Here is a 72,089-nt window from a genome sequence, read left to right on the forward strand (position 1 = left end):
CAGCATTTAAGTTTTGTCTAGAGATTTTTACTCCTTGTGTCGAAAAATAAGAGGTTGGTACGTTGGAATTTGCTGTTGCTTGGAGGGACATTCCCAATTGTGTCTACAAAAAAATTCCTACAGTTTTCTCTAGAGTTAGAGGGTATATCTTGCTTTAACGAACTGTATAATTCAAACTCTTCTATTATAATTTCACTTTAACTTGGTAATTTTTTTTTATGGATTCAATTAAGTTATCGGTCATTTGCCTTGTATCTTCATCAGGTAGATTTCTTAGTTGATGAGCATTTTCTTGCTGCATTAGTATTTCTTTTTTCAAATGCCGATCCCTTCACTATTAGGTAGACAAGATGATTACTATAAATTCATCTTGACAGAAATGGTTCAAAGCTTCAGACTGCTGCACAATCTAAGAAGGAATACTGTCAACTCGAATTCGAATTACAGCAGGCCCAAGACTTGACATTATAAGGTGAAGATATAAATGAAAGGTCCCCCATGCACGTCCCATACTTAGGAACTCGTCATCTCTGCTCTCCAACGAAACCTCTCTCTCTCTCTCTCTTCTTTTTCTACTCTAACGTCAATGTAGTGTAGGTGGTGGGCGTTTGACTAATGAGCACGAGCGTGCACCAGACCATTTGATACATTGCCATAAATCTTTAACCCTCTGAAGTTAAACTCCTGCTAAAATAAGGAGCCAAGGGGCCACAGGAATTACGGCAAATATGATTTCCTTTCAACCGGTGAAAGCAGATGGAAGATTGTTGACAGGAGCAATTTATGACCCTCTTCATTCTGAGGTTGTTCTCCTTCAACGCCAAATTATTCTTCAGCCACCCGACCTCGGTTTCTCTCTTGTTCTCTCTCAGATTACTCTGATCTGCCTATTTATATTCTTCAATCTCTACGTAAATCGACACTAGAGCCATCATTCCGCATTCAAGAAATTATCCTCTTAACGATATCACAGTCCAGGAATTTCATCCCTTTTTCTTTTGGGTCCTTTTGTGTGTATTGTTGCATGATGGAGGAGCTTTCAGATTATAGTTTGTTGAGCGTCAGAGGCGCGGCAACAATATTGATTTGATGAAAGGAATTTTTGAAGGTGAAACAATCGCAATTCGCGTCTTTCTATTGCATGTCTCAATTACAAGAGAAATAGACTATATATAGACCATAGTTTGATTCGAAATAGGAAACCTCTTTCTAGGAAACCTATTCTAATTAGGAAATCTAATTGACTTAGGAAACTTTCCTAAAATATAACTAGAAACAATATCTCACAATATCTATCAAAATATGAAAATACGAACAGACTCAAAAAGGAAACAAGTACTAACAAATTTGGTTTAATTTCTAACACTCCCCCCTAAACCAAATTCTCTTCCATCGATCATTCTAAGCAGGCTCTTGAACTTTCGAAAAGCGTCGATCTTGAGAGGTTTAGTAAAAATATCTGCTACTTGATCTCCGGTCTTCACATGCAATACTTCAACTTCATTCTCTTTAACCTGTTCTCGGATGAAGTGATATCGAACATCGATATGTTTACTTCGTTCATGAAAAACTTGATTTTTCGCCAAAGCAATAGCAGAAACATTATCAACAAAAATCTCCGTTGCTTTCTTCTGCTCCATAAGAATATCTTTGAGTAGTCTTCTCAACCATATTGCATGACAAACACATGAAGATGCAGCTACATATTCAGCTTCACATGTCGACAGAGTAACACTTGATTGCTTCTTTGATGACCACGTGAAAGCAGTGTCGCACAAGAAAAATACAAATCCCGTGGTGCTTTTTCGATCATCGATATCTCCACCATAATCACTATCCGAATAAGCTCTAAGTTTGAAAGATTCAGAGCAATAATAGTGTAAACCATGAGAAATAGTACCTTTGATGTACCGAAGTATTCTCTTTGCAGCTTTAAGATGAGATGATTTCGGCTTCTCCATGTATCGACTAACAATTCCAACACTATACATAATATCCGGTCTCGTGCATGTCAAGTATCTCAAACTTCCAATCAAGCTTCTATAATATGTCGAATCAACATCGGCACCATCATCAAACTTCAAAAGCTTGGTTCCACACTCCATTGGTGTATTGACCGGCATACAGTTCTTCATGTTGAATTTTTCAAGGATATTTTCTGCATATCTTTTTTGGGAAATAAAAATCCCATCGGCACTTTGCTTCACTTCGATACCAAGGAAATAATTCATGAGACCATTATCGGTCATCTCAAATTCTTTCATCATCGATGCCTTAAAAGCATCAATCATCGCTGAATTATTTCCTGTAAAAACAAGATCATTAACATATAAACAGGCGAGTAGAATATCACATTTTTCTTGCTTCAAATAGAGTGCATGCTCGTATGGATATTGAGAGAATCCATTTGCCTTGAAATATGCATCAATTCTGGAATTCCATGCTCTCGGTGCCTGTTTAAGCCCATATAGAGCTTTCTTCAACCTTAGCACTTTGTCTTCATAACCTTTCACAACAAACCCCTCGGGTTGTTCGACATAAATTTCTTCTTCAAGGATGCCATTCAAGAATGCTGATTTGACATCCATTTGATAAATCCACCAATTATTTTGAGCAGCAATGGAAATAATCAATCTAATCGTTTCCATGCGGATGACAAGGGCAAAAACTTCATCATAGTCGATTCCGGCTTTTTGCTTGTACCCCTTCGCGACTAATCTAGCTTTGTATCTTGTTACTTCACCTTTCTCATTCTTCTTGGCCTTGTACACCCATTTAACACCAATTGATTTCTTGTCCTTCGGAAGATTAGCAAGCTTCCATGTTTGATTTTTCTCGATGGCTTCAATTTCTTCGTTCATGGCTTTCCTCCACTTTTCTTCTTTGGCCGCATCATCATAAGCAAGTGGTTCATAATCTGCAAGAAGACATATAAGATGAAGCTCTTCGGTAGCTTCGTAAATTTCAGACAATCTTCTTGATCTTGGCACTAGCGGTTCATCGACACTATTTGAAGAGGATGGTGTTGATGAACTTGAATAAGATGTTGGAGAAGAAGGTGAAGGTTGATCTTTCAACTCCGTTTGATCGGAATCATCACGAACATTCGCTTCTTCTTTTAGATTTTCTTCCCATATTCCATCTTCATCGAACTTGACATCTCTACTTACATACACTTTCAAAGTGTTAGGGTCAAATAATCGATAGGCTTTAGACGATGAGTCATACCCGATAAAGATGAGCTTTTTGCTCTTGTCTTCAAGTTTCGATCTTTTTTTATCCGGGACATGAGCATATGCAATGCTCCCAAAAATTCTCAAGTGCGAAACACTTGGTGTTCTCCCGGTCCATGCCTCTTGTGGAGTTACGCCTTCAAGTCCATATGTTGGACATCTATTTTGAAGATAGACAGCACACGAAACAGCTTCTGCCCAAAGTTCCTTGGACAAATTTTTGCTCTTCAACATGCTTCGAACCATATCAAGAATGGTTCTATTTTTCCGTTCAGCCACACCGTTTTGTTGAGGAGAATACGGGGCCGTCAAGAAACGTCGAATACCATGATTTTTACAGAATTTGTTGAATATGGCTGAGGTGAATTCTCCACCACGATCAGTCCTCAAAGCCTTGATAAAATAGCCGCTTTCCTTTTCAGCCAGGTTCTTGAATTGTTTGAAAATATCAAACACTTCTGTCTTTTCTTTCAAAAAATACACCCAAGTTTTCCGAGTAAAATCATTAATAAAAGTAACAAAATATCGATGATTACCATATGAGTGAGGATTGATCGGGCCACACAAATCAGAATGAATCAACTCAAGCGGCTTCTTCGCTCGATAAGTCGCCTCCTTCGGAAAGCTAGTTCTGGAATGCTTGCTGATAACACACCCTTCACATAATTGATCGGGATGATCAATATGTGATAAGCCATAAACCATCTTCTTGCGAGAAAGCAAATTGAGTCCACCAAAATTGAGATGGCCAAACCTCAAATGCCACAACCATGAAGGATCATCTACGCACGTCTTTAGACATCGAGACACCTCACTCTTTATATTAAGAATAAACATCCTATTTTTCGACATCTTCACCTTTGCAATCAATTTATTATTCCGATCTCTCAACATAAGATTAAGATCTCTCATATGAACAGTATAACCTTTCTCCAGAAGTTGTCCCAAACTCAAGATATTGCTTGACATTTTTGGAACATAATAAACATTAGTAATAAACTGACGTGCACCATTCTTTACGCGAATCAAAATTGTACCTTTCCCTTCAACAAGAATTTTAGAGTTATCACCGAATGAGACATTCCCTTTAATTGTCTCATCTAACTCGGCAAACATCTCATTTCTCCCACACATGTGATTACTTGCGCCGGTATCCAAATACCACGTATCGCTTTGACCTTCTTCATCTTCTTTGAATGCCAATAAGAGAACTTGATCATCATTATTTACCAAGTTCGCCTTTTCATCTGGTTTGCTACTTTCTTTATTCCAGCAGTTAGAAGCATAATGGCAAAGTTTATTGCAATGATAACATCGGATTTTAGATTTATCATACCATTGGCTTGTCGAGTTCTTTCCTCTTCCACGAACACCTCTTTGGTACTGGTATCCTCCATCACTTCGAGCAGGATCTCCTCTGCTTCGTCCGCGACCTCTTCCTCGAAAGTGACCTCGGCCACGACCTCGATCACGATCTTGATTTGTCCCGCGATTTTGTACGGGATCTCTTCTTTGCTCCTTTTCATCTCGTATGGTCAACTGTGTTTGGAGAACTTCCTCCACCGGTTCAATCTTTTTCTTTCTAAACCTTTCTTCATGGGCTTGTAATGAACCCATAAGTTCATCGACCGTCATGGCATCCAAGTCTTTGGATTCTTCGATTGCAACCGCAATATAATCATACTTCTTGTCTAAGGATCGAAGTATTTTCTCAACAACACGAACATCGGAAACTTCTTCTCCGTTTCTTTTCATCTGATTAACAATTACCAAAATTCTCGTGAAATAATCAGCAATCGATTCAGATTCTTTCATACGAATTACCTCGAATTCGCCTCTCAAGGTTTGAAGGCGAATCTTCTGAACTTTCTGAACTCCTTGATGTGTGTTTTGAAGAATCTCCCATGCCTCTTTAGCGGTAGTGGCGTTCGAAACTTTTTCGAACATGGAATCATCTAACGCTTGATAGATGATCGACAGGGCATATTGATCTTTCGTTCGAGCCTTCTCCAAGGCATTCCTCTGATTCTAGTTCAACGTGGCTTCATCCTCTGGCTCATCATAGCCAGTGTTAACAAATTCCCACATACCGTAGGCGCCGAGTAGAGCTTTCATTCTAACAGCCCAGTTACCATAATTTTCTTTGGTAAGACGACGGTATTGAAGAAGAAGCTGATTGTTCGTTGAGGCCATGATCACGAACCGTAAGCTCTGATACCAATTTGTTGAGCGTCAGAGGCGCAGCAACAATATTGATTTGATGAAAGGAATTTTTGAAGGTGAAACAATCGCAATTCGCGTCTTTCTATTGCATGTCTCAATTACAAGAGAAATAGACTATATATAGACCATAGTTTGATTCGAAATAGGAAACCTCTTTCTAGGAAACCTATTCTAATTAGGAAATCTAATTGACTTAGGAAACTTTCCTAAAATATAACTAGAAACAATATCTCACAATATCTATCAAAATATGAAAATACGAACAGACTCAAAAAGGAAACAAGTACTAACAAATTTGGTTTAATTTCTAACATAGTTCATGCAGCTCTGCTTTCATGGCCTCCTCCAGTATTTGCAATGAGGTTAAGAGTCGGAAAATGTCGATGTTTCTCCGAACAATGACCAGGGAATTCCCATCGAGCCACAGCCTTTGCTGAGCTGCTTGGCCACGGCTTTCATGAAAACCCTAAAGACACTAACCCTAATGCTTGTCCGTGCAGACAAGTTGGGGATGACGTCACCGTGGCGCTCCAAATTGGCCTCCCTAATTATTCAGGCGGATCGGTGGGTTCTTCCTCAGAAATCACAAGCCAAAGTGCGGGTGTGGAAAGATATTGGATCCCTACTCCGGAACAATTTCTCATTGGATTTACCCATTTTTCATGCCATGTTTGCTTCAAAACGTTCAACCGCTACAACAATCTTCAGGTGAGAAGAAATTGAGAACCGATTGGTGGATATATTTTTGGACCATTGGCTAGCTAAACATCATGTAGTAATATGCATCTATGATGAAAACTAATCGCGATGTGTGTGTTTGAGATCGAGTGTTGGCGAACTGGTCGACAGACTCAATGCGCCGCACCTTTTTCCTCGACATGATGCTAGAACTCAACCCCATTCAATGAGTTGTCGTGTGTCCTTCTCCTAGCTTATGCATGAAAACTAGTTTACTGCAAGTCATCTTCAATGAAGTGTTAGGGCTCTCTTATGACACGAATTAAATCATCTACCGCCTGGCCAAGCCTATTAATCATGATATAACTATATATTTATTTCTAGTTAAAATGATGCAGAAAATGAAACTCCCTCAAACATAACAATCATACCAACTTACCAAGGTCACATGTTACTTCTCCGCATGAATTCGTGTTGCAGATGCACATGTGGGGCCACGGTTCACGTTACCGCAGAGGGCCGGATTCTCTAAATGGCACGCAGCCGCGGGCCATGCTGGGGATACCGTGCTACTGCTGTGCCGAGGGGTGCCGGAACCACATCGATCACCCGAGGGCCAAGCCGCTCAAGGACTTCCGGACCCTCCAGACACACTACAAGCGGAAGCACGAAGGGCGTGCTGCAAGTGCGGCAAGCCCCTTGCCGTCAAGGGGGACTGGAGAACCCACGAGAAGAACTGAGGAAAGCGCTGGCTCTGCATCTGCAGCTCCGACTTCAAGCACAAGAGGTCGCTCAAGGACTACATCAAGTCGTTCGGCCCCGGCCACGGGCCTTTTCCACCCAATTTGTTCGACATTGGGGTCGAGGTGTTGGGTGGATCTGTAGCACCGTTCATGTTCGTCTGCGTCTTAGATACTTAAATAATATCGACTCCTCTTAGCAAGTTGAAATCGGATCGTCTCCCTGATGTATCCTTTTACGTAGGGTGACATCTTGGATTAGTCCTACGAATTATGGATTATTGCATTGTCATACTGAAAATATATCGAGCTCTTAAGCGAAATTAACTTCATACAGATCAATTTAGCAGAGTTTTCTCTTGTATGGATCGGACTGTAATCTAAATCTTTTGTGCTAACCCTTTTTTGGAGACAAAATTCAGGGAAAGTTGAGGTCGACTCTGATGTGTGCATTAAAGATTGTTTCTAGACGAATCCCTTTAAGCCCATAAATGCACTCGGGGAAGCTGAACATGAAGTGTCCCACATTGCAGAGATCTAAATGGTGTTTAATGTAGATGGACTCTCGCTCCACCTATAAAGCCTCTTGACTTGGATTTTCTAGCATTGAATAAAATCATATCCAGAATTTCTCTTCGACGATTATGGTGTGTGGGGGGTGAAAGTGATGTCATTCAGCTATCCTGTCGTCATTTCCAATGCATATCTGAGGAAAGATAGATGTATGAAGTTGATTAGATGAACCACGTCGTGTTAGCAATATATGACTTTACAAGTTACCTGAATGATTCGATCAGACACCGTAACTGGATAGGATTTGTTTGAGCGCTCTACACCGGTACTGAATTTTTCGATATCCGATGATCGGACCGTGGGATATCGAGTCTTTAAATCCCAGTTATCTAATTTTTTATGCTATTAGAAACTCCGTAGCTTTGCCGGCTAGATGCAACTATTTGATAATAGAGAGACTATGAGCTTTTTGAATAATCAAGAATCCCAAATTCGAAGTGTCCCAGAAGTCGCATTTGGTTTATAAGGATGAAATACGAAAAAAGAAAGAAAATGTAGGGTTCTAGTAGGACAATCTTTGGAGCTGAATGAGGACCATGGTAATCAAAATGAACTCAAATCGACCTGAGGGTGGTGATTTGCCAGCAAGTTCTAGTCAAAATCAGCTAGATAAATTTTATTCGTAATGTCAAAAGATTTAGGAATAAATTTGCCAAAAATTAAAAGATTGAAAAACTGAATTGGCTCAAATGCAATAAATTTAGGATTATTTTTAATAATTATCTCGTTATTTTTGTTACCAAGAAATGTTGCCAGAGTTTGGTCCAATGCTATCACCGGCCACATTTGCTTCGTCGTGTTAGCGCCGCTTCATGAAGAAATCAACGCGAATGTATAGAGGTGAAAGTAGGGAGAATACAATCAAAGAAAAATATCCAACCGTACTACATGCATGCCAACTGAACAGAAAGTGATGAGACTGAAGTTGGTACGGGCCTTAGATAAGTATGTAGACAGACAAGAGGACTGTCGTTCGGACACGTTCCCCGATCGCAAACAGATATCCTAACAACAAGCTTAATCTCTTCTCGGCAACAGCAACACCTTGTTGATTACCTCGTCCAAGTTCGAGAACGACGACCCGGAAGGACGCGTGGCCTCTCGCGCCATCTCCTTCCACTCCGTCGCCTTCCTATTCATCTCCTTCCCTCTCTCCCCCTCCATCAGCTCCCTCACCTGCCTCTCCACCTCGTCCCTCTTCACGTCGCCGTCGATCTCCATCCCGATGCCCCACCCCTCGCAGCTGTACCGGCAGTTCGTCTGCTGGTCCGCAAAGAATGGCCAGCACGCCATTGGCACGCCGGCCGCGATGCTCTCGATTGTCGAGTTCCAGCCGCTGTGGGTCAGGAACCCACCGACCGCGGGGTGGCTCAGCACCCGCTCCTGGGGGCACCAGCTCGCCAGCAGGCTACGCTCCCTCGTCGTGGCCGAGAACTCCTGTGGCAAGATCGCCGTGTCGCCAACAACCAAGTCGGGCCTGATGACCCACAGGAACGTCTGGCCGCTGTTCGCAAGCCCCCATGCGAACTCCACCAGCTGTGCCGGAGACATCACTGTGATGCTCCCGAAGTTCACGTACACGACCGAACCGGGCGGTTTCGAGTCGAGCCACTCGAGACAGCCCAGCTCTTCCTTCCACAGGTTGCACGTGATCGACCTGGTGTCGTTATTGGGTAGTTGTTCCGTAAGGAGATGAAGGGGACCAAGGGTGTAGATGGGGGGGAACATGGCCTTGAGAGCGTCGAGGACCTCGTGCTCTAATCGGTCGAACGTGTTCAAAACAATGGCTGAGGCTCTCTTCGCTCTCTCGTTTTCGACCAAGCAGAAGTCGACCATCAGGTCGTCCGGGTCAGTGGTTCGGATGAAGCTTGGTAAGTCTCTCAGGCGGATGTTTCTCATCCCAGGTATCCAGTCGACAATGGTGTCTAAGTACCCGTTTGTCAAGTAGCTTGCATCTACAAATTGAGAGTCGATCAATTAAACCGTGTGACCATACATGGCCACGGTTCTCATTAAGGATCCGCTTAAAAAAAAAAGAGTTCGTTCCTACTAAGTCGTTCGATGTTTATGGTGTCACGTGGCAAAGTTTGTGTTGTCAATGCATTTGTTAGACTTAGATTAGGGAAAACACGAGGAGAAAATATTTAGGAGAAGATTGTCGAAGGTTATAGGAAATGATTGAGTCGTAAACAATACGTAAGCTACAGAGCAAGGTTCTTACATCTTTAAATTCTACTTTTGGCAGTCGACTTAATTAAGTACTTAACTAAGGAGAAAACTATGACATAGTTGGCTACTCGCTAATCATATAAATCAGGAACAAACAAAACTGAAGAATATAAAAGCAAAGCAAACCGAAAAAAAAACAAGGAAAAATTTTTAGTCGTAAAAAATTTTGATCGATTGACATGCTAAGTGAGGTCACCTAAATCAGACAATTATTGATTAATGCGTACCTTTGAGTGGAGTAAGACCCTTGTCAATAAGACTGCGATACTGCGCGAAGCCCATGAACGCGCACGCGCTTATCGTCCAGAACAGGACCTCCGGCACGCCGACTGCCTTGGCGGCGTCGAGCGTGAAGCTCATCCCGCCGTCCGACACCACGCAGCTCACCGGCGGGAAACCTGACGTCGCGCTCTCCTCGTTGAGCCTCTCGAGCAGGTCCTGGAAGTAAGGCAAGCACAACTTCTGCGTGGACTGGCAGAGGGCCGGGATGTCCTGGGTGGCGTCGCCGTTGGAGGGCGGGAGGCCGTCCGGGATGGCGCGGAACTGGAAAGACGGGAGGCCGTCCAGGGAGGCCGGGCCGCGGGACCGCAGGAGGCGGTTGTGGTTGTACTCGGTGTTGACGAAGGTGACGTGGAAGCCCCGGTGGTGGAGGAGCTTGGCGAGGTTGAGCATGGGGCTGATGTGGCCCTGGGCTGGGTAGGGGATGCACACTGCGTGTGGCTTCTGGGTCAACTCTGTCGAACCCATCTTCTTCTTCTGGGTGTTTCGAGTGTTTTCTTTGTTTGGGTATGGAAAGAAGAGATGGCAGTGGTTATGGAGATGGTACGAGAGGTTCGGTATATTTATGGATGGGCCGGTCGACACATAATAAATGTTGCTTTGTTGATTTGTTTCATAAAAAAATTCACTATGAAACAATATTTGCTTTATTTTTTTGACATCATGATGATTTAAAAATGCGAGTCCATGAAAAATCATTTCAATCAATAGAACCATCTTCTTAAATTTAAAAGGGTACAAGTTTGAGATTTTTCGTGATATTAACTCAATTTAGAAAAATAATTTTATTATTAAAAATAAAAAATAACTTTTCAAAGTACGACTTTTCCTCCGTCACCGGCAAGACCGTCCCTAATGACTGGTCCCAAGTGCTTGGCAATGGGACCCGAGGTTCCCAGTGCCGGACTTGGAGGCTGTCGACCAAGCTCGAATCCTCGACACTCAGACCTTGGTCCCTCGATGGCCAGACCCAAGACCTTGCGCCTGAACTCAAGTTCTTGGGTCGTAGTAGAGACTTTTTGTCAAATGCATGTGTCATTGCTTTCCTATAACAAATATAAAAAGAGTGACTTCCATCTTATTAGCCAAAAGCAAGCAAACACATCAAATCATTTTTCTTGAAAATATGTTATCTGAAAGTATTTTCCAGTAAAATTCGTTTCCCTTAAAACAAAGAGTTAATACTATGAAAAATCTCAAACTGGTACATTTGCGATAAATTTACCCAAACTAATTTTTTGATCACGAAAAACCCTAAGCTGGTACACATATGACAAATTTACCTAAAATTAATGTTTTGACTACCAAAAACCGCAAAATGGTATCCTTGTGACAAATTTACCCTCCGTTAAATTGGATTAATATCATGAAAAATCATAAATTGATAAATCTGTGACAAATAGAGGGGTAAAATCTAAATTGGTACATCCGTCAACTGTTACGTGTCATTCAACTCAGCAATTTGACGATAAAATTTAACGGAAACTAATGGAGGGTAAATTTATCACATGTATATCAATTTGAGATTTTTGATGGTCAAAACATTAATTTGTAGTAAATTTGTCACGAATATATTGATTTTTGATTTTTTTTATATTAACCCTAAAAAAAAAGATTTGCCCCCATCCTCACAAGTGCCATGTTGCTCGACATAAAGTTATTTGAAATGATAAGTAAATTCATAATCGTCTTGTGACTTGTTATTTAATTTCTAGCTATTTATATTAAACAACAACTCTGGTTTTAGTACTATATCGTTAGACGTCATAGATCATGTCCAGATCCACAAATGTTCCCGAACATTTGATTATGTTCTAATGATGTTGCAATTAATTGCCAATCTGTCACCATGTCAGGAAAAAGGTTTCAAAAATCAGAGAATCAGTAGCCCTTTTCTTTTGTTCTTCCTTTCACCACATTAGTTGTAACTTTCTTACTTAGCAAATCAAGTACTTTTTGACTTAATCGCATCTTTTAAGTCAAAAGTAATTATGTGATTAGACTGCTCTTTTTAATAATTCAAGAATCCAGCGATACAGGTACAGATGCTCAACGAAACACCCTGCTCTTTTGACTTATATGCACATGTTAAAATGCTAAATGACATGCATGAATAGTATGGCTGTGCATAATGAGTCCTAAACTTCATGTTATGGAATTAGACATACTTTAATTCAAAATGTCATCTATAAGAGATATCAATGAAATTTAGTCCTAAATGATGTGTGATTCACTAAATGTCATGCAATGTGAAGTTTATAAAAAATTATTCTCCCAATTAACGTAATCGATATGAGATTCCCTAAATAAATTTTTTTGTTCTTTTTCTTTGTTAATTAATAAAAAGACCCCTAAAGTCTACATGTTAAATGAACATGCATTATGACCAAAAAAAAATTGAACATGCAGTAATTCCTAAATGCAAGATGACATACTCTTGATAATAAAATAATGTATATATGCAATCCTAAGTTAATTAACATGTATGAATGACACAAAGATAATCATGAATTAATTCTCTAATGCAAACTATATGAAACGCTATTTGTTATTTTTATAATTATAAAAAAATGACAAATTTAAATCTAGGATTCTATGTATGACCTAATGAACTAACCATCAAATTACTATGTGACTAATAATTAAATGATGCAGTGCTGACCATTTTTTATGCTATATGCAATGCGGTAATGCATGCAATGTTACTAATAACTAAAATTATCTACATGATTTAATTACTAAAACTTAACTCCAAGAATATATGCTTCTCTAAATGACACACATTATCTAATATGCATGTTTATGAGAGCAATAAACCTGAAATCTACGTGCAATCTAAATCATACATGAGAGATATTAAGGTCCGACACCTCAATATGTCATTAATTAATGCAATAAGACAATAAAATAACCTAAGGTTTTCTACTAAGTAACGTGCAGTTAAAAACTATATACTAAAATAAACTACTTATAAAAATTAAACAAACCTTAACTTACTTAATTAGATTAACTGGGATGACCACGAGACCGAAAGGACAAGGCAAAGAGTGCTATGGCTAGTGATATAACCTAGAGGGGGTGAATAGATTATAAAATAGAACTTGATAGATTTTCGCGGAATCAAGTTGATATATGCAGGAACAGTTTGATACATGCAAGAATAAGCTGCTTATATCAAGTGAGGTGTTTCTATCAAACAGTTAAAATAATGAGTAGAGAGATAAAGATATTTGCTCGTCGATTTGTAGTGGGATCACACCACCAATCTTAAGCACTACCGAAACACTAGTACTCTTTTCAAAAGAGATTGCTCTTGTAATTTCCGTAGCTTGTGTCTATCCGCTTTGGCTTGCGTTGATTCTTTATATAGTTGTCAATCTTCAAGTTGATCGTTGAATGATCTTTAAGACAATCAATTTAGCCATTGTAGATTGCAATAAAATCACCAGAGATTTGATTGCCCATACAATCAAATCTCCCGACAATCTTGTTCCCGACAATCTTGTTTCACTGCTATTAAGGATAATTGATTGGAGTTCGTAATTCCATACTTGTGATTAGCTATCAAATTCCTTTAGATATGTAATAACGGTCAAAGGAATATCTGAATCTTCATTTATTACGTCACTTGACTAAGGACGATTTTCTCAACTTGATGGCGAATCTGCCCAGTCATCGAGCCGGTAAAAAACTTGTTTATGGCATTCCATTAATTCTCCTGAATACATATGTGAATGGGAGGACTTCCAAGGACCTGTTCATCTATTGGTTCCTCCAAGTCCTTACAAACTTCCCGTTCACTTTAACTTGTTTACCCACATGTTTTTCCCAAGGTCCCCGAGTCCTTTCACTTAGCACTTAGGCAGTTACAATATTAAATCATCGATTAATGCCGCCTGACAAGAAATAACACATCTGCATCTATCAAACCAAACCATAAATCACAAGAGATGGTTTTGTCAATATCAAAAATATCTTTGGAGATTTTCTCAACAAAGAGGGTAGTCGAGTTTGTATGGACCGGAACGGGGCCTTGGTGGCTGAGTTGCTCCGGCGAAGGAGCGGCCGGCCGGACAATGACCGTGAGAAGGCTGGTGAGGTGGTGTGATCAAGCTGCATGGACATCGAGGCTGCGGAGGATTATTTGGGGCTAGCTGGTGTGGTGAGGGCTGCAATGGCGATCGCTAGGCGGCTGCGAGGTGGAGGCGGCATGGCGGCGAAGGCTGGATATGGGAAGGAACTAGCGGAGCGCAGACGGAATAACCGAGGCTGCGGCGGGCGATCGGGATCGTGTTGGGGCTCGCCGAACGTCTCGCCGAGGCTGTGGGGTGAGCGAGGAGCCGTGAACATCGGTGTAGGGCCTCCCGGGCGTGACGAGCAGCGCGCAGACGGTCGCCGGCCTTCTTGGGCGTTATTGTCTTCAGCGGAATACTGGATTTTGCTGAATGGGGCAGAAAACGCGCTGGTACAGGTGAGAGGTTCGCTCGAATCGCTGGATGAGCGCCGGTAATACTGCTGGGGCCTTGTCCAAGTCACTGACTGCTGCAGAAACTCATCAGCGTGCCGGAGGCGCACCGGGAGTGAAGGGACGTATCGAGAACCGAAACAGAACGATCACGCAGAAAACAGAGAAAAGGCGATGCACGAATTTACCCAGGTTCACCCTCGATTAGGGCTACGTCCTGCAAAGAGATTTCACTATGTTTTTAGGTTTTTACAGCCACTCAACATGTTATAATGATAAAAAACCGAGCAAAATATATATGTGCCCCAAACGGGCCCAAAACCTAAACCTATAAGAAATCTCTTAATCTCGCACCATACGGGCCAGCCCAAACCCGTTGAGGTTTCGGGGGCACTACCCCCGAGCCCCCGCCCGCTGAGCGGAACCCCCGTCGGGGGGGCGCTGCCCCCGAACCCCCGCCCGCTGATCGGGCAACGGGGCACCCGTGTCGGGGGTGCTGCCCCCAAACCCCCGCATTCCGCACGCATAGGTCACATGTCGTCGGACAACACTTCAGTTTCCCTAAGCTCACGTGGGCGTACCCGGTGTGAGAAACAAGGGTCCCTGAAGTATTCGCCAACTCCAACATTCTCCCACTTGGTGGATACTTCTTGCAAATGAGGGCCTTTCCAATATCATTCTTCTTCAATCCAATCGCAGTAGAGCACCATTCAAACTTCGCACCTGTGACGGCTTTAGTAAGGAAGTCAGAACTATTTTCTACCGTGTCGACCTTTACAAGCCGAACCTCTTTCTTCTTTACCTTTTCTCGGATGAAATGATATTGTATATCAATGTGCTTTGTGCGTGAGTGAAATGCTGGATTCTTAGCTAAATAAATAGCCCCTTGATTATCACATTTCACCTCTATGGCACCTTGCTCAAAACCGAGCTCCAAGCACAACCGTCGTAACCATACAGCCTCTTTTCCAGCATGAGTAAGAGCCATATACTCAGCCTCCGTAGAAGAGAGCGCTACCACGCTTTGCCTCTTACTCATCCAACTCAACGCAGCACCAAACAATGTGAAAACATATCCGCTAGTGGACCGTCTACTATCAATATCTCCACCCCAATCAGCATCTACATGGCCTATGATATCAAGCATGTTTCCATTTCCTGTACCTTCAAAACATAAAGAAAAATTCAAAGTTCCACGAAGATACCTGAAAACTCTTTTGATCGCATTCCAGTGTTCTCTATCTGGGTTAGACATGTATCGACTCAAGACTCCCATTGCTTGGGCTATATCTGGACGCGTGCACACCATAGCATACATCAAGCCACCCACTGCACTCGCGTATGGAATTCGGGCCATCTCTTCAACTTCTTCATCTGTTTTTGGACATTGTTCCGCAGATAGCTTGGTCCCTAAAGGTATAAGGGTACCAACAGGCTTGCAGTTTATCATATTGAATTTCTTCAATATTTCTTTTATGTATTTCTCCTGCCCTAGTCATAGCTTCCGTTTCTCACGGTCCCTCCTAATCTGCATGCCCAAAATAAAATTTGTAGGCCCCAAGTCTTTCATTTCGAACTTTTTGGCCAGCAAACTCTTCACGGAATTCACCATCTTCACACTATTCCCGATCAACAACATATCATCCACATATAGCGTGAGAATGACAAACTGATCGCCCGTTCTTTTCACATAAACGCAATGGTCAGAATTTGAACGCACAAAATTAAGCTGGAGCATGTACGTGTCAAACTTCTGGTACCACATCCTCGGTGACTGCTTCAGCCCATATAAAGACTTTTTCAATTTGCACACCAAATTCTCCTTTCCTCTTACTTCAAAGTCTTCTGGTTGCTTCATATATATCTCCTCCTCCAAGTCCCCATGAAGGAATGCCGTCTTTACATCCATCTGTTCTACCTCAAGATCATATGCAGCTGCTATAGACAGAACAAACCGTATCGACGTCAACTTCGCCACGGGAGAAAAAATCTCGTCATAGTCAACTCCCTCAATCTGAGAGTACCCCTTGGCTACAAGCCTAGCCTTGTACTTCTCTACAGTCCCATCCGGTTTCAGTTTTCGCTTGAACACCCATTTACACCCAATTGCCTTTCTATCCTTAGGCAATTTACACAAGCTCCATGTTTCACTTTTATCAAGCGACTGCATCTCATCTATCATTGCGAGCTCCCACTGATTCGCATCATCCATAGATCTCACCTCTTTTACAGAACTAGGATCATCTCCGATAATGCTCAAAGCATGAAACGTACTCAAAGCACTCAGTGAGTATCGAAGTGGTACCTTTCTTTCCCGCGTCGATCTCCTGAGAGCCGGCATGCTATCTATATCTGGGTCTTCATCTGAATCTGCATCCTCGACTTCATTAACCGAGTCCCCTTGCTCCGATTCAAAATCAGACTCTACTAGCGTGCCTTGTGGAATCATCTCCATAGTTTCAGTTTTAGGACTTTCTTCAAGCACTACCACTTTCTTGGGTTCATCACCTTTCTGTGTGCCAACCTGGGGTTGTGTTTCACGAAAGACGACATCTCTGCTGTATACAATGATTTTTGATTCTGGATTCCACAGCTTATAGCCCTTGACCCCTTCCTAGTATCCGACAAATATGTTTTTCTCAGACTTGCTGTCAAGCTTACCCCGCTTCTCCTTGGGTACATGAACATATGCGTCACACCCGAACACCCGAACATGCGACAGATTCGGCTTCTTCCCAAATACTGCCTCATATGGTGTACGATCCTTCACTGATGAGGTCGGTGACCGGTTCTTCAAATAACTGGCTGTGGCTACAGCTTCTGCCCAAAATTCTGGCCCCAAACCTGGCCAACTCAGCATGCATCTTGCCTTTTCTATGAGTGACCGATTTAATCTTTCGGCTACTCCATTCTGTTGAGGCGTATATGGAGTCGTTTTCTGCCTTGCAATACCATTATCCACACAAAATTGCTCGAACTTATCCGAACAGAATTTACCTCCGTTATCTGTACGAAGGACCTTGATTTTCCTGCCCAATTGGTTTTCAACCAAAACCTTAAATTCTCAAAATTTCTCGAATACATCTGATTTACTTTTAATAAAATAAATCCAACTATATCTCGAAAAATCATCTATGAACGATACATAGTACCTGGATCCTCCAATAGATGGAGTCGGAGTAGGTCCAAAAACATCGCTGTGAATCAGCTCGAGAACCTCAGTTGCTCTTGTACTAGTGTGTTGGAAGCTAACTCGGTTATGTTTTCCATGAAGACAGTGTTCACAGAACCCGAAACCCATAGAGCATTTTGGAATTCCTTCTACCATCTGACTTGAAGCTAAGGTAGACAATCCGTTTTCACCGATATGCCCTAACCTCTGATGCCACAGCATGGACGTTTCATGTCCATCTTCCTTGGCCTCTTCAGAAACGAACCCGCTACCAATGATCACTTTGTTTCCCCGAGCGGCTTGTATAATGTCCCGTAACGGACTCCTCGTGCAATCACAATAGAACCTCGAGTCATCTTGCACGAATCCTTATCACAGCTAAAAATAACCCCCGAATCAGCCATCGTACCGACTGATAACAAATTTCTGCTCATCAAGGGTATGTGCATCACGTTTGGAATAGTCTTCACCGTGCCATTACTCATCCTCAGCTTCACCCTGCCACGCCCGACAATTTGAACTGCAGTATCATCTCCGAGCATGACATCCCCACCATTATATTGCTCATATTCACAAAACCAGTGTCTATGAGGCGTCATGTGGTATGAAGCACCGGTATCGATCAACCATATATCCTTGTCTGACTGCGCCATACACGCAGTAGCCAAATATATATCTCCTACATCGACCTCCTTTTTATCCAAGGATGATTCAGTTTCTTTCTTAAAAACTGGCTTGTTTTTACAGTCCCGCTTCACATGGCCCCACTCTTGACATTTCCAGCACTGTACCCTCCTCTCCCTACTCTTCGATCGCCCACGAGATTTGGATCTGGACCCTCTTTGATTCAGAGTCTTCTCTGCTGGCCTTCCCCTTGCCGCCAATGCCTCTTTACCGGAATTTCCCGATCCCTTTCTTCGTGTCTCTTCCGATAACAAGGCAGAACACACACTTTCATATGATAATTCCTTATCCCCACCACCGATCACCACAATCAGGTTATCCCATGAATCCGGCAGTGAACAGAGCAGTGTTATTGCCTTATCATCATCCTGGAACTTAACACCGATTGATACGAGTTGACTGATCAATGTGTTAAAGTTATACAGATGTGCAGAAAACGAGTCGCCCTTATGCATTTGAAGATTATACAGCTTTTTCCTCAAAAATAGCTTATTAACCAACGACTTACTTTGATACAGCGACTCCAGTTTCTGCCATAGGTCCCTGGCTGTAGGTTCCCCCATCACGTTTGTCAGAATCGAGTCTGCGAGACAAAGCCGAATCAAACCCTTTGCTCTCCGATCAATCCGATTCCAGTCTTCAATCTCCTTCGGATCTGCCGGTTTGGAAGTTGAATCCCCATCCTTCATCGCTTCCTTGCCTATCACGACACCAGGTTGCGCAGCAACAGGCCTTTCCGTTTCGATTGCCGACCAGAGTTCTCGATCACAGAGAAGATCTTCCATCTTCATCTTCCACAGATCAAATCGCGTCCCATCGAATTTTTCTATCTCAATTCGTGATCCTCCTGACATCTCGAATAAACCCTAATTCCTCGAACAACTCCGGCTCTGATACCAATTGAAGGGACGTATCGAGAACCGAAATAGAACGATCACGCAGAAAACAGAGAAAAAGACGATGCACGAATTTACCCAGGTTCACCCTCGATTAGGGCTACGTCCTGCAAAGAGATTTCACTATGTTTTTAGGTTTTTACAGTCACTCAACACGTTACAATGATAAAAAAACCGAGCAAAATATATATGTGCCCCAAACTGGCCCAAAGGGCGCTGCCCCCGAACCCCCGCCCGCTGACCGAGCAGCGGGGCACCCGTGTCGGGGGCGCTGCCCCCGAACCCCTGCATTCCGCACGCGTGCGTCACATGTCGTCGGACAACACTTCAGTTTCCCTAAGCTCACGTGGGCGTACCCGGTGTGAGAAATAAGGGTCCCTGAAGTATTTGCCAACTCCAACAGGGAGGACTGCAGACACGCCTGAGCTGCTGCTGGACAGCCAACTTGCTGAGGAATCCTACAATACAGGACCGGCATCAGATGACGATGATCGTGATTTGCAATTTAAACACCTTAACAACCATGAGAGGGGTGAGGATGGATATGGTGTGAAGTGAGAGTGAGAGACGTATTAGTTCATTTTGTTTGACTGACGGTTAATTAACGCCCAATCTTGAACTCAAAGTTTCGGTCATTCCGGTAATCTGTGGAACATCATTCATTTTGTTCCAAATTTAGACCGACTCACGTCGTCTTGGAATCTTCGCTCGAGCTATTGTCCGGGATCCTTGGATTCCCACATTATTTAAAAAAAAAAAGCGCGTTTTCTAGCTCATCGAGCCATTTTCGAACTCTCATAATGTTGGAATCTTGATTCTGCTGTCTTACCTTTCGGGTTTGGGCATAAGCACCAAGAATGTTGTATTGAGCTGTCTGGAACCTATCTTTACCGAGCCACTCGTCGAGTTCGCCTCTGACTTCCTTTGACATATGTTAGTCCTGAAATGCCAAAAAAAAAAATGAATGTAATATGAATTCCTAGTGTAAGGCAAATGCGAATTATGATATTTTTGTTTAGAGGTCTGAGTCCGATCCACAATTAATTTTTATGTAATAAATGATCACGTGGAATAACCTTTAATTTATGAACTGAAAATCCTCAAAAGAGTTTGTGATCCATTTAAGGTTAATGGAAAATGGTCCACTTAAGGTTGGTGTTAGCTAAATGCGTATTCAGATTAAACAATTTGCTTATTTTCAATCATAAGTTTGAAATCCTAGGTTAGTCAAATAAACTTTCACAAGAAGAATTCAACCGACTGAAAACGTTGAAAATTCGAAAACCTTTTCTTTTGATAATGATTACTTTTGTTTGCGGATTACGTACGGAATGATGCATGTTTGACCTCAGCATTGCAGGTAAAATGTATATAATCTCAGCGGTCCATGGATTGCTTCACCTCGTGCCCGTTGGCTCATTTAATAAGGGTCCTCTAGGCAATGAAAATTATTTCGCTTGGCGTTTTAGGTAGAAAGATATTATCAACGAATGTCTCGAAATACAAGTTAATTATATTTTATTTGGAATTATATCAATTTTCGAGCTATTGATGGTACATAATACGAGAGCAATTAGTACATTCAAAACTATGAAATTTCCCCGGTTGATTACTTAACAAGGGCATCTACGACACTCATTAACAAAATCCTAATTTTAATTATTTCTTCAAACTATTCTCCAAGGAGTACGTGTGGGTCAACAAGCTTAAAAAGGAGAAGAAATTCAATTAGTCTTCTTCTAAGACGAAGTGGTGGCAGAATAATGTAATAAGTTATTCAACCAATCATGTACTCAGAATATGTTCCGATTGGCTAGTGCCCTCGTCGTGGCCGTGCTCATGGTCGCGTCCATATGGTAATACGACTATCATTGTTATTAGTTCATGTGCATTCCAACTGCACAAAAATAAATGAAAACAATTCCAAGTTACTAGACCGAAGTTGACACGACAGATAAGATCCAGACGAGAGGATCGTCTAAAAGAATTGTTCGGATCCATTCCACAATGTCCGAACAAACTTAATCTCTTCTTTTGACCAATAAAAGAAAACCTTAATCTCTTCTGGGCTGCAGCAACACTTTATCGATCACCTCGTCCAAGTTCGAGAACGACGACCCGGAAGGACACGTGGCCTCTCGGGCCATCTCCTTCCACTCCATCGCCTTCCTCTTCATCTCCCTCCCTCTCTCCCCCTCCATCAGCTCCCTCACCTGCCTCTCCACCTCGTCCCTCTTCACGTCGCCGTCGATCTCCATCCCGATCCCCCACTCCTCGAGGCTGTACCGGCAGTTCGTCTGCTGCTCCGCAAAGAACGGCCAGCACACCACCGGCACGCCGGCCACGATGCTCTCGATCGTCGAGTTCCACCCGCTGTGGGTCAGGAACCCGCCGACTGCGGGGTGGCTTAGCACCCGCTCCTGGGGGCACCAGCTCGCCAGCAGGCTCCGCTCCCTCGTCACGGCCGAGAACTCTGGTGGCAAGATCGCCGTGTCGCCAACAACCAAGTCGGGCCTGATGACCCACAGGAACGTCTGGCCGCTGTTCGCGAGCCCCCATGCAAACTCCACCAGCTGTGCCGGAGACATCACTGTGATGCTCCCGAAGTTCACGTACACGACCGAGCCGGGCGGTTTCGAGTCGAGCCACTCGAGACAGCCCAGCTCTTCCTTCCACAGGTTTGACCCTATCGACCTGGTGTCGTTATCGGGTAGTTGCTCCGTAAGGAGATGAAGGGGGCCAAGGGTGTAGATCGGGGGGAACATGGCCTTGAGAGCGTCGAGGACCTCGTGCTCTAATCGGTCGAACGTGTTGAAAACGATGGCAGACGCTCTCTTCGCTCTCTGGGTCTCGTGCAAGCAGAATTCGACCATCAGGTCGTCCGGGTCAGTGGTTCGGATGAAGCTCGGTAAGTCTCTCAGGCGGATGTTTCTCATCCCGGGTATCCAGTCGACGACGGTGTCTAAGTACCCGTTTGTCAAGTAGCTTGCATCTGCAAATTGAAAGGTTGATCAATTGAACCGTGTGACCATACATGGTTGGTTCTCATAAAGGATCCGCTTCTCCGAAAAATTAAGAGTTCGTTCCTACTATGTCGTTCGATGTTTATGGTGTCACGTGGCATAGATTGTGTAGTCAATGCATTTGCTAGACTTAGATTAGGGAAAACACGAGAAGATAGTTGAAGGTCATGGGAAATGATTAAGTCGTAAACAATACGTAAGCTCCGGAATAAAGGTTCTTACTTCTTAAATTCAACTTTTGACAGTTGACTTAGATCAGTACTCAACGCAGGAGAAAATTATGATGCAAATCAGGAACAAACGAAACTAGACAATATAAACAGCAAACCAAACTCATAAGAGAGAAAAGAAAAATCATTAGCCGTAAATCTGCTAAGTGAGATTACTTAAATAAACCAAATCAGACAATTATTGATTAATGCATACCTTTGAGTGGAATAAGACCCTTGTCAATAAGACTGCGATACTGCACGTAGCCCATGAAGCCGCACGCGCTCGTCGTCCAGAACAGGACCTCCGGCACGCCGATGCCCTCGGCGGCGTCGAGCGTGAAGCTCATCGCGCCGTCCGACACAACGCAGCTCACCAGCGGGGAACCCGACGTCGCGCTCTCCTCGTTGAGCCTCTCGAGCAGGTCCCGGAAGTAGGGCAAGCAGTACTTCCGCGTGGACTGGCAGAGGGCGGTGACGTCCTGGGTGACGTCGGCGTCGGAGGGCGGGAGGCCGTCCGGGATGGTGCGGAACCGGAAGGACGGGAGGCCGTCGAGGGCGGAGGGGCCGCGGGACCGCAGGAGGCGTCTGTGGTTGTACTCGGTGTTGACGAAGGTGACGTGGAAGCCGCGGTGGTGGAGGAGCTTGGCGAGGTTGAGCATGGGGCTGATGTGGCCCTGGGCTGGGCAGGGGATGCACACTGCGTGTGGCTTCCGGGTCATCTCTCTCGAACCCATCTCTCTCTCTCTCTATCTCTCTCTGTCTTCTCTGTGTTTTTGGCAAAGGAAGAAGAGATGAGAACGGTGAGGGAACGTGAGGTTTTGGTCTATATATAGGCGGGCGAGACGAGAGAGAGAGAGAGAGAGAGAGAGGGGAAGGAGGTTTGAACGTCGGCGAAGAATTCCGGCCAAGTTGGAAGAGTCGACGGAGATGAAGATGTGATGAACCGGATGGTCAAATTACGGCGTCGATTTTTTTAATAGGGTAAAAATGGCACCGCCAGATCTTTTGGAAAATCTTGGAGTGAAATGATTCAGTGGTTTGACAAATTTAGGAAATTGAGTCGATAAAAAAAACTTTTTTAATCAATCGGAAAACCTACGCTTGAATTAAAAAAAAAAGTTTCATAATTTTATTATTATTTTGGATATGCCGTGAACTTCATTACTGCAAGACCATCATCAGTAATTGGAACCAAGTGCCTGATGGTTGGAACCGGGGTCCTTGATGGCCCGACCTTGGAAGCCGGCGGCTGGATTTAGATCCCTCCTCGGTGCTTCGACCTTGGCCCCTCGGCAGCCGGACTTGAGACCTTTCGCTTGAACTCCGAGTCTTAGGGTTGTATTTCATATATTTTTTTTCATTTGTGTGTTTCATAGTTTTCCTGTAATAATCATGCAAAGAAAAAAAAAACAACCAAACAAAGTAAATCGAATCATTTTTCTTGAAAATAACTTCATCTAAAAATACTTCCCAGCAAAGTTCATTTTCCTTGAAACAACCACGCCGGTAATTTGGCGAGGAGAAAAATGAATTTATAGGAAAGATATGTGATAAACACGGAAGGATGTTCAAATAAGTGAATTATGTTCAAGAACCGATTCCATTTGTTCACGTTGTCTTATATGCTAAAATTTTACACAAATATCATCCCCACTCTCATGCCCTCCATATCGAACTCTACAAGTCATTATTGAAAGCAACATATGCATGCACGCCTAGTTCAAGCAAAGCTTTTAGACGCGTGTGCCATGAGCAATTGAAGCCGAAGGTAGATCGTGCACTTACAAGAATTCGAAACTTACGGGGAAAATATAATTACGTGATTTATGAATCCAATTCCATCTTGATCGCTAATCACGTGGACCCTAAAACGAGACGCGCATACTTGATAATTAAGAGAAATAACGGTTCGCTTAATTTACGAATCATGCAATAAATTTTTCGAAATTCACCCTCGCACACCTATCGTATGTGTCAAGTAAAGACAATGAATATTATTTTGACTGTCGTTATCCTTTTTCCTCTTATGTTCCAAAATTCCGGCCACGGGGAAGAAAGTAGTGCGAAACCTATTCAAGGTAATGAAAGAATTATTCGATAGCATAGCGGAATACCGAGTCGTGAAGGACGCTTCCGGGGGCGAAAGGCCGTGGGGAGATACCGTCTGGTGATCCATGGATCACCGAGGCGAGCTCTCGGTCGTCTGTCCAATTATTCATTCCTTCATGTGCCTCCCCATCAATAGGTCTCGAAATCGGATTCTGTGCTTGTGCTGTGATGAATTAAGTAGCGATTTTCTTTTCTTCTTATCACATAAAGTAACAACTTTCTTACTTAGCAAATTAAGTGATTTTTTTGACTTGAGTGAATATTTGAAGTCAACTCAAATTATGCTTATCAGACGTGCTCTTTTTTTTTTTTTTTTTGGTGATACAAGAATCCAAATGCACGAGTACAAAAGGCTGAGCTATCGGGAGGCTAGTTAAACGCCCTGTAAATCAATTAGATATAAGCATTTAGCCTATATGGGGTATTGTAATTCAAAAGAATTTACACGTGGTTCGTAAAATTTGTACATATGACTTTTGGCTTCTGAGCTAGATATCACTAAAACAGTTTACGATCCGTTGAAGTTTAATGGTCTATGGTCCATTTTAAGATTGGTCAGCTAAATGTGTATGCAGATTAAACAATTGACTTATTTTCGATTACAAGTTTCAAATCCTAGCTGAGTCAAATAAACTTTCCCAAGAAGAATGCAAATGACTAGAAACGTTGAAAAATTGAAGGACACTTCTTCTTATAATGAATATCTTATTCGCGGATTACGTACCGCATGACCCAAGTTTGACCTCAGCAAATGGAGAAAAATGTTTAAAATTTCAAGTGAGCCATGGATTGCGTCGCCTCTTGCCCATACGCTCATTGAAAATAACGTCCTCTAGAAAATTGTTTGGCTAGGTATTTTAATTATACTTTATTCAAAATATAGAAATTTTCAAGACATCAGTTGGGTATAACATAAAATCAATCGGTACACTGAAATTTGCGAAACTTTCTTAATTTATTGCTTTACAAGTGTGTCGAGAACACTCGTTCATAAAATCTGATTATCTCTTCATAGTGGAAGGTCAACGTCGGTCGGTCGACGAGTTTAAAGAGGAGAAGAAATCCAATGAGTCTTCTTGTCACGGCAAGTGGCAACACAGAATAAAATAATCAATTATTCAACTAACCATTGCCTCCATATAAGTTCATACACAAACTTTTAAATTTTCAGAACACATTTAACGGGACTTAATAAATAGGCCCAAGGACACTCTTCAACATCTCAGCATACATATTCATCAGACTGTGACACTTGTGTCTTTACTAGGAATTTATTACCGTTCAGCACTTCAATGTAGATGGGGCAATTAACATCACAAATGCACCTCTCAGTGCTATCCGCAGGTCGACGTATATCATAGGTCGTTGGAGCGGCAAAGCAATGGCCACCGAATCATGAAAGGGAACTCGACCCTGATCGAAGTACAATGCGCTGATTCATATTTGGAACCTACCAATCGAAAAGCTAGTTAGAGGATACGCACGATCGATTAATCAATCAAGGATGTGTACGATCAAAGGGAGATAATATGCGCATTCTTGAGAGATACGGAGAATCAAGAGAGAGATTCGAATTATCTCCGATAGAGAAAAATATCATGGGAGGAAGTTGCTTCCATCTAGAAAGGGACGGGAACATGGTGCCATACTCGATACCCAAGAGGCCGGATTCAACTTCTGGGACATGTCTCTAGCAGCCACCAAAATAACAGGACAAAAGTGAGGAAACAACATCTATTCAGCCACTTGTGCTGATTTTCCAATCCAAGTTATGGAACAGAAGCTCTCTCCCCATGTCTCGACCATATAAAAAAAAAAAAAAACCTTCCACTTGCAGTACTTGTTGAGACCACGGGAGTCGTTTTCGTGGAGGCAAGCTGCGTCTACGAGATTCGTAAAGTCGCAGCAACCCAAAACGATGCGATTCGTAAAATTCACAGAGCTTCGCAATTTGCGTATTTTCATGACTTCGAGTCGCTCATGAAATTGGTTAGACATGGAACAGTTCTCTCCCTCTCATGGGTTCGTCCTGTTGCATGTTGTTGTCCTTTTCTTCTTCTTTTGTCGCGATGATACAGTACAATGCAAGGCGCACCATGTTGTGGAGAGAAGAAAAAAACGGACGTTTTCGTTCTTCGTCTATCGGTATGAAAAGTCTTCCATTGATTTCCCATTGAAGATGAAAATTCTTTCACATCGTGGGTTTTACTCGTCTTGAAGTAGACAAGTCCGAGTTTTGTCTAGAAGAACACATAAGGATCCATTATTGTTGGGGCACGCATGCAACAGAAGCTCGATATATAGGGAAAACGGGTTCAATTAGTTCCCTAAGTCGACTCGTGCTAGGGCTCGGGCTATCCCTCTCTTGCGATTACCCTAAGATGAGGTATCAGAAGTTCGGGACGGAGTCTCATGGATCATCGCGGTTGCCCCAACTGTGATTTCCATCACAGTTTGGACCAGAGGATCATCGCGGTTGCGTTTTGTTTGTTTACCCATCTTTGTTTCCGGGGATGGATCCGACGGTTATATATTCATTGAAAATTCGAGTTTACTCATTTAAGGACAATTTTAGGCATCGAGCGTGAGTGAATTCTTGTCATGCGTGATTTCAGCCGACTTAAATGGCTCGGGAACTCGGCATTTTTCTCGCGAGGAGTACGTCGGGGGATGTTCCCGGCACGACCGAATTCGAGTTTTGACCCGGAGGTAGGCAAATGACACATTCGCAAGATGCGCGTAGGTGAGATTGTTGACCTGCAGAAACGAGGAAAGATGACGATGATGGTGCAAGGATGGCAACGACTTCAAGCTAGGAGGCAAGACCAACCCGGGAAGACTATGCTTACGAGAAAGAAGAGTCCATCCAAGTGAGGAGAAACCAGGCGCGAGGACGAACAGTTCCCTTTGACCTTGCCTTTGACACGAAACTACCGACTCGCCCCTTCAGGACAAGGCGGCCGGCCCTAGAGGCTGAAGTTGATGGGTCGATTCTGACGATTAAAAGGGCACGAGAGACTTACTTTTATTTTTAATTTTTTTTTATCATTTCATTGTATTTGTAGTTACCCTTTCAAAATGATTTTGTAATTTCTTCTTCCGGCCGAAATCTCCCTCTTTTGACCCCCGAACCACGGCCTCTAAGGGTGCGTGTGGCAATCATTCTGTGCCCAGAAACTGATTCTGCTCAGAAATGATTCTTTTTTATTTCGTGTCCGGGAATAATTTTTAAGTATTTGAAAGCGTTTGGTAACTGCCCAAAATTTCTATCCTTGGAATAGAAAAAGAACATAAATGCGTTTGATAAATGCCCAAATTTTTTTTATTAATAATATTTTCAATTTTTTAATATTTCTTTTTTAAAATTTTCCTTTTTTTTCTTCTTCTTCCCCTTCTTGGCCCATGGCCAAGGCCAACGAGGGCTGGACCCTCACCGCCGCCCTCGCCACTGCGGCCCATCTCCCTGGCCTGGGTCGCGACGGCGAGGCCTCGCGTTGCGGCCACGAGCCCCCCTCACCCAGGTGGCGAGGGCCACGACGCCCTCGCCAGCCCTAGCCTGTGGTCGGTCATCGGTGGCCGGCCAGGAAGAAGAAGAAGAACAAACCAAGAAGGAATAAGAAAACCAAGAAAAATCAGAAATGGAAAAATTGTTCTCAGAATCAAGAAGCTACCTTTTTTTTCTTCTTGATTTTGTTCCAAAACTGATTCTGGGAATAAATTTTACAAATTTATGTTTGGGAACAAAAAAAATTACCAAACGGATTTCTATTCCAAAACTGATTTTGAGAATAAAAAAATAAAAATTATCAGTGGGGGTGCCCCATCAATCCCAGCAATGCCCTTAATCATTTTCTTGTTCTAGCACGTGCTACAGCTTTTCTTGAGTCCTTGTTGCGGCTACTTTGTCTTGTTTTTTAAGCCAAGACAACTTCCATTTTAGGCCTAATTAGGAATGGACTGCTGCAAGTCCACCGATTTTGCCTCTAATTTCCTCTTAACTTTAGTTCATTTCTTGTTCGAGTTTCCTAGTTCCATTGGGACTAGTTTGGGGCTGGCTTAGGATTTAATGAAGTGAAGAAAATACAAGATTAAGTGGGCGGTTGAATGGGTGATTAAAGGACTGGAAGTGGGAGATGCGCAACTCGGGCCTGGTAAGGGCAGACTGCGCAGTTGAGCGGAAACGGCGAGTATGCACCCGTCATTCGTCCGATGGGGCTGAAATCTGATGGGAGATAGTCGACATGTCGACATACCCTGCATTAAAATTTCACGCTCAAAGGACATTCGGAAGTCCACTTTTGGAGGTCATACAGTACCGGTTTTCATCTAGGGGTCTGGTGAGGGCAGACTACGCGATTGCGTGGAAACGACAATAAATACGCCCATTGCTAGTCTGATTGAGCTGAAATTTTGTGGCAAATGATTTGACATATCATCCTAGCTTTTTCAAAATTTTTGCATAGAAAGGACATCAGAAAATTCAGTTTTGGAGGCCATACATTATAGGTTCCCGTCCAGGGGCGTCAGCCGACACTTGCTCGGAAAAAAAAAACATTCTAGGAAGCTACGCTTGAGTCTGTGCAAAAGCTATATATCATTGGAAAATACACTCGGAAATGCTCCTTTTGACACCTAGTTTGCAATTTTCTAAGCACGTTTGGACCTTTAATCAATAAGGGAAATACAAGTCAAAATTGTCAAAAGAGATGATTGAGCCTAATTGTGAATTAAGGCGGTCGAGGCTCTCTAGGGTTGCCGTTGGCCAAAATTTAGCCGTCGAGCATGAGGTTCTAATACTATAATGTCTCTAAATTAAATATCTAGAAAAAAGATTAGAAGCCAATGAAATACTAATTTTTTTGAGAAAATCGAGTCTTGCCACGATCGGGGATCTCGAATCTTGAATCTTGAACTTTCTAACTTCAAATGTTGAGAAAATTCAGGTATCAACAGTTTATTTAAATAATTTTAGGTTCTTAAATGGGTTTTGAACCCATTTTGACAGGACTAGTGACAATAATAAAATGAGAGTTCAGAACCCATGTGACTGTGTCTGGGCCCTCGACGCCCACTCAAGTTTGTCAACAGCGGGGCATGACCCGAAGTCTCAGTACCCGTACTTGATGCCCTGACACCTGAGCCCGGGTTCACAAAGGCCGTGCCCAGCTGTTGACACTTGATTTTTCCGATTAGGTGAGTCGTCAAAAAAACGAAAATAACAAAAATGAAAATTGGGTAAATTAGAAAATAGTTAAAAAGAAAAAAAAAGCGGGGCATGTGACCGTGCATCTAACTTAAAATGTTGGGAAAATTCGGGTGTCAACAGTCCATTTAAATAATTTTAGGTTCTTAAATGGGTTTTGGACCCATTTTGACAGGTCCAGTGACAATAATAAAATGACAGTTCGGAACCCCTGTGACTGTGTTTGGGCCCTCGGCGCCCACTCAGGTCTGTCGAGGCTAGGCCCAAAGTCCCGGTGCCCATACTCGATGCCCCGACACCTGAGCCCGGGTCACAAAGGCCATGCCCAGCTATTGACACTTGATTTTGCCGATCATGTAAGTTGTCAAAAAAATGAAAATAACAAAAATGAAAATTGGGTAAATTAGAAAATAGTAAAAAAAAAAGAAAAAGAAAGCAAAACCGGGCCTCCCCTTCCCGGCATCACCTTCCCTGGTAACTCCCTTGTTTCTGCCGTTTGCTTTGATTTAACCCTCTTTCCCAAGGATCCCGACGAGAGGCGACCGGACAAAGTCCAATTGATCGAGCTCGCGCTTTATTCACCGCCGCCGAGCCGGGTAGGGACCCGCGGTCGTGCGCTCCAAGCCTCCAACGCCTCTATTATGCCTTATCTACGGACCCAGGCCGGCTCCGGTTTTCGCGCATTCTGAGCTTCTCGTGCCTTCTTTTGTTTACGCTAAGCGTCATTTATTGATTATGAATGGATTTTGGCTTGAGCACGCATCCCAAATGTCTGTTGTGGCTCCCCTCAGTCGATGCCTGCCGGGTGTGTAGTGATAAGAGTCACTCGAAAACAATCATTCGTTAGCCGCGGCTGCTTATGCTTTTCTCCTTTTTTGTGCTTTGTGCGGTACTTCCGTGATGTTTTCATGGTGAATATCGACGAGGGAATGAACCAAAAACTCTTGATAAGTGCTGACTTCCTGTGATGTTTGACTAAAGTTTTGCTAGTACGTGCCATTCGACATGGTATGCTTCAGCGTGGCACCATAAGTGAGAATAGATCGGCGATCAGAGTGATTGCCGATGGTGGCCGTTAACACGGCGGGGGTGCTACGGTGGCTGGAGGTGGTTGATGTTGAAGTGTATCATTATTGGACTTGGGATAGAATGGGTTTGGATTGCCGTTGAAGTGCCGGCGTTTTATGAGTAATGTAATGTGATCATCTCGAGTATTCTGGACGTGCTCGAAGAAGACGACGTTGAGGAGCAGCTCTGGGGCTGGAAAATCGGTGAAGGAGCGGCTCAGAATAATGAGCTTCGTGGGCTTAGCTAAGTATAGTGGACTTCGGAGCTCGTTTAGGCTTAGTGAACTTTGGGCTTGAAGTGTTGTTGTTGCATATTTGGGCTTAGTTTTCTTGTGAGATTAGTGAGAGTTGGGCTTTGCTAAGCTGTTTGAGTTTGGACTTATTTTGGTTTGGATTGAATGAAGCCCGTTTTATTGGCCCAATCTTTGCTTGTGTCCATGAGTCCAGATTAGTGGGCCCAGTTGCAGCCCATTTTCGGATTGGGCCCCAAGGCCCAGCCCGAATCCTCATTTTTGGAATTAAAAAATATAAAATTTCGCAAAATTAAAAAAATTAGAAGTTAGGTTAGGAAAATGTCTTTTCTCGTCTTTTAGTGCAATTAGTACCCTTACTTGTTTGCACGATGGTTTTATGTGCCCATTGCAAGTCTTACTCGACTTAGCATGTGAATGCCTAGATGAATGTTAGGACCCCGATGCATGTTGTTCGGCGGGTAGATTAGGAGGGTAATTAGAGTTCAATTAGGGGTTGATGAAGTTAGTCTACTGCCTTGTGAACGCAAGCGGGGGCTAATAATCATCAACGTTTTTCAATAAGTCCATGGTTAAACAAGAGGGTGCTTGGGAAAAATCAAAACGTGTGTGTCACATCAAAGCTGATCCCGAGGCAATTAGTGATTGAATGAACTTTGCTGATCGTTTGCTTTGATCGTTGGTATGCTTTGATTTATGGTGAATGCAAAGGACGAGAACTGACACCCATAGCGGTCCAAGGTCACTATAGCTTAGCATAATTTAGCTTAGGATAGTTAAACTAGCTTGTCATAACTTTAGGTCCAGATTAGATGAAACTTTAAGCCATAAAATCAGATAGACTTAGAATCATTCTTTTAGGATAATGGTTAGTTTAGCTTAGCTTAGTCTAATCATATTTTAAAATGAGTAAAATTAGGCCCGCCATAGTCTAGCCCAACTTTTGGAATTTTTTTTAATGTTAAGCTCACGAGGGTTGTTATCCTGAGGCTTATAACAAAGTCATGTATATTATTTGCCCGATTTGGATTGGGTTTTCTTTTCCGCATTTACTTTGAAGTCGTTTAAATAATTGAGTGTTTATTTCTCGCACCACTTTTCAATAAATTGGATGTTTTCTTTCCTAGAATATGTTAGGATTAGTTTAAACATGGATGAAAAATAACCCTACAAAACAATGGCATGGACACTTAGCGGCTTTAATACCTCTAGGCTCATAATTGATAATCAAGATCGCATGACCACGTTTGATAACACACTCTCAAGTTAGGAATCGAAAGGGTACTAATAGAAATGTTGATGTAAACAAGTTCCCAAACTTAGAATCTCTAGATGCATAGGAATCGGTATGAAATTTCCGCATTTTGATCGGGTGTTCGAGCCTACCCTCAACAATTGCTAGTGGCGACTCTTGGAAAATATATAGGTTGGTTGAGAACTTGAAAGTGATCTTGTATCACGCGAGGTATGGGCTTAGGGAGAGTCCGCGTTTGTGATCAATGGCCTGCTTGTGGTGTTATCAAGTGATAGTCCATTCGAGACTGTTACTTGTACATACCATTCGGACCGTCTCATAAACAATTACCTCAAAACCCATTCGAGAGGGCATGACCCTCGAAGGGTAGGTCACAACACCCTAGTCTTCGACACTCGAGCTCTAGTCTTTGGCACTCGGGCCTATGTCATAAGGCTGCGGTCGGGTCCTCAGCGCTCGAGCTTGGGTCCTTAGTGCCCGAACCAAGGTCTATCGAGGCTAGGCTCGGTGCCCACACTTAGGTCCATCTATATCGGGCTTGGGACCCATGTGCCCGTGCCCTGATCCCCAACGCTTGGGTCGAGGTCCATCAAAGCCCGATCCCCCATGACTCTACTGCCCATACTCCGTTCCCCAATTGCCCATTTGTAAGTTACTAGCGTTCAAATAGTATATGTTTATTGAGAAAAATCAAATCAGATTTTTCATACCAAACAACGGAAAATATTTTCCAGTTCGATTTCAAGTTTCAACCAAACACCAAAAAATATTGTTGTTTTCTTGGAAAATGAGGAAAATGACTTCTTGGAAAATATTTTCTAGAAATGTCACATTTTTTGCTAAACAAACCTGAAAATCTTATTTGATTTTCTTTGATAAACATATACTCTTTAGGCAATTGTAACTTGCGCATGGGTAACTAGAGAACCGAATTCGAGCATTAGAGTCCCGGTTCGGCCTCGATGGACCACGACCTAGCTGCGGGGATTTGGGCACAAGCACCTAGGTCCTGGGCCTAGCCTTGTGGATCGAGCCACGAGCACCAGGGTACCGAGCCTGGCTCGGTGGACCCGAGCATGAGCATGGGGTTCCGAGCTCGGCCTCGATGGACTCGAGCACGAGCACTATGGTCCCGAGCCTCGACCTTGAAGACTGGCTCGGGCACTAAGGAATAAGCCCGAGCGCTGAGGACCTGGGCATAGCCTTTGTGGATTTGCGCCCGAGTATTAAGGATCTGAGCTTGAGTATCAGGATCCCACGCTCGACCTTGGTGGACCCAGGCTCGGGCACCGGGGCTTTGGGCCTGAACTTAATAGACCCAAGCAACACCCGGGGCCTAGGTTGACGTCGATGGACTCGGGCATGGATGCCGGAGTCTTGAGCATGGACACTGAGGTCACGAGCCCGGCCTCGATGGACTTGGGCCCGAGCACCTGAGGCCTAATCCTAGATGGCGGGGACCCGAAGACTAACGTTGGGGTTTTCGTGCTACAGCGTAGAGTTTCGAGTCCAAGCATCAATACCTAATCATATTTTAGAAAATGATTTTCGATTTTTAAAGAGGAAATTAATTTATTGAATTTAAGCATGGGTCTTCCATTGATTAGGAAAACATTTTTCATTGACTTGTCTTCCTAAGCAAACTAAATATCGAGAAAATGAGGAAAATGTTTTCCGTGAAATAAACGGAGCCAAGATTTTTAAAGTTGAAATGCTTTTCATTAAGCATACTCGATAGGTATCCCGAAGACTCGTTAATAAACCGATGAGCCTTGGGATAATTAATTTTAGAAATAGGGCATGGGATTCCTTTGACCTTGCCGGTAGTGCATCATCATAGTATGTGTTAGGAGTGAACATGGTCCGAGTGAGCGGTTCCCACCCTAGAACCGAGAACCGCCCACTAGGGACTGGTTCCGAAAAATTGAAATCGGGAACCATTCGTTGGTTCCATGGATCCACCCGAGAACCGGACTGCCTGTCCGGTTCGGTTCCCGGGTGAGTCCATAGAACTGGTCCCACTAGCCAAGGACGGAGACGGAAAGATAGAGACGGAAACGGAGACGGAGATGGAGAGTTAGAGACGATGAGGTGAGCATCAATCGAGAAGAGTGAGAGAGTGAGAGTGAGCGTGAGGTGAAAGCGAAAAAAGGTGTTTCTCGACTCAATGTGGGGCTGTGAGCGTCGAGCGTGTTAGGTTTAATTTAGGGATTGAGGAATTTTTTTAAAAAAATAAAAATATTATATTATATATTATATTTATTATTATATTACTGTTTTGGTTTGGGTGGGTGGGTGGGCGGGCGGGCGGGAGTTGCACACCTAGAATCGAGAATCGAACTGGTACCCATCGGTTCCCAAAAATTGGAACCGGGCACCGGAGTGGTTCCCTTAGGAACCACTGGTTCTAAGTAGTCCCGGGCGGTCCGGGTGGTTTTCGGTTCTTTTGCACACCCATAATATGTGTAATTCTAACGCTAATTATCCACCAAGTTACAATCATCTCTTCAATAAATAAAAAGATTTGGGATTGTCAGAGGAAACGAGAGAAATGCCCAGGAAAGAAACCAAAACGTTTGCAGCCCCAATAGCCCCAAACATGCAAATCCGCACTTCCCCTAGCTTTGGAAACCCAGCTGAATACCAGCAAAGTTTTATAAAAATTACTAGTTTCCCTAATTCATTTTAAAATCTTCAATCATTATTAGGGAATCATAATAATAGGTGTATAACTTTTTAGTACTCTTTGATTAACAAATGGGAGGCTCGTAACAATAATTTAAATTTTGAGAGTAAACATTGAAAATCTATTCCACCCAAATCGAGCTAATCATAAATATCCCTAGACACGAATCCAATCAAACTTGAATCCAAAACTACGAGCCACCACCCAAATACTAACTAATTTAGACATGAGCGCTCATCAAAAGAGTAGAAATTGAAAGAGGAATTGAATTTGGTATTGAGCATTAGGAAACTAAATCCCAAATAACTCAAACTCAATAAGCAAGACATGTCGCAACATTTAGTATTGACCCTATTGAGTTCACAGTTTCATGAAGAAATAAAAAAGAACCCAAATCATTCGAAATTCATGTAAAATTTTAACCTATCATCTAACTAATCCTTGAATGTTCCCTCAGGAAATGAAACCCGGCCGAATCTGGTCCACAAGTTTATTACCTTGATCTGATTGTGGCATTACTTATGCACACTGTCTACTTGTTAGTTTTCAAAATCTTTACTGTCCATTCTCATCTACGAAGCCAGTTGCACAATCAATTGCACGGTGGAGTTGCTTGTGTAAAACATTATTCATGCTCCGTCTTTCGGTCTAAAAGTTAAACTATGCAGGAGATTAGATCGATAGAAGGGTGTAATAATGGCAGATGCGACCCTCCTCTTATACTCTCTTTCTAAGTTCTCGTGATCCCAGGTAATACTTTCATCTGCGAAGCTGCCAAGGAAACCCCCCCACCCCCCGCGCATTTAACACCCTTCCCACACACTCAAGCAGCCCTGGTTCATGAACTTCTCCTCCCTATATATACTCTCTCCTGCTCCTCCATTCTTACTCACTCTCCAAACTCCAGTTCAAATCAAACTCATACCCTTTTTCTCTCTCTCTCTCTCTCTCTCTCTCGCTCTCCATCACATCATCCTCTGACCAATTTTCGAGAATGGGATTTCCTCTCTCGCTCCCATGACTTGTTCTCTACCTTCTTCTCCAGCTGAGCTTAGCCAATCCCTGTTGGAGATCGAGGAAGCTCGCTGCCCTGTACCAACCGCCTCCCATGGTGGCGAAGTACTACAATGGCCTCTTGCTTGACGGTGACCTTCGCGTCTCCATCCTCTGGTACGGCAAGTTCACGCCCGCCCAGAAATCGATTGTCTCCGACTTCCTCCTCTCTCTCACTCCCCAGCAGACCCAACAACAGTCCCCGTTATCAGTCCCCTCCGCCGCCAAGAGGTGGAGCACCGTCCAAATCTACATGCAAAAGGCCGGCAAGAAACAGACCCGTGTCGTGTTGGCGAGCCAGCTCGACGACGAGAGCTGCTCCATGGGCAAATTGCTGAAGCGGGATTAGATCACCGTGTTGGCTCAAAAGCTCAGCTCGAGGCCCGGCGCCGGCGAGCTGGCCCTCGTCCTCACGGCCCAGGATGTAGCCGTCGAGGGCTTCTGCGTCAGCGGCTACGGCGCCCACGGCTCGGTCGGACAGCGGCGTATATCCGGGTCGGCAACTCGGCGAGCCGGCCCGGCAAGGCGCGTGGCCTCTCCACCAACCAATCTACGGCCCGCAGTCGGCGCCACTCTGCGCGCCGAACGGCGATGTGGGGGTCGACGGGATGGTGATCAACGTCGCCAGCCTTCTAGCCGGGACGGTGACGAACCCGTTCGGGGACGGATACACGGTGGGCGCGGCCGGGGCGCCGACGGACGTGGCGTCGGCTTGCACCGGGAGCTTTGGGAAGGGGTCGTTGCCGGTAGGGGTGTAAATGGTTCGGTTCAGTTCGGTTTTTAAAGAAAACCGAACCGAACCGAACCATTAAGGGTGCCCCCTTGAACCCTTGAACCGAACTGAATTTGAACCAAACCGAATTGGAACTGAACCGAAAAATCGGTTTGGTTCGGTTTGGTTTGGATTAGTTTTCGGTTTCAAGTTCATTAAGCATAGAGAGGGAGGAGAGAAGAGAGAGAAGGGGAGAGAGAGGGCAAAATAGCCCTAAACCGAAGTGTTTATTTTAGTTCGGTTCGATCCAAACCGATCCGAACTGAACCAAAATAAATCGAACCGAAAAGAAAAATTGGTTTATTTTGATGATCCGAACCGAAACCGAAACCGAATAGAAATGCACGAAATTTTCGGTTCGGTTCGGTTCGTATCTCGATTCGGTTTTTCGGTTCGGTTCTAACACCCTTAGTTGCCGGGTTACGCCGGGGAGCTGCTGGTGGACTTGGGGACGGGCGCGAGCTACAACGCAGAGGGGTTGAACGAGAGGAAGTATCTGCTGCCCGCGCTGTTTGACCCGACGACGTCGCAGTGTTCTCCGGTTACGTGAGAGACCCATCTTGAGCTGACACGTGTCTTCCTGCTGTACATCTGCACAATGTACATAAAGATGTCATAACTTGATTTAATATCACCATATCCGATTTTCGCCAATATCATGGAATTGCCAATGCTAATTTGCTATAATTTGCCATTTTACGATGGGATCATTTGGCGGTGAATTTTGATGAATAGCTAGTTTGGCAAACTAAGGACCGATGGCGTTCTTTCAAGTGGCGGGTTCCGATATCGGAAGTAAATTGACACAAGAGGATCTTTGTTGGATAATAACCATTTTATTCAAAACATTCTACGACCGATTGCTTACATTCAAACGAAAACAAAGATTAGTTGGCAAAAATTTGAATTGCTATTCTAACTTTGGATACTACGAAAAAAATCATTTGATGAAATCTTGAAGGAAGGTAAATATGTCATATAGGTTGACGCAGAAAGAAGCGGTAACTTGGAAAACCTTCTACGATTCGACTGGAATTCAATTCAATTAGATCATAATCTGAATACAAAGCTGGACATCCTTTAATAATGATAAGACTTCTAAAGATATCCGAATTAATGAAGATAACATCAAAGCAAATCAAATCAAATCTTATCTAATAAAATCAAACGAAATATTGATAATTCGAAATTGCCTAAAGTAAAAAACTGCCTGAAACTCTATCCAGACGACTTCGAAATGCTAAAATCCATCATATGTCACAGCATAGCTGTGGGTCCGAATGATACGGCCATTTCGCTTCAACCGACCAATTTTGAGCGCGATCCGAGGTTGTTTTCCCCAAAATCAGAAAAACTACCGAGAGTTCCGATGATTACGGCGATCACATTCTTCAAGATAATCACAGGCTAACTGTTCTACATCATTCCCTCCCTCTTCGGAAAAACTCGCCCTCGAGTTATGATCAGGATAGAGGGGTGTATTGGGAGCATGATACTCAAATAAGTCTGCCACATTAAATGTAGGGAAAATGTTGAGATCACCAGGAAGGTCAACTACATAGGCATTGTCGTTGATCTTCTTCAAGATACGGCAAGGACCAATCTTCTTGTGCTTCAGTTTATCATAGGTACCTACAGGAAAAAGCTCCTTTTGCAGGAAAACCATTACCTCATCACCTACCTCAAAAATTTTCGAATGTCGCCGTTTGTCAGCATCCTCCTTATACTTCGAATTAGAAGCAGCCAATTGACTAGCAATAGCAGCTTGGACGTCATTAATTCTGGTCGCCAAATTCTCCGCCGCGACACTATAGCCAGGAATCTTGGGCAAGGGAACCAAATCCAGAGTATGCTGTGGTGTACGCCCATAAACGACCTGAAAAGGGAGATGTACTGGTAGAGCGGTTAACCGAGTTGTTGAAGGCGAACTCAGCAGGAGCAAGATACCGGTCCCACTACTTAGGCATATCACTGTAGAGGCAGCGAATGATATCTGTCATAGTACGATTCACAACTTCCGTCTGACCATCTGTTTGGGGATGAAAAGAACTACTATACTGTAAATCAGTCCCAAACAAACTTCATAAAGTACGCCAAAAATGGCTCAGAAATTTCTTGTCACGATCGGAAGTGATTGTTTTCGGCACACCATGGAGACGGACTACTTCACGAAAGAATAAACTTGCCACATGCGAAGCATCCGAAGTTTTCTTACAAGAGATGAAGTGCGCCATTTTCGAAAACCGGTCAACCACCACGAAAACAGAATCTAAATTCTGTTGAGTGCGAGGAAGTCGCAACACGAAGTCCATCGATATGTCTACCCAAGGATTTGAAGGAATAGGCAAGGGGGTATAAAGGCCAGTGTTCTGAGAATGGCCCTTAGCGGTCTGACAAATGTAGCATTTACTGACAAATCGCCCCACGTCTCGCTTCAGTTGAGGCCAATAGTACCGCTCCTCCACCAAGGCTGCAGTTTTATCTCGCCCCAAATGTCCGCCAAGAGTACCACCATGAAGCTCCCGAATGAGTTGTTCACGCAAGGAACCACGAGGAATGCATAATCTATTGCCAAAGAACAATAATTTTTCTTGGATTATCATATCGCCATGACAACCTGTTTCAGAACACTTCTCCCATATTTCACCAAAATCATCATCCGCAGGATAAAGAGACCATAGGTGATCAAAACCGACAACATCAGTGCGCATGGTCACGAGTGTCGCAACACGTTGACTCAGCGCATCTGCCACTTTATTTAAATGGCCTGCTTTGTGACGAAGCACAAAATTAAATTGCTCCAAAAAAGAAACCCATCGTGCATGCATTTGATTTAAGTGCTTCTGACTCTTGATATATTTAAGAGCCTGATGATCGGTGTTAAGAACAAATTCCTGCTGATAAAGATAGGATTGCCAATGCTTTATAGCTCGCACGATAGCATAATATTCCTGCTCATACATCGACCAACGCCGGCGAACTTCATTAAGTTTTTCACTAAAGAAAGCTATAGGCTTACCTTCTTGGGAAAGGACAGCGCCAATCTCGACACCGGAAGCATCACAGTCCAGCTCGAACACTTTCTCAAAATCAGGGAGCATCAATACCGGCGCCGTGGAGAGTTTTTCTTTTATAAGAGCAAAACTGGCCGAAGCTTCTTCTCCCCAATGGAATTTGCCCTTCTTTAAACAGTCAGTGATCGGGGCCATAATAGTACTGAAATCTCGAATGAAACGCCTATAGAATGTTGCAAGACCATGGAAACTTCGAGCCTCGCCAACATTCTTTGGAACTGACCAATTGCGAATCACGGCCACCTTATCTGCATCAACGTGAAGTCCATCCGCACCAACAACAAAACCCAAAAACAAGAGGCATTCTGTCATGAAGCTGCACTTTTTCAGATTAATGAACAATTTATTTTGCTGCAAGGTTAGTAGGACATCCCTCAAGTGCTCCATGTGTTGATGCCCATCCGGACTATATATGAGTATATCATCAAAGAAAACTACCACAAACTTGCCAAGAAAAGGTTTGAGAACCCGAGTCATCAAACTCATGAAAGTACTAGGCACGTTAGTGAGTCCAAACGGCATGACAAGCCATTCGTACAAACCCGCACTTGTCTTGAAGGCCGTTTTCCATTCGTCGCCAGGGCGGATGCGAACTTGGTGGTATCCGCTTCGAAGGTCGATCTTCGTAAAAATCCGTGATCCAGCAAGTCTGTCTAGCATATCATCAAGTCGTGGAATCGGAAACCTATACTTGACAGTATTCCGGTTAATGGCACGACTGTCTACACACATACGCATGGTGCTGTCTTTCTTTGGCGTGAGAAGCGCAGGAACTGCACATGGACTTTTGCTTTCACGCAAGAAGCCCTTTCGAAGGAGATCTCCCACCTGCTCCTGTAGAATCTGATTCTCCTTCGGATTCATCCGATAATGCGGCAAATTAGGAAGACTAGCTCCTGGAAGAAAATCAATCTCATGCTGGATATCCCTCAAAGGAGGTAATCCGTTAGGTAAATCCTTAGGCATAACATCACTGAATACCTTTAATAAGGGCTTAAGAATGTCGGGAACACGAACCACAACTTGCTGGTCGCCCTTGTCCACAATCATATACACCCCTTCACGCTTTCGGATGTCCATCATAACCCCTGTATTCTGCTTCTTCACAATCTGAGGGGAATTACTCTTTGGTCTCAAAGTAATTTTAGTCCTTTTCCACACAAAAGAATACGTATTCTCCTTAGCTCGGTGTGTAGCATCAACATCATATTGCCATGGCCGACTCAGTAAAACATGACACGCATCAATCTCCACAACATCACAGACAATAGTATCTTGATATGATTTTCCGATCGAAATAGGTAAACGGCATAATTGGTTTACCTTAAGTTCTGCTCCCTTGTGTATCCACCCGATCGTGTAGGGCGCGGGATGCGGCTCCGTCTTTAGTTGCAAGCGATCCACCAAGGCCTTTGATACTATATTCTCGCAACTTCCGCTGTCAATAATGATATCGCATACTTTGCCATTGGCAATACAGCGAGTGCGGAAAAGTTGATTCCGCTGGGTATCTTTTATCCTCGGAGTAAGCAATAGACGATGCACTATACAATTAACTTGCTCGCCCACTTCATCTTCCACTCCCACTTCTTCTTCATTTTCCCAATCTTCCTCATACACATCTTCATCATGTTCAACGATATTGGCCATTCTACGATGAGGACAATCGCTGGAACGATGGCCCAACTCGTTACACTTGTAGCACCTGATCGGTTGGGGCTTAGCATATGGATTCTAGGTATTCTGATTGGGAGTGCGATTGCTTGCTGCGACTGCTTCCTTAGGCGTCCCAGTAGTACCCCCTGGAACTCGGCTCGAATCAGGTGTTTGTTGACTAGAAGAACTTGTAACATCATGCTGTCTTCCTTTCCCGAATGACCCACGACCCAAATAATTGCTACCACGAGTACTAGGGCTAGTCCTCTCCAATTGCACCTCAATTTTTCGCGCCATATCCTGGGCGTCTTCGACAGAGAATAGTCGATGCAAAGAAACCCGATCCTGGATATTAAGTCGTAAACCATTAATGTACCTAGCAGTTTGTTATGCCTCGAACTCATCCAGGTTATTGCGAGCGGAGAGTCGAAGGAACTCTTCCGTATAAGCTTGGACCGATCTATTCAATTGTCGGCAATTCTGGAATTGTTGAAACAACAGTTGCTCATAGTCCGTTGGGAGGAACCTCTTCTTCAACTTCTGTTTCATCTGGCCCCATGATCGAATAGGAGCCTTGCCTTGTCAACGTCGCGTCAATTGAGTCTGTTCCCACCAAGCTGAAGCGCCACCCTTCAACTTGTACGCCACAAGTTTCACTTGGCGATCCTCGTCAATATCAATAGCGTCGAAGAATTTTTCGACCTCCCAAAGCCAGTCAAGGAAATCTTCAATATCCAAATTCCCATTAAAAGTAGGGAGATCTACCTTTAGTTGATACTGCTCAGGATCTCGTCGATAGCCCCCCTGCCGTCGATCCCCACGAACATGCTCCTCCTGGAATCCCCTGTATCGGCGACCACCACGAATCTGCATCTCCTGGAAATCATCGTCTTCGTCTTCCGTATCCTCGACATAGTGTTGACGCCTATGTCGGGGAATTCCTCCACGCCCCATAGCATCATAGCATCTTCGGGATCACGAACGACAGGAATTCGCTCGGCTGGAAGAACGCCAGGCGCATGGTTTGTGGACAAACACTGGATGGCATCAAGGATCTTTTGAAACCTCCGATCGGTTTGATCCACGAACTGATTGAACTCAGCCCGCGTAATAGGCTCGTTCTCACGGCCCTCAGCAGCGGGGAGATTGACATTCACGTTATTCACTATCGTCACAGGAGAAACCTGCTCTGATACCAAATGACGCAGAAAGAAGCGATAACTTGGAAAACCTTCTACGATTCGACTGGAATTCAATTCAATTAGATCATAATCTAAATATAAAGTTGGACGTCCTTTAATAATGATAGGACTCCTAAAGATATCCGAATTAATGAAGATAACATCAACGCAAATCAAATCAAATTTTATCTAATAAAATCAAACGAAATATTGATAATTCGAAATTGCCTAAAGTAAAAAAGTGACTGAAACTCTATCCAGACGACTTCGAAATGCTAAAATCCATCATATGTCACAGCATAGCTGTGTGTCCGAATGATACGGCCATTTCGCTTCAAGACCAATTTTGAGCGCGATCCGAGGTCGTTTTCCCCAAAATCAGAAAAACTGCCGAGAGTTTCGACGATTACGGCGATCACATTCTTCAACATAATCACAGGCTAACTGTTTTACATCATAGGTACAAGTTTGAAGTTTTTTATGTCACCAGAAAAAGTTTAGGGTAGATGAGTTACGGTGAGCATAATATGAAATTTTTGATGTAACAAAAAAACTCATGATAATTATGTCACAGTAGACATAATCTGGAGTTTTACGTGACTTTTTTCCTAATAAAAACTTAGAGTTGGAAAAATTCTCAGGTGGTGAATTGGACTTTTGAGAGTTGGTAAAAATTCCGCTATTACACCACCTTTTTCCTGGAGAGTTAAGGCCATTTCTCAAGTCTGGGGTTATTTTTGCCAAGTCCATACATAATGTCACGCCCCAGGTCAAGACCGTGGCACTCGGCCTTGGCTTGGTCGTGATCCATTTTTGTTTCGGGGATTTATATAGCAGCGTCCCGTTACGTTATTTTTTGGTTACGCACAAGCGGAAACTATTATACTCAACAACAATGACAAGAACAACAACAAGAGCTAAAAAGCATATTATACAAGCACACTTAATTTACATGATAGATGTTTATATTACAGGCCCTCTTTCCTACGGGCCTTCTCGATTATTTGTTTACATCCGGATCACGTCTGGTCCTTCACATACTATCCGCATAGCTAGGGTCATCCTAGCTTCACTACCACCGTCCCCTTCACAAAAAGCAAAAGTTAGCTTCTTCCCAAGCTCGATCGATTAGCTACGATCCTCCCGTATCCCCGTTGGGCGTGTTATCACTAGTAGCCCCGGGTGGCCCGTTGAAATCAGCAAGGGATCCCAAAAGGTCTCCATCAAACCATGCTTCATAATGATGGGGAACTAGCTCATCAACACTTTCTTGAACCCAAACTGTGGTATTACATTTACGGTATGTGATCTCAAACCCAACATCAACTATGTTAGCAACGGAAACATGCATTTCTATTGGAAGACTGTGACGAACAAGGGGTGGCAAGGCCATACCTACAAAGCTGAAAATAAAAAAAATGAGTCACACAACTCAATAAGTTAAATTCACTATGTTTCGGCTAACAGATAGCCTCGCATTGAACAAGAGAACGACCGTTACCGTTGGCTTGTCAATGGTAGATCAATAGCAAATGCTTCTTACCTTACTTATTTGCTAATTATGCCATGCGCACCAAGTAAGAAAACATCAAGCATGGTATTTACATGTTGCATGCGAAGATCGACACACGAGATTCCTTATTTCTCAACCGAAATCCATCAGTTCCTCCGGTGTTCACCGGGCATCCGACACTCCATCGGGCATCGCCTCGAAATCCATTGATGGCGGCATTGTCTCGAAATCCATCGATGACGGCATCGCCCCAAAATCCATCGGCGGCGGCAACGTCACGAAATCTATCAGTGACGGCTATGAGACCTACGCGCTAGCCAACTGCGCCACCACCCCGATGTTTCTTTGCTGCGAGAATAACCCAACTTATAATATTAACTTAAATTTAGCTTCGCAAAATTGTCGACTAGTCCGTTGCTACCCACATGACTAAAAGACTATATATCTTTAATTTTGCACTCTGTTGTTTTTTTTCCTTAGATTATTTTTCAATAAGCACACTTAACCTACGGCCATTTCCTAAATTTCCAATTTCTTGGTCGATGAACTTCTCCTTTGGAAGAATTGAAAAATATGGAAAAATGATTTACATGACTTTGGACGAAAAAGTACTTGTCGGTTTTTAGAAGGATCGAAGCAATTGCCATCACATAATAAGTGTCTTAATTTCAATTGATGAATAGCCCAAAATTTAGCTACAGAAGACAAGTCTGATGATGATCATAAAGCAGCAAACGTAGGAATACCTGGAAACAAAGAGCAGCATCAAAGGCCCCCTTAATTTACTCGATCGAGGGCCGACAGCTCGAGAACAGAAAGATCAGGGCCCTGATCTGCAAACTGTTTCGAGGCCCTAGATGCACGGTTTCTCCAATTTTCCCAGCTCTTCTCCTCTCTTTTCTCCTTTTTAAAGGGCAGAACAGCGACATTCATTTGATTATGGAAAATTAGACCATACAACGCCAATGTAAAAGAAAGAAATACGCAGGTGAACAGATGAGCGATTTTTTATTTTTTGCGTGAAAAAGAAGCAATAAAAAAAGATTTTCCCACCATCCTCGCAAGTTGCATGTAACTAGACATAAAATTAGACGGCATAAAGATATTGGAAATGATAAGTAAATTTATGATTGTCTTGTGCCTTGTTATTTATTTCTAGCGATTTATATTATTCAACCACTCCGGTTGTAGCACTATATCGCTAGAATGACATTGATGGTGTCCAGACCCAACATTTGATTATGTTCGAATGATGGGGTGAAAAAAATTGCCAATCTGTCACTATGTCCGGAAAAGGTTTTAAAAATCAAAGAACCAAATAATTTTATCACCATGGAAGTTTATTTATTAGAAAAAAAGGACATGATGCACATTGAATGTTCGGATACGTCTCCCGATCACACGAAGACTGGATTAAATTGAACTCGCTTAATGCGAAGTTGATATGCATAGTGCTTGTAAATAGAATATGGAAGCGGCTACTCCAAAAAGCTTAATCTTTAAACAAGAAGTATTATGAACTTACACATGGATTATGTCACATGGTGATATCTGAACGCGAAAAATGATCTCTTGATGGGTGGTAATGATAAAGGATCATCTCTTCTCTAGAGGTTTAAGCTATAAGTGCTAAATTGCTTGGATGGGACAGAGTTTTACGGGTAATTTTGTTTAGATATTTCAAAGATTTCGGTGCTTCGATATGGTCAAATAACATACGATTGAAATCCAAATTAATCCCAGATTCATTAGGGTCAAGAGTCAATTTCAGCATTTAGGTTTTGTCTAGAGATTGTTACTCCTTGTGTCGAAAAATAAGAGGTTGGTACGTTGGAATTTGCTGTTGCTTGGACGGACATTCCCAATTGTGTCTACAAAAAAATTCCTACAGTTTTCTCTAGAGTTAGAGGGTATATCTTGCTTTAACGAACTGTATAATTCAAACTCTTCTATTATAATTTCACTTTAACTTGGTAATTTTTTTTTTATGGATTCAATTAAGTTATCGGTCATTTGCCTTGTATCTTCATCAGGTAGATTTCTTAGGTGATGAGCATTTTCTTGCTGCATTAGTATTTCTTTTCAAATGCCGATCCCTTCACTATTAGGTAGACAAGATGATTACTATAAATTCATCTTGACAGAAATGGTTCAAAGCTTCAGACTGCTGCACAATCTAAGAAGGAATACTGTCAACTCGAGTTCGAATTACAGCAGGCCCAAGACTTGACAGTATAAGGTAGAGATATAAATGAAAGGTCCCCCATGCACGTCCCATACTTAGGAACTCATCATCTCTGCTCTCCAACGAAACCTCTCTCTCTCTCTCTCTCTCTTCATTTTCTACTCTAACATCAATCTAATGTAGGTGGTGGGCGTTTGACTAATGAGCTTGAGCGTGCACCAGACCATTTGATACATTGCCATAAATCTTTAACCCTCTGAAGTTAAACTCCTGCTAAAATAAGGAGCCAAGGGGCCACAGGAATTAAGGCAAATATGATTTCCTTTCAACCGGTGAAAGCAGATGGAAAATTGTTGACAGGAGCAATTTATGACCCTCTTCATTCTGAGGTTGTTCTCATTCAATGCCAAATTATTCTTCAGCCACCCGACCTCGGTTTCTCTCTTGTTCTGTCTCAGATTACTCTGATCTGCCTATTTATATTCTTCAATCTCTAAGTAAATCGACACTAGAGCCATCATTCCGCATTCAAGAAATTACCCTCTTAACGATTTCCCAGTCTAGGAATTTCATCCCTTTTACTTTTGGGTCCTTTTGTGGGTATTGTTGCATGATGGACCACACGTGCTACTGCTGTGCCGAGGGGTGCCGGAACCACATAGACCACCCGAGGGCCAAGCCGCTCAAGGACTTCCGGACCCTCCAGACACACTACAAGCGGAAGCACGGGTCGAAGCCCTTCGCATGCCGCAAGTGCGGCAAGCCCCTCGCCATCAAGGGGGACTGGAGGACCCACAAGAAGAACTGTAGAAAGCGCTGGCTCTGCGTCTGCGGCTCCGACTTCAAGCACAAGAGGTCGCTCAAGGACCACATCAAGTCGTTCGGCCCCGGCCACGGGCCTTTTCCTCTCGACTCGTTCGACATCGGGGTCGAGGTGTCAGGTGGATCTATAGCACCGTTCATGTCCGTCTGAGTCTTACATGCTTAAATAATATCGACTCCTCTTAGCAAGTTGAAATCGGATCGTCTCCCTGATGTATCCTCATCTTGGATTAGTCCTACGAATTATGGATTATTGCATTGTCATGCTGAAAAAATATCGCGCTCTTTAGCGAAATTAACTTCATGCAGATCAATTTAGCAGAGTTTTCTCTTGTATGGATCGGACTGTAATCTAAATCTTTTGTGCTTGATGTGAATAGCAAGGATCACCTAGAGGGGGGGGTGAATAGGTGATTTAAATAAATTCTTTACCAATTTAAAGCGGAAGTAAAAGATCAAGAACAAAGTCTGAACAACAAGCAGATTCTGATCAGACTTTGTGACAAATGTTCTTGTGAGCAGTATAAACAATATAATAAGATATTAGAGATAGAGAAAACTGCACACAAGTTTATAGTGGTTCGGCTTATAGTAAGCCTACGTCCACTCTCCCACGCTAACAGCCTACTGGCTGGATTCCACTAATCAAATCAATGAGAAGTTATAGCAAGTTGTGCCGCTTAAACCCAAGCACTTCTCCCCGAAGCTGGTGCTGCTTATACCAAGCCGATAGATCACACTATCTCACACCTAAGCACACACTTACAACACTGTCTACACCTCTCAAATGATTACACGTTTAAGCTCACGAAAGACAAGAGATTGAATCGGAGTATGCTCAGACTTTGGACTTGTTGATTCTTGATTTCGTTCTCTCCCTTCTGCTCCTCGTTGATCTCCTTTTATACTCCTCCACTTCCAAACTAGCCGTTGGAAAGTCTTCAGAGGATTATCTTCCAATATTCACCTTTGGACAGATTTGTATAAAATGGATCGATTAGCCGTTGGTTGATAAAATCTGAATCCCACTGATTCTGGTCGCCCATACAATCAGAATCTTGGTTTCCATAAGTAGAGCTTTATCCGTTGTAATGAATACTTGTCATAGTATTTGATTGTCAATCAATTATAGCCTTAGATTGAAACAATCAAAACTTTCCTTCTGTGAAATCCATACCAGATCACTAGCTGTTATGTTTCGTTCTGAATGAGTTTTGCTTCTGCGTCTGCGTCTGTTTCAGAACTTAGATTAGTGTGGGTCTTCGGTAAAGTCTGAACTTCTCATTCTGAGTTTGAACTTTCTTGTTTTGAGTCTGAACTTCTCGTTCTGAGTCTGAATCTCTTTTGCTTGAAGTTCTTTCACAATCTGAACACGAACTAGATCAAGATTGACATACGCTTTTCTTCCAAAAATAACTTCCTGAATCAAAATACTTCAAAGCATTTATCAGATTTACAAAACACTCATGGACAGTTTTGTCAACTTCAAAATCTATTGGGAATTTTCCTTAACAATCTCCCCCTTTTTGATGGTTACAAAACTTCCATGCAGATATATAGATTTTGAGATAATTTTGAAAAATATGATCAAGCATATAATGTAGCAGATATTCAAGATATCATATATGATCAGAGTAATTTGATATGAGATTTTTTTATACTCAGTTTTTGAATAAGACAAGGAGTATGACAAAATCTTAACCGTAAAAAAAATCTAAATCACAGTCTGTCTCCTTTTCTTTGAATCCAATAATCTGCATATCAAACCAAATCATATATACATATTTCTCCCCCTTTTTGTCAGCATCACAAAAAGTTATATGCATAAAATTCCTTAATGATTATGACAATATATGGAAGTATAATCACAACTCAATATTATGCATCAATTAAGTAGAATTAAACACTAAGCACATATGCATATTTACATTCTCTCCCCCTTTTTGTCATAATCAAAAAGTGATAGTAATGGAAAGGGTATCACGTAGAGAATATAAATTTAACTCTTCTTCACATACTATCTTCAAAATATATTTGGCATGAAACACAACCTTCAAAAATATCATCTTTCGCGAACATAACATATATTCAATATAGCTCATGTTCAGAAGAATCAAATATCATATATATCAACGAACACGTATGCACATAATAAATTTCACAATCTTTTTGTCATGAAAAAATGATAATATAAATAAGAGATTCGTTAATGACAAAAAGTAAGAAATACTAACCCGGATTGTGTAGAACTTAGCAAGTTCTAACATACATTACCTTTTCTTTCATAGTAATCAAGAGTGGGCAGAAATTAAATTGACTTTCATACTTGATTTACGCTCCCCCTCAATTTGATACCATTTTGAGATGATTCTCCCCCTTTCTTTTGCATTTTTCCACTTTTTGTTTTTCTCCCCCTGTCATCAAGACAACTTTTGCAAATAACTTTCATTGCAGCTTGTGCACTTTGAACAAATTGTTCTTCTCTATTTTCTTTGTAGCAGCAACATCTGCCACATTTGTTTGCATTTTGAAATTCGAGAAAGAAATTTGTTTTCTTCCATCAAGCTCGTCTCGGATTCAAATTGCATAAACTCAACAAACCTTTTGCACAAATTTGCAGTTAAAGATATAATATCTCACATAATATGTAATGCCTTTTCTTTAGCAATTAAAATAATATCAACTATTTAAACCTGAAGCAACTTATCCTTTTGTACGACGCATTAAGCGTTTGCTCATCGTGTTTTGACATGCCTCCAATAATTTGTCAGAATATTGCATAAAGGAGAAATTTTCGATCCTTCGGAAATGTTGCAGAATCTCCCCGATTGTGGGATCAAGCTTTCCAAACTTCACAAGGAAAGATTCTTTTACATCCTGCAAATACTTGTAAGAGAGATAATAATCTTTGCAAAATATAGAGAATGTCACGTACATACCTTGCTCTGATTTGCGGATCAAACTTGCTAATTAAAAAAATCTTCTAAGAATATAGCAAGTGATTCAAGATTGTAGGAATTTTCCTTAAGCGTGAATCTCATAAGCATAAAGATTATATGACATTAACGAATTTCGCAAAAGAAATGTAGCTATTTCAAGCATTAAATATATGCAATATCTTACACACATGGCAACAAATATTACCAATTTGTATCTCAACATGCATGTTCAGAATATACCTTTCCTCTTTAGAAAGAATTCATCACTTGAGATCCTTCGTTGATTGCATCATGACTTGCGTAGGTTTGCATTCATGCTCCCTTTGTATAATTGTCTGCAATAAACTCATTTCCTTTCTAGTATCCTTGTATTTGGATCCTTTCTTTTTGTTAGACGCAAAATAGGAAACTTTCATAGAAGCCCAAGGATAATTTCCCAACTCATCTCAGTAGAGTATTTAAGGGAAATATGCATAATAAAACAATATCTCGCAAAAAAAAATTCTTTCTTTGTAAGGCATGACAATATCGAAGAACACATAATGAGTCCATAAAAAAAATATTTCATTTCCAATAAGATATCAAACAATCTCTTTTATAAAATTTCATCTAAAAAAATCCATCAAAATAAACTTGACTTTTATTACGACATTTCTAACACAACCAACGATGTAAAACATGCCATTTCAATTCAAAATAAAGCAGAGCATGGAGATAAAATGTTAAGTCCAAAGAGAATTCATAGATATTTAAAGTACGTATCCAAAGCAAATTTAGAATTTGAAAAATATACCTTTACTTACCAAATTCTCTTTCCTTATTCCCTGCAAGAAAAGTAATCTCATCTTTTCTTTGGTACCCAAATCTGCTTGGGTCCTTTTTGGTTAGAAGAAGCATCAAATCTCCAATTGATTGTCTTGGATTTCTTCCAATCAGTTGGACATTGTTGCTTATAGTGATCACTTGAGTTCGAGCAATTATAATATTGAAATCCAATAGGCTTGACAAATTGCTTACCAAAATGATTTCTATAATACTGGATTGAAGGCCTGCGCTTTAATCTCTCCTTGACCTTCGGAAAGTCATTCTTGATCTTACTTTCATTTTCGAAACTGAGGCCAGATTTGTTGTAATAGGGGACCTGAATGGATAGAACATGCTCTAATGTCTTTGAGCCAAGAGCAAATTTTTTGCAAATCTTCGGAATTTCTTCCTTATAGGAATCAACTTCTTTTTGCAAAATATCCTTCTCTTCCTTGACAGAGGAATTCTTCTTTTCAAGCTCAATGATCCTTTTCTCATTCGTAATATTTTGTTGCTTCAATTTAGAGACTTCCTTTTTCAACTCGGAGATCTTCTTCAACGCATTCTCATGTTCCGTGCATAACTCTTCAAAAAGATCATCATCATCGAGAATAGGATCTGAACAAATCACCTCATCTTCTTCGGATTCGATGTCCGCCATTAAGCATAGATTTCCCTGCTCAAGGATTTCATCATCGCTGGATTCAGACTCTGTGTCACTCCACGTTTCAGCCTTTAGAGCTTTCTTCTTCTTTTCGAATTTCCCTTTCCTTTTCTTGAATAAAGGACAATTGGGTTTTATGTGACCCATTTTCCTGCACTCAAAACATATCATATCCTTACTTTCATTGTCGTCTCTGTTCTTAAAATATTTTCTTTCTCCGAATTTCTTTGTTGGCTTCTTCTCTTTGGAGTTTCCTCTCTTTCTCACAAGGTGTTGAAATCTTTTGATCAGCAACTTCATCTCCTCATCATCGTCTTCTTCATCTTCTTCAGAATCTGTCTCATCAGAATCAATGTTAGATTTTAACGCAATTGACTTTTTACCTCTGGATTCATTTTCCTCATTTAGTTGTTTAGTCTCATATGATTGAAGAGTTCCAATTAGCTCATTCACTGATAGAGGCATGATCCTTTGAGTTTCTCGAAGTGATGTTTTGATATTATCCCACTGCTTTGACAGTCCTCTCAAAAGTTTGTTGACTTTCATCGCATCTAAGACTGGTTGTCCTTGATATGCAAGACCGTTTATTATGTCAACAAATCTGTCATACATATCAGCAACTGATTCTCCAGACTTCATTCTGAAGGATTCATATTGACCAAGTAATAGATTGATCTGAGTTTCCTTGGCTCGATCTGTTCCTTCATATGTGATGTAGAGGGTGTCCCAGATGTCCTTTGCTGATTCACAAGAAGCAATTTTCTTATACTCAACAGGTGATAAAGCACAATAAAATGAATAAATTGCTTTTGAATCTAAAACTTCTCTCTTTGTTATCTCAGTTTGAGATAATGGAGGATCTGCTGATTTGTTTTCATCTTGCTTCTCTTTTGAAGAAGACGTAGAAGGTGTAGGTTTAATTCCTCTGATGACAACATCCCATTGCATGTGATCAATTGACTTGATGAATGCTTTCATCTTATTCTTCCGGACACTATATTCCTTGCCATCGAAATATGGTGGTCTAAAAGTTGCTTTGTCCTTCAATGAGACCTGGAGCACTCAAGCTAGCCATATAGATCGTTAGCTCAGAAGTAAAACACTTCAATAACCGAACAACCTGCTCTGATACCAATTGATGTGGTTAGCAAGGATCACCTAGAAGGGGGGTGAATAGGTGATTTAAATAAATTCTTTACCAATTTAAAGCGGAAGTAAAAGATCAAGAACAAAGTCTGAACAACAAGCAGATTCTGATCAGACTTTGTGACAAATGTTCTTGTGAGCAGTATAAACAATATAATAAGATATTAGAGATAGAGAAAACTGCACACAAGTTTATAGTGGTTCGGCTTATAGTAAGCCTACGTCCACTCTCCCACGCTAATGTAGCCTACCTGGCTGGATTCCACTAATCAAATCAATGAGAAGTTACAGCAAGTTGTGCCGCTTAAACCCAAGCACTTCTCCCCGAAGCTGGTGCTGCTTATACCAAGCCGATAGATTACACTATCTCACACCTAAGCACACACTTACAACACTGTCTACACCTCTCAAATGATTACACGTTTAAGCTCACGAAAGACAAGAGATTGAATCGGAGTATGCTCAGACTTTGGACTTGTTGATTCTTGATTTCGTTCTCTCCCTTCTGCTCCTCGTTGATCTCCTTTTATACTCCTCCACTTCCAAACTAGCCGTTGGAAAGTCTTCAGAGGATTATCTTCCAATATTCACCTTTGGACAGATTTGTATAAAATGGATCGATTAGCCGTTGGTTGATAAAATCTGAATCCCGCTGATTCTGATCGCCCATACAATCGAATCTTGGTTTTCATAAGTAGAGCTTTATCGTTGTAATGAATACTTGTCATAGTATTTGATTGTCAATCAATTATAGCCTTAGATTGAAACAATCAAAACTTTCCTTATGTGAAATCCATACGATCACTAGTTATGTTTCGTTCGAATGAGTTTTGCTTCTGCGTCTGCGTCTGTTTCAGAACTTAGATTAGTGTGGGTCTTCGGTAAAGTCTGAACTTCTCATTCTGAGTTTGAACTTTCTCGTTCTGAGTCTGAACTTCTCGTTCTGAGTCTAAATCTCTTTTGCTTGAAGTTCTTTCACAATCTGAACACGAACTAGATCAAGATTGACATATGTTTTTCTTTCAAAAATAACTTCCTGAATCAAAATACTTCAAAGCATTTATCAGACTTACAAAACACTCATGGACAGTTTTGTCAACTTCAAAATCTATTGGGAATTTTCCTTAACAGTGCTAACCCTTTTTTGGAGACAAAATTCAGGGAAAGTTGAGGTCGACTCTGATGTGTGCATTAAAGATTGTTTCTAGACGAATCCCTTTAAGCCCATAAATGCACTCGGGGAAGCTGATCATGAAGTGTCCCACATTGCAGAGATCTAAATGGTGTTAAATGTAGATGGACTCTCGCTCCACCTATAAAGCCTCTTGACTTGGATTTTCTAGCATTGAATAAAATCATATCCAGAATTTCTCTTCGACGATTATGGTCTTGGGAGGGTGAAAGTGATGTCATTCAGCTATCCTGTCGTCATTTCCAATGCATATCTGAAGAAAGATAGATGTATGAAGTTGATTAGATGAACCACGTCGCGTTAGCAATATATGACTTTGGTATAAAATAGGTTACCTTAATGATTCGATCAGACACCGTAACTGGATGGGATTTGTTCGAGCGCTCTACACCGGTACTGAATTTTTCGATATCCGATGATCGGATCGTGGGATATCGAGTCTTTAAATCCCAGTTACCTAATTTTTTATGCTATTAGAAACTCCGTAGTTTTACCGGCTAGATGCAACTATTTGATAATAGAGAGACTATGAGCTTTTTGAATAATCAAGAATCCAAGATTCGAAGTGTCCAAGAAGTCGCATTTGGTTTATAAGGATGAAATACGAAAAAAGAAAGACAATGTAGGGTTCTAGTAGGACAATCTTTGGAGCTAAATGAGGACCATGGTAATCAAAATGAACTCAAATCGACCTGAGGGTGGTGATTTGTCAGCAAGTTCTAGTCAAAATCAACTAGATAAACTTCATTCGTAATGTCAAAAGATTTAGGAATAAATTGACCAAAAATTAAAAGGTTGAAAAACTGAATTGGCACAAGTGTAATAGATTTATGATTATTTTTAGTAATTGTCTCGTTATTTTTGTTACCAAGAAATGTTGCCAGAGTTTGGTCCAATGCTATCACCGGCCACATTTGCTTCGTCGTGTTAGCGCCGCTTCACGAAGAAATCAACGCGAATGTATAGTGGTGAAAGTAGGGAGAATACAATCAAAGAAAAATATCCAACCGTATTACATGCATGCCAACTGAACAGAAAGTGATGAGACTGAAGTTGGTACGGGCCTTAGATAAGGATCTAGACAGACAAGAGGACTGTCGTTCGGACACGTTCCCCGATCGCAAACAGATATCCTAACAACAAGCTTAATCTCTTCTCGGCAACAGCAACACCTTGTTGATCACCTCGTCCAAGTTCGAGAACGACGACCCGGAAGGACGCGTGGCCTCTCGCGCCATCTCCTTCCACTCCATCGCCTTCCTCTTCATCTCCTTCCCTCTCTCCCCCTCCATCAGCTCCCTCACCTGCCTCTCCACCTCGTCCCTCTTCACGTCGCCGTCGATCTCCATCCCGACACCCCATCCCTCGCAGCTGTACCGGCAGTTCGTCTGCTGGTCCGCAAAGAATGGCCAGCACGCCATTGGCACGCCGGCCGCGATGCTCTCGATTGTCGAGTTCCACCCGCTGTGGGTCAGGAACCCGCCGACCGCGGGGTGGCTCAGCACCCGCTCCTGGGGGCACCAGCTCGCCAGCAGGCTCCGCTCCCTTGTCGTGGCCGAGAACTCCGGTGGCAAGATCGCCGTGTCGCCAACAACCAAGTCGGGCCTGATGACCCACAGGAACGTCTGGCCGCTGTTCGCGAGCCCCCACGCGAACTCCACCAGCTGTGCCGGAGACATCACTGTGATGCTCCCGAAGTTCACGTACACGACCGAACCGAGCAGTTTCTAGTCAAGCCACTCGAGACAGCCCAGCTCTTCCTTCCACAGGTTGCACGCGATCGACCTGGTGTCGTTATCGGGTAGTTGCTCCGTAAGGAGATGAAGGGGGCCAAGGGTGTAGATGGGGGGGAACATGGCCTTGAGAACGTCGAGGACCTAGTGCTCTAATCGGTCGAACGTGTTGAAAACAATGGCTGAGGCTCTCTTCGCTCTCTCGTTTTCGACCAAGCAGAAGTCGACCATCAGGTCGTCCGGGTCAGTGGTTCGGATGAAGCTTGGTAAGTCTCTCAGGCGGATGTTTCTCATCCCGTGTATCCAGTCGACAATGGTGTCTAAGTACCCGTTTGTCAAGTAGCTTGCATCTACAAATTGAGAGTCGATCAATTAAACCGTGTGACCATACATGGCCATGGTTCTCATTAAGGATCCGCTTCCCTAAAAAAAGAGTTCGTTCCTATTATGTCGTTCGATGTTTATGGTGTCACGTGGCAAAGTTTGTGTTGTCAATGCATTTGTTAGACTTCGATTAGGGAAAACACGAGAAGATTGTTCGAAGGTTATAGGAAATGATTAAGTCGTAAACAATACGTAAGCTACGGAGCAAGGTTCTTCCATCTTTAAATTCTACTTTTGGCAGTCGACTTAATTAAGTACTTAACTAAGGAGAAAACTATGACATAGTTGGCTACTCGCTAATCATATAAATCAGGAACAAACAAAACTGAAGAAAATAAAAGCAAAGCAAACCGAAAAAAAGAACAAAGAAAAATTTTTAGTCGTAAAAAATTTTGATCAGTTGACATTCTAAATGAGATCACCTAAATCAGACAATTATTGATTAATGCGTACCTTTGAGTGGAGTAAGACCCTTGTCAATAAGACTGCGATACTGCGCGATGCCCATGAACGCGCACGCGCTTATCGTCCAGAACAGGACCTCCGGCACGCCGACTGCCTTGGCGGCGTCGAGCGTGAAGCTCATCCCGCCGTCCGACACCACGCAGCTCAACGGTGGGAAACCCGACGTTGCGCTCTCCTCGTTGAGCCTCTCGAGCAGGTCCTGGAAGTAAGGCAAGCACAACTTCTGCGTGGACTGGCAGAGGGCCGGGATGTCCTGGGTGGCGTCGCCATTGGAGGGCGGGAGGCCGTCCGGGATGGCGCGGAACTGGAAAGACGGGAGGTCGTCCAGGGAGGCCGGGCCGCGGGACCGCAGGAGGCGGTTGTGGTTGTACTCGGTGTTGACGAAGGTGACGTGGAAGCCCCGGTGGTGGAGGAGCTTGGCGAGGTTGAGCATGGGGCTGATGTGGCCCTGGGCTGGGTAGGGGATGCACACTGCGTGTGGCTTCTGGGTCAACTCTGTCGAACCCATCTTCTTCTTCTGGGTGTTTCGAGTGTTTTCTTTGTTTGGGTATGGAAAGAAGAGATGGCAGTGGTTATGGAGATGGTACGAGAGGTTCAGTATATTTATGGATGGGCCGGTCGACACATAATAAATGTTGCTTTGTTGATTTGTTTCATAAAAAAATTCACTATGAAACAATATTTGCATTATTTTTCTGACATCATGATGATTTAGAAATGCGAGTCCATGAAAAATCATTTCAATCAATGGAACCATCTTCTTAAATTTAGAAGAGTACAAATTTAAGATTTTTCGTGGTATTAATTCAATTTAGAAAAATAATTTCACTATTAAAAATAAAAAATGGCTTTTCAAAGTACGACTTTTCCTCCATCACCGGCAAGACCGTCCCCAATGACTGGTCCCAAGTGCTTGGCAATGGGACCCGAGGTTCCCAGTGCCGGACTTGGAGGCTGTCGGCCAAGCTCGAATCCTCGACACTCAGACCTTGGTCCCTCGATGGCCAGACCCAAGACCTTGCGCCTGAACTCAAGTTCTTGGGTCGTAGTCGAGACTTTTTGTCAAATGCGTGTCATTGCTTTCCTATAACAAATATAAAAAGAGTGACTTCCATCTTATTAGCCAAAAGCAAGCAAACACATCAAATCATTTTTCTTGAAAATATGTTATCTAAAAGTATTTTCCAGTAAAATTCATTTCCGTTAAAACAAAAAGTTAATACCATGAAAAATCTCAAACTGGTATATTTGTGATAAATTTACTCAAACTAATTTTTTGATCACGAAAAACCCTAAACTGATACAGTTATGGCAAATTTACCTAAAATTAATGTTTTGACTACCAAAAACCGCAAAATGGAATCCTTGTGACAAATTTACCCTCCGTTAAATTGGATTAATACCATGAAAAATCATAAATTGGTAAATCTGTGACAAACAGAGGGGTAAAATCTAAACCGGTACATCCGTCAACTGTCACGTGTCATCTAACTCAGCAATTTGACAGTAAAATTTAACGGAAACTAACGGAGGGTAAATTTATCACATGTGTATCAATTTGAGATTTTTTATGGTCAAAACATTAATTTGTAGTAAATTTGTCACGAATATATTGATTTTTTATTTTTTGTGATATTAACCCTAAAAAAAAAAGATTTGCCCCCATCCTCACAAGTGTCATGTTACTCGACATAAAGTTATTTGAAATGATAAGTAAATTTATAATCGTCTTGTGACTTGTTATTTAATTTCTAGATATTTATATTAAACAACAACTCTGGTTTTAGTACTATATCGTTAGACGTCATAGATCATGTTCAGATCCACAAATGTTCTCGAACATTTGATTATGTTCTAATGATGTTGCAATTAATTGCCAATCTGTCACCATGTCAGGAAAAAGGTTTCAAAAATCAGAGAATCAGTAGCCTTTTCTTTTTTTTTTTCCCTTTTACCACATTAGTTGTAACTTTCTTACTTAGCAAATCAGGTACTTTTTGACTTAATCAAATCTTTTAAGTCAAAAGTAATTATGGTGATTAGACTGCTCTTTTTAATAATTCAAGAATCTAGCGATACAGGTGCAAATGCTCAGCTAAACACCTTGCTCTTTTGACTTATATGCACATGTTAAAACGCTAAATGACATGCATGAATAGTATGGCTGTGCATAATGAGTCCTAAACTACATGTTATGGAATTAGACATACTTTAATTCAAAATGTCATCTATAAGAGATATCAATGAAATTTAGTCCTAAATGACGTGTGATTCACTAAATGTCATGCAATGTGAAGTTTATAAAAATTTATTCTCCCAATTAACTTAATCGATATGAGATTCCCTAAATAAATTTTTTTGTTCTTTTTCTTTGTTAATTAATAAAAAGACCCCTAAAGTCTACATGTTAAATGAACATGCATTATGACCAAAAAAAAATTGAACATGCAGTAATTCCTAAATGCAAGATGACATACTCTTGATAATAAAATAATGTATATATGCAATCCTAAGTTAATTAACATGTATGAATGACACAAAGATAATCATGAATTAATTCTCTAATGCAAACTATATGAAATGCTATTTGTTATTTTTATAATTATAAAAAAACGACAAATTCAAATCTAGGATTCTATGTATGACCTAATGAACTAACCATCAAATTACTATGTGACTAATAATTAAATGATGCAGTGCTGACCATTTTTTATGCTATATGCAATGCGGTAATTCATGCAATGTTACTAATAACTAAAATTATCTATATGATTTAATTACTAAAACTTAACTCCAAGAATATATGATTCTCTAAATGACACACATTATCTAATATGCATGTTTATGAGAGCAATAAACCTTAAATCTACGTGCAATCTAAATCATACATGAGAGATATTAAGGTCCGACACCTCAATATGTCATTAATTAATGCAATAAGACAATAAAATAACCTAAGGTTTTCCACTAAGTAACATGCAGTTAAAAACTATATACTAAAATAAACTACTTATAAAAATTAAACAAACCTGAACTTACTTAATTAGATTAACTGGGATGATCATGAGACTGAAACGACAAGGCAAAGAGTGCTATGGCTAGTGAGAGAAATTTGAGGGGGTGAATAGATTATAAAATAGAACTTGATAGATTTTCGCGGAATCAAGTTGATATATGCAGGAACAGTTTGATACATGCAAGAATAAGCTGCTTATATCAAGTGAGGTGTTTCTATCAAACAGTTAAAATAATGAGTAGAGAGATAAAGATATTTGCTCGTCGATTTGTAGTGGGATCACACCACCAGTACTCTTTTCAAAAGAGATTGCTCCCACAATTTCCGTAGCTTGTATCTATCCACTTTGGCTTGCGTTGATTCTTTATATAGTTGTCAATCTTCAAGTTGATCGTTGAATGATCTTTAAGATAATCAATTTAGCTGTTGTAGATTGCAATAAAATCACTAGAGATTTGGTTGCCCATACAATCAAATCTCCCGGCAATCTTGTTCTTCCGCGAAGAGAGTGGCTATATTAGAAAATAATCATTTTTCATCGCTATTATGGATAATTGATTGGAGTTCGTAATTCCATACCTGTGATTAGCTATCAAATTCCTTTAGATATGTAATAACGGTCAAAGGAATATCTGAATCTTCATTTATTATGTAATTTGACTAAGGAAGATTTTCTCAACTTGATGGCCAATCTGCCCAGTCATCGAGCTGGTAAAAAACTTGTTTATGGCATTCCATTAATTCTCCTGAATACATATGTGAATGAGACTTCCAAGGACCGGTTCATCTATTGGTTCCTCCAAGTCCTCACAAACTTCCCGTTCACTTTAACTTGTTTACCCACATGCTTTTCTCAAGGTCCTCGAGTCCTTTCACTTAGCACTAAGGCAGTTACAAAATATTAAATCATCGATTAATGCCACCTGACAAGAAATAACACATCTGCATCTATCAAACCAAACCATAAATCACAAGAGATGGTTTTGTCAATATCAAAAGTATCTTTGGAGATTTTCTCAACAAAGAGGGTAGTCGAGTTTGTATGGACCGGAGCGGGGCCACCGGTGGCGAGTTACTCCGTGAAGGAGCAACGCGGAGAATGGCCGTGAGAAGCTGGTGAGGTGGTTGTGATCAACTGCATGGACGTCAAGGCTGCGGAGGATTCGCCGGGACTGCTGGTGTGGTGAGGACTGCAATGGCGATCTCGCTAGGCGCCGCAGAGGCGGAGCGGCATGGCGGCGAAGGCTGGATATGGGAAGGAACTAGCGGAGCGCGGCGGAATAACCGTGACTGCGGAGCAATGATTGTGTTGGGGCTCTCGCGAACGTCTCGCCGAGGCCGTGGTGAGCGCAGGAGCCGTGAAGGTCGGTGTAGGGCCTCCCGGACGTGACGGCAGCGACAGAACGCTCGCCGGCACTACTGGGCGTTCGCTGACTTCACTGGAATAATTGATTTTGATGAACGGGGCAGAGAACTAGCCGGTACAGGCGAGAGGCTCGCTGGAATTGCTGGATGGGCGCCGGTAATGCTGTTAGGGCCTTGTCCAAGTCACTGAGTCCTGCAGAAACTCATCAGCGTGCCAGAGGCGCGCTGGGAGGACTGCAGACACGCCAGAGCTGCTGCTGGACAGCCAACTTGCTGAGGAATCCTACAATACAGGACCAGCATCAGATGACGATGATCGTGATTTGCAATTTAAACACCTTAACAACCAGGAGAGGAGTGAGGATGGATATGGTGTGAAGTGAGAGTGAGAGACGAATTAGTTCATTTTGTTTGACTGACGGTTAACGGCCAATCTTGAACTCAAAGTTTCGGTCATTCCGGTAATCTGTGAAACATCATTCATTTTGTTCCAAATTTAGACTGACTCCCGTCGTCTTGGAATCTTCGCTCGAGCTATTGTCTGGGATCCCGGGATTCCCACATTCTTCAAAAAAAAAAAGCGCGTTTTCTAGCTCATCGAGCTATTTTCGAACTCTCATAATGTTGGAATCTTGATTCTGCTGTCTTACCTTTTGGGTTTGGGCATATGCACCAAGAATGTTGTATTGAGCTGTCTGGAGCCTATCTTTACCGAGCCACTCGTCGAGTTCGCCTCTGACTTCCTGTGACATATGTTAGTCCTAAAATGCCAAAAAAAAAAATGAATGCAATATGAATTCCTAGTGTAAGGCAAATGCGAATTATGATATTTTTGTTTAGAGGTCTGAGTCCGATCCATAATTAATTTTTATGTAATAAATGATCACGTGGAATAACCTTTAATTTATGAACTGAAAATCCTCAAAAGAGTTTGTGATCCATTTAAGGTTAATGGAAAATGGTCCATTTAAGGTTGGTGTTAGCTAAATGCGTATTCAGATTAAACAATGGGCTTATTTTCAATCATAAGTTTGAAATCCTAGGTTAGTCAAATAAACTTTCACAAGAAGAATGCAACCGACTGAAAACGTTGAAAGTTCGAAAAACTTTTCTTTTGATAATGATTACTTTTGTTTGCGGATTACGTACGGAATGATCCATGTCTGACCTCAGCATTGCAGGTAAAATGTATATAATCTCAGCGGTCCATGGATTGCTTCACCTCATGCCCGTTGGCTCATTTAATAAGGGTCCTCTAGGCAATGAAAATTATTTTGCTTGGTGTTTTTGGTAGAAAGATGTCATCAACGAATATCTCGAAATACAAGTTAATTATATTTTATTTGGAATTATATCAATTTTCGAGCTACTGATGGTACATAATATGAGAGCAATTAGTACATTCAAAACTATGAAATTTCCCCGGTTGATTACTTAACAAGTGCATCTACGACACTCATTAACAAAATCCTAATTTTAATTATTTCTTCAAACTATTCTCCAAGGAGTACGTTGTGAAGACTTACGAACAAAAAGAGAAGAAAACAATGAGAGAAGAAACAGAGAGAAAAGAAACAGAGCTTTGGATTTACTTCACTCTAAATACAAGGAAGGTTCTCATCACTGAAAAACTACAACACGTTTTCTCTGTTCTCGTATTTATATTATACAAACTAATGCTGAAGAACCACCAAAGATCGTTTTACAGCTCATCTAATGAGGATAACAAACTAACAGAATAACAGAAGAAGAAAGTAAAGTTGTTCATTCAGTTAAATGCACAAAACAGAATAACGGTTCTGCAGTGGGAGAGTCGAACACGTGAAGCTGGTGGAAGTTTTACTGTTGACTTCATCTCTTGCCTTTCTGGTTGAATCAGCAACATCTTCATTTCTTTTCTTTGTTGAAACAGATTGAAAGTTGTTCACCATATGATTCTTAACATCCCCCCGCAAATTGGGAAGGGGTCGAAAGCCCATACCCAATTTGGTTCTGATAGTAATATGAGCCAAGCGTGACAATGATTTGGTAAAAATATCAGCAAGCTGATGAGCACTGGGAACATAACGGACACTTAGAGAGCCTGAGGAAACTTTCTCCCGAACAAAATGGAAGTCAACTTCGATGTGTTTGGTGCGAGCATGTAGAATAGGATTGGCAGTTAGAGAAATGGCAGACTTATTATCATAAAACAGAAGTGTTAGTGAGGAGAGACAAAAACCAATGTCACGTAGAACAAAGCTGATCCATGTAAGATCAGCAGTAGTAGATGCAAGTGCTCGATATTCAGCTTCTGTGGAAGAACGAGACACAGTAGGTTGCTTCTTAGCTGCCCACGAAATGAGATTAGAACCAAGATAGGTACAGAAACCAGTAGTTGAGCGTCTGATATCAACACAACCAGCCCAATCAGCATCGGAGAATCCATATAATGTCATTGAACTGTGAGAACGAATAAAAATACCAAGATGAGCGGTTCCTTTAACATAGCGAAGAACCCTTTTCAACTTATGAAAATCTCCAACCGTTGGCTGCTGCATCTTCTGACATAATAGATTTGTGGCATAGGCAAGATCAGGGCGACTTATTGTTAGATATTGAAGACCACTAACTAGACTTCTGTATTCAAGGGGATTGGCGAGTAAGAGCGCATCGTTTGTCATGATGACTGATCTTAGTGACAGAGGAGTGGAAACAGGTTTACATTCTGTCATGTTAGCTTTTGTCAGAAGATCAAGAGCATACTTGGTTTGACATAGGAAAAGATCATTAGTGGTGCGTTTGGCTTCAATCCCTAAGAAGTAATGGAGATGCTCGAGATTTTTCATGTGAAAGTGAAGACTGAGTGATTGAATCAGTTTAGTGAGTAGCTGATCTGAGTTGCCAGTCAATATAATATCATCTACATAGAGCAACAGAAGCATTGTGTCTGGTCCATCATGAAGCACAAAGAGTGAGGGATCAGTAGTGCTACAGAAGAAACCAGTTTCAAGAAGAAAATTGCTAAACTTGTCAAACCAAGCACGTGGCGCTTGACGAAGACCATATAAGGACTTCTTGAGAAGACATACAAATTGAGATTTCTGAGGATGTGTAAAACTAGGTGGCTGCTCCATATAGACTGTCTCATTTAATGTTCCATGTAAGAAAGCATTTTTAACATCAAGTTGATGTATTGGCCAGTGCTTCATTATTGCCACTGAGAGCACTATACGGATGGTGGCATGTTTGACAACAGGACTAAATGTTTCTGTAAAATCAACTCCCTCTTCTTGGTGAAACCCCTTAGCCACTAACCGAGCCTTCAATCTATCAAGACTTCCATCAGGTGCTAGCTTAGTTTTAAACGCCCATTTACATCCTATGACATTCATTTGGTTAGTTCGAGGAACTAATATCCATGTCTGATTTTCATGCAGTGCATCCGTTTCATCCTGCATTGCTTTATGCCAGCCTTCATCAGTTAAGGCTGATTTAAGCGATCGTGGTTCAAGAGAAACTTTGTATTCAGCCGGACATGCATATCGGGATTTGGCTTTACAATGCCGATTTTAGTCGAGTTTGCATAGAATGGGTAGAAAGTGTACCTTGTGAAGTTGGTGGAGTATTTTTGAGTTTGGTCGATAATAATTTCATCCGGTGTCTCGGTTGTGTGAGGAAGAACTTCTTGTTCGTCGGGACCAAATGAGTCGCGCAATTGTAAATGAGATGAATTTGATGGCATTACAACGGGATGAGATGTATTTAAGTGACCAACTTCCAAGATTCCACTATCGTGTAAATGTCCTAGATGTCCATTTGAGTGATGTTGCACTGCTCGTACTTGTAGAATCCAGAAGGTTAACTTCTTCCGCCCATTGTCGATACTGAGTAGTATACGATTGTACTGTTGTTAGTTTCCTAGTGAAAGGAAAGAAACTTTCGTCGAACGCACATGTCGACTAATGTATATACGACCATCGAGTAGGCACAAGACATCGATATCCTTTATGACGTTCACTATATCCCGTAAATACACATGTGAGTGATCGTGGATCAAATTTATGTTGTGCATATGGTTTGAGACGGGGTAACATACACATCCAAAGACTCTTAGATGTTCATATTGGGCTCTTGTTGATAAAGTTTCTTTGTAGGGTGAATGGAGTGTAACTTTGGTGTAGGAAGTATATTGACAATGTAGTTAGCTGTCATGAATGCATCGACCCAAGTATTTTAATGGAATTCTAGCATGATAGAGCATAGCTAGGCCCGGTTCAACCACATGGCGATGTTTTCTTTCGGAGATCCCATTACGTTACGGTGTATAAGGACAAGAAACACATTGTTTGATGCCACAATTCTGAAAATGAATATGAAATTTGTGGCTAGTGAATTCTCCTCCACCATCACATTGAAAAATTTTGATTCTACGATCAAATTGATTCTCTACTTGCTTCGAAACATGACAAAGATGTCATAGAAGTCCACTTCAATTTCATTGGATAAAGCCAACTATAACGGGAGAAGTTGTCCACAAAGATGAGATGGTACTTGAAATTGAAAGGAATTGACTGGTGATGGACCCCAAATATCACAATGAATCTTCTCTAAAGGAATAGTAGACACTGATTTCGATAAAGGAAATGGTAATGCAGTACTCTTGGCAACTTGGAGCTTCTACATATAGTTTGAGTTCTTGTAGTACAATGAATCAATTGCAGTCTCGAGATACTTCAATGTTTTTAAGTTGGTATGAGCTAACCGCGGTGCCACACATCTTCTCCTACTGACTTTATGTCTTTGAGTGAAGAAGGCCTCGTGATTTGTGGATCCATTTGGTAAAGTCCTCTAATTTTCCTTCGAGCATCACTTTGTTGTTGGCACGATTGTCCTTTATATAAACCCCATTTTTATAAAAAACAAATGAGCGGGATAATCATCTGTTAGTCTTGATACCGAAAGAAGATTCTTTTTGATTTCGGAACAATCACACATCATTTAGAGGTAATGAATTGATTTCGAGTATGTAACACAAAGATCACCAATATATGCAATAGGTAGACATGAGCCATTCCCTATCATAAGCGTATCAGGTCCCATTGTACTTAGAGGAATTAAGAAGAATACCCGAATCTGCGAGTGATGTGAGCAGTCGCACCGTTGTCCGGATACCATTCACCGCCTTTAGAATCTTCAAGATGCATTCTTGCTAAGGCTTTTGGAATCTCCTCGCTGGTATGAATTGTCAAATCGATACCCAAGAATGAAGTGCATCATGTCCTGGACGTTCTGATTTGACACTCCAGTTGAATAGTATCGTTATTTTCTCATCCCTGCACATGTTTGTTAGATGTTAAACTTGGGGAGGGATATGATTTGGTATCTTGATACGTTTGTGAAGAACCCGTATATGAGCGAAATCCTTGACTAGAGCTAGAAAAGTTATTGAACCGCTTAAAACGTTGATTCGATGCAAGCTATTTGGCCCGTCTAACTCGATTTCTTCTAGGATATCCATAACTATAATTTCTACTGTTAAATGGACGTCCTCTGCCATAACTACGTCCTCCTAAGATGAGTTACTACCTCTTTGACCTCCAAAACCAAAGTTTTGCTGAACAAGTTCTCTATCGATTCCATCTTCTGCTGAACTTGATTTTCTTTGTCCATAGTAGGCTAGATGAGGATTGTATGCGGCTTGAGGAATAGCTCGTAATCTTGTTTCGAACCTTTCTAACCTGTGATATTACTTCATCATATTCGGTTGAGGTTTCAAACAATACATGGTAGTTCTGAAATTCTCATATTCAGATCCTAATCCCTCAAGAACACCAAACATCTTAGTTATCTCATCTACAGGCTTCCCAATTGCATTTAGCTTATCACAGATTGATTTGTATTTCTACGAGATAAACAGGCAATGCTCGATCCCGTTTCGACAAGCTTACAGCCTTCCCTCTTAGTTCAAATTCTCTAGCTACGACTTCGTGTAAATCGATTAAGTAAAGTTTGCCATACCTCATATGAAGTTTCCAAACCAATGATCGGACTCGGGATATTCTCGATACTGACTCCACCGATCCATGATGATACAAGTTGATCTGTTCTTACCCAATCCGTATAATCGGGATTCACAACTTCAGCTTCATTACCTTCAACTTCAACCTGTAATGTTTGAGTAGGTGATGGAATTTCACCACTACCGAATCCAAAAAGTTCTTGGCTTCGCAAGAATCGTGGAATTGTGCTTGCCAAAGAAGAAAGTTGTCTTCGACTAGCTTGATCGTGACGAAGTTGGAGATGTTAACATGGATTGGAAAAGGATATTTCTGCGTTCTTGCTGCCATTCTCGTGCTCGGACGAGGCTCGATACCATGTGAAGACTTACGAATGAAAGAGAAGAAAACAATGAGAGAAGAAACAGAGAGAAAAGAAATAGAGCTTTGGATTTACTTCACTCTCGAATACAAGGAAGGTTCTCATCACGAAAAACTACAACACGTTTTCTGTTCTCGTATTTATATTATACAAACTAATGTGAAGAACCACCAAAGATCGTTTTACAGCTCATCTAATGAGGATAACAAACTAATGAATAACAAAAGAAGAAAGTAAAGTTATTCATTCAGTTAAATGCACAAAACAGAATAACGGTTCTCGGTGGGAGAGTTGAACACGTGAAGCTGGTGGAAGTTTTACTGTTGACTTCATCTCTTGCCTTTCTGGTTGAATCAGCAACATCTTCATTTCTTTTCTTTGTTGAAACAGATTGAAAGTTATTCACCATATGATTCTTAACATACGTGTGGGTCAAGGAGCTTAAAAAGGAGAAGAAATTCAATTAGTCTTCTTCTAAGACGAAGTGGTGGCAGAATAAAGTAATAAGTTATTCAACCAATCATGTACTCAGAATATGTTCCGATTTGGCTAGTGCCCTCGTCGTGGCCGTGCTCATGGTCACGTCCATATGGTAATACTGTTGAGAGTCAAAGACGCGGCAACAACTTGATTTGATGGAAGAAATTTTTTGAAGGTGAAACAATCGCAACTCGCGCAAAGAAAAGAAGAGGATAGATAGAATTTTCTGACTTAATATATTTCACTCAGACTTCACTCTTATAAAAAATTACAAGACTCCCCTATTTAAAGAAAAGTTACATGACCCTTATCGTTCCTAAAATATAACTAGAAACAATATCTCACAATATCTTATCTTATCTCTTAATATCTAACCATATCTCTTAATATCTCACCATATATATGAAAAATCAAAATATGGAAATACGAACAGACTCAAAAAGGAAACAAGTACCAACAAATTTGGTTTAATTTCTAACACTCCCCCTTAAACCAATTTCTCTTCCATCGATCGTTCCAAGTAGGCTCTTGAACTTTCGAAAAGCATCGATCTTGAGAGGTTTAGTAAAAATATCTGCTACTTGATCTTCGGTCTTCACATGCAATACTTCAACTTCATTCTCTTTAACCTGTTCTCGGATGAAGTGGTATTGAACATCGATATGCTTACTTCGTTCATGAAAAACTGGATTTTTTGCCAAAGCAATAGCAGAAACATTATCAACAAAAATCTCCGTTGCTTTTTTCTGCTCCATAAGAATATCTTTGACTAGTCTTCTCAACCATATTGCATGACAAACACATGAAGATGCAGCTACATATTCAGCTTCATATGTCGATAGAGTAACACTTGATTGCTTCTTCGATGACCACGTGAAAGCAGTGTCGCACAAGAAAAATACAAATCCCGTGGTGCTTTTTCGATCGTCGATATCTCCACCATAATCACTATCCGAATAAGCTCTAAGTTTGAAAGATTCAGAGCAATAATAGTGTAAGCCATGAGAAATAGTACCTTTGATGTACCGAAGTATTCTCTTTGCAGCTTTAAGATGAGATGATTTCGGCTTCTCCATGTATCGACTCACAATTCCAACACTATACATAATATCCGGTCTCGTGCATGTCAAGTATCTCAAACTCCCAATCAAGCTTCTATAATATGTCGAATCAACATCGGCACCATCATCAAACTTCGAAAGCTTGGTTCCGCACTCCATTGGTGTATTGACCGGCATACAATTCTTCATGTTGAATTTTTCAAGGATATTTTCTGCATATCCTTTTTGGAAAATAAAAATCTCATCGGCACTTTGCTTCACTTCGATACCAAGAAAATAATTCATGAGACCATTATCGGTCATCTCAAATTCTTTCACCATCGATGCCTTAAAAGCATCAATCATCGCCGAATTATTTCCTGTAAAAACAAGATCATCAACATATAAACAGGCGAGCAAAATATCACATTTTTCTTGCTTCAAATAGAGTGCATGCTCGTATGGACATTGAGAGAATTCATTCGCCTTGAAATATGCATCAATTCTGGAATTCCATGCTCTCGGTGCTTGTTTAAGCCCATATAGAGCTTTCTTCAACCTTAGCACTTTGCCTTCATAACCTTTCACAACAAACCCCTTGGGTTGTTCGACATAAATTTCTTCCTCAAGGATGCCATTCAAGAATGCTGATTTGACATCCATTTGATAAATCCACCAATTATTTTGAGCAGCAATGGAAATAATCAATCTAATCGTTTCCATGCGGATGACAGGGGCAAAAATTTCATCATAGTCAATTCCGGCTTTTTGCTTGTACCCCTTCGCGACTAATCTAGCTTTGTATCTTGTCACTTTACCTTTCTCATTCTTCTTGGCCTTGTACACCCATTTAACACCAATCGATTTCTTGTCCTTCGAAAGATCAACAAGCTCCCATGTTTGATTTTTCTCGATGGCTTCAATTTCTTCGTTCATGGCTTTTTTCCACTTTTCTTCTTTGGCCGCATCATCATAAGTAAGTGGTTCATAATCTGCAAGAAGACATATAAGATGAAGCTCTTCGGTAGCTTCGTAAATTTCAGACAATCTTCTTGATCTTGGCACTAGCGGTTCATCGACACTATTTGAAGAGGATGGTGTTAATGAACTTGAAGAAGATGTTGGAGAAGAAGGTGAAGGTTGATCCTTCAACTCCGTTTGATCGGAATCACCACGAACATTCGCTTCTTCTTTTAGATTTTCTTCTCACATTCCATCTTCATCGAACTTGACATCTCTACTTACATACACTTTCAAAGTGTTAGGGTCAAATAATCGATAGGCTTTGGATGATGAGTCATACCCAATAAAGATGAGCTTTTTGCTCTTGTCTTCAAGTTTCGATCTTTTTTGGTCCGGGACATGAGCATAGGCAATGCTCCCGAAAATTCTCAAGTGCCAAACACTTGGTGTTCTTCCAGTCCATGCCTCTTGTGGAGTTACGCCTTCAAGTCCATATGTGGGACATCTATTTTGAAGATAGACGGCACAAGAAACAGCTTCAGCCCAAAGTTCCTTGGACAAATTTTTGCTCTTCAACATGCTTCGAACCATATCAAGAATGGTTCTATTTTTCCGTTCAGCCACACCGTTTTGTTGAGGAGAATACGGGGCCGTCAAGAAACGCCGCATACCATGATTTTCACAGAATTTGTTGAATATGGCTAAAAAGGAAAGTGGCTATTTTATCAAGGCTTTGAGGACTGATCATGGTTGTTGAGCGTCAAAGACGCGGCAACAACTTGATTTGATGGAAGAAATTTTTTGAAGGTGGAACAATCGCAACTCGCGCAAAGAAAAGAAGAGGATAGATAGAATTTTCTGACTCAATATATTTCACTCAGATTTCACTCTTATAAAAAATTACAAGACTCCCCTATTTAAAGAAAAGTTACATGACCCTTATCTTTCCTAAAATATAACTAGAAACAATATCTCACAATATCTTATCTTATATCTTAATATCTTATCTCTTAATATCTCACCATATATATGAAAAATCAAAATATGAAAATACGAACAGACTCAAAAAAAGGAAACAAGTACTAACAAATTTGATTTAATTTCTAACAAATACGACTATCATTGTTATTAGTATTATTATTATTGTTACTTCATGTGCATGCCAACTGCACAAAAATAAATGAAAACAATTCCAAGTTACTAGACCGAAGTTGACACGACAGATAAGATCCAGACGAGAGGATCGTCTAAAAGAATTGTTCGGATCCATTCCACAATGTCCGAACAAACTTAATCTCTTCTTTTGACCAATAAAAGAAAACCTTAATCTCTTCTGGGCTGCAGCAACACTTTATCGATCACCTCGTCCAAGTTCGAGAACGACGACCCGGAAGGACACGTGGCCTCTCGGGCCATCTCCTTCCACTCCATCGCCTTCCTCTTCATCTCCCTCCCTCTCTCCCCCTCCATCAGCTCCCTCACCTGCCTCTCCACCTCGTCCCTCTTCACGTCGCCGTCGATCTCCATCCCGATCCCCCACTCCTCGAGGCTGTACCGGCAGTTCGTCTGCTGCTCCGCAAAGAACGGCCAGCACACCACCGGCACGCCGGCCACGATGCTCTCGATCGTCGAGTTCCACCCGCTGTGGGTCAGGAACCCGCCGACTGCGGGGTGGCTTAGCACCCGCTCCTGGGGGCACCAGCTCGCCAGCAGGCTCCGCTCCCTCGTCGCGGCCGAGAACTCTGGTGGTAAGATCGCCATGTCGCCAACAACCAAGTTGGGCCTGATGACCCACATGAACGTCTGGCCGCTGTTCGCGAGCCCCCATGCAAACTCCACCAGCTGTGCTGGAGACATCACTGTGATGCTCCCGAAGTTCACGTACACGACCGAGCCGGGCGGTTTCGAGTCGAGCCACTCGAGACAGCCCAGCTCTTCCTTCCACAGGTTTGACCCTATCGACCTGGTGTCGTTATCAGGTAGTTGCTCCGTAAGGAGATGAAGGGGGCCAAGGGTGTAGATCGGGGGGAACATGGCCTTGAGAGCGTCGAGGACCTCGTGCTCTAATCGGTCGAACGTGTCGAAAACGATGGCAGACGCTCTCTTCGCTCTCTTGGTCTCGCCCAAAAAGAATTCGACCATCAGGTCGTCCGGGTCAGTGGTTCGGATGAAGCTCGGTAAGTCTCTCAGGCGAATGTTTCTCATCCCGGGTATCCAGTCGACGACGGTGTCTAAGTACCCGTTTGTCAAGTAGCTTGCATCTGCAAATTGAAAGGTCGATCAATTAAACCGTGTGACCATACA

General features: G+C 41.9%; 5 protein-coding genes and 2 pseudogenes across 5 annotated transcripts; 2 read left to right on the plus strand and 5 right to left on the minus strand.

Annotated features, from left to right (window-relative positions):
* The first annotated feature begins 5,813 nt into the window (after positions 1-5,813).
* LOC115666649 (protein TRANSPARENT TESTA 1) lies at positions 5,814-47,385 on the plus strand. Its single transcript, XM_056317483.1, has 4 exons — positions 5,814-5,818; positions 5,957-6,164; positions 6,615-6,734; positions 47,071-47,385. Exons 1-4 carry the CDS (start codon positions 5,814-5,816, stop codon positions 47,383-47,385), a joined length of 648 nt encoding a protein of 215 aa, XP_056173458.1.
* Positions 8,408-10,476, minus strand: LOC115667557 (7-deoxyloganetin glucosyltransferase-like). Its single transcript, XM_030589121.2, has 2 exons — positions 9,904-10,476; positions 8,408-9,402 (listed from the first exon to the last, which is right to left on the minus strand). The coding sequence occupies exons 1-2, from the start codon at positions 10,421-10,423 to the stop codon at positions 8,465-8,467; spliced, it is 1,458 nt and encodes a 485-aa protein (XP_030444981.2). The 5' UTR covers positions 10,424-10,476; the 3' UTR covers positions 8,408-8,464.
* Positions 21,025-23,198, minus strand: LOC115665248 (7-deoxyloganetin glucosyltransferase-like). Its single transcript, XM_056317466.1, has 2 exons — positions 22,622-23,198; positions 21,025-22,164 (listed from the first exon to the last, which is right to left on the minus strand). The coding sequence occupies exons 1-2, from the start codon at positions 23,139-23,141 to the stop codon at positions 21,227-21,229; spliced, it is 1,458 nt and encodes a 485-aa protein (XP_056173441.1). The 5' UTR covers positions 23,142-23,198; the 3' UTR covers positions 21,025-21,226.
* Positions 35,973-37,490, plus strand: LOC115664976 (protein PHOSPHATE-INDUCED 1-like; annotated as a pseudogene).
* A 7,557-nt stretch (positions 47,386-54,942) lies between the features above and the next one.
* Positions 54,943-57,119, minus strand: LOC130139777 (7-deoxyloganetin glucosyltransferase-like). The gene is made up of 2 exons (XM_056317474.1): positions 56,550-57,119; positions 54,943-56,062 (listed from the first exon to the last, which is right to left on the minus strand). The coding sequence occupies exons 1-2, from the start codon at positions 57,067-57,069 to the stop codon at positions 55,857-55,859; spliced, it is 726 nt and encodes a 241-aa protein (XP_056173449.1). The 5' UTR covers positions 57,070-57,119; the 3' UTR covers positions 54,943-55,856.
* LOC130139780 (7-deoxyloganetin glucosyltransferase-like) lies at positions 55,125-55,658 on the minus strand. Its single transcript, XM_056317484.1, has one exon. The coding sequence runs from the start codon at positions 55,656-55,658 to the stop codon at positions 55,125-55,127; it is 534 nt and encodes a 177-aa protein (XP_056173459.1).
* Positions 57,120-70,894: 13,775 nt separating the features above from the next.
* The window catches only part of LOC130139776 (7-deoxyloganetin glucosyltransferase-like), an 18,556-nt pseudogene continuing 17,361 nt past the window's right edge, over positions 70,895-72,089 (minus strand).

Source organism: Syzygium oleosum, unplaced genomic scaffold (assembly GCF_021117445.2).
Source record: "Syzygium oleosum isolate NSW1041296 unplaced genomic scaffold, Sole_v2.1 Sole_v2.13, whole genome shotgun sequence".
In the NCBI taxonomy this organism is placed as follows: domain Eukaryota; kingdom Viridiplantae; phylum Streptophyta; class Magnoliopsida; order Myrtales; family Myrtaceae; genus Syzygium; species Syzygium oleosum.

Coding starts and splice junctions, on each gene's coding strand:
- LOC115666649 (XM_056317483.1), top strand. Junction 6,165..6,614: donor ACCGCTACAACAATCTTCAG/GTGAGAAGAAAT, acceptor TTCGTGTTGCAG/ATGCACATGTGGGGCCACGG. Junction 6,735..47,070: donor CCGAGGGGTGCCGGAACCAC/ATCGATCACCCG, acceptor TGCCGGAACCAC/ATAGACCACCCGAGGGCCAA.
- LOC115667557 (XM_030589121.2), bottom strand. CDS start 10,423: ATGGGTTCGACAGAGTTGACCCAGAAGCCACACGCAGTGTGCATCCCC. Junction 9,403..9,903: donor GGGTCTTACTCCACTCAAAG/GTACGCATTAAT, acceptor CTCAATTTGTAG/ATGCAAGCTACTTGACAAAC.
- LOC115665248 (XM_056317466.1), bottom strand. CDS start 23,141: ATGGGTTCGAGAGAGATGACCCGGAAGCCACACGCAGTGTGCATCCCC. Junction 22,165..22,621: donor GGGTCTTATTCCACTCAAAG/GTATGCATTAAT, acceptor TTCAATTTGCAG/ATGCAAGCTACTTGACAAAC.
- LOC130139780 (XM_056317484.1), bottom strand. CDS start 55,658: ATGTCTCCGGCACAGCTGGTGGAGTTCGCGTGGGGGCTCGCGAACAGC.
- LOC130139777 (XM_056317474.1), bottom strand. CDS start 57,069: ATGGGTTCGACAGAGTTGACCCAGAAGCCACACGCAGTGTGCATCCCC. Junction 56,063..56,549: donor GGGTCTTACTCCACTCAAAG/GTACGCATTAAT, acceptor CTCAATTTGTAG/ATGCAAGCTACTTGACAAAC.